The sequence below is a fragment of the Micromesistius poutassou genome (assembly GCF_964030765.1).
Source record: "Micromesistius poutassou genome assembly, chromosome: 9".
Lineage (NCBI taxonomy): Eukaryota > Metazoa > Chordata > Actinopteri > Gadiformes > Gadidae > Micromesistius > Micromesistius poutassou.
Genome location: NC_140279.1, coordinates 11132121 through 11202120, shown reverse-complemented (window position 1 = coordinate 11202120; position 70000 = coordinate 11132121). Strand labels below are relative to the sequence as shown.

At 45.8% G+C, this 70000-nt stretch overlaps 3 protein-coding genes across 5 annotated transcripts in view; all 3 read right to left on the bottom strand.

Moving 5' to 3' along the window:
* Positions 1-2891, bottom strand: part of tp63 (tumor protein p63) — a gene marked incomplete at both ends in the record, with an annotated part of 38953 nt that extends 36062 nt beyond the window's left edge. For both annotated transcript variants that reach the window (XM_084473359.1, XM_084473360.1), the window contains one exon: positions 2756-2891. In XM_084473359.1, the coding sequence (XP_084329485.1) occupies positions 2756-2808 (53 nt within the window). The remainder of the gene's footprint in view (positions 1-2755) is intronic.
* A 19748-nt stretch (positions 2892-22639) lies between these two features.
* On the bottom strand, positions 22640-37527 carry tprg1 (tumor protein p63 regulated 1). Its single transcript, XM_084472529.1, has 6 exons — positions 37430-37527; positions 36757-37152; positions 36392-36483; positions 35256-35432; positions 25744-25897; positions 22640-23711 (listed from the first exon to the last, which is right to left on the bottom strand). Exons 2-6 carry the CDS (start codon positions 37120-37122, stop codon positions 23517-23519), a joined length of 984 nt encoding a protein of 327 aa, XP_084328655.1. The 5' UTR covers positions 37123-37152; positions 37430-37527; the 3' UTR covers positions 22640-23516.
* A 24978-nt stretch (positions 37528-62505) lies between these two features.
* The window catches only part of lpp (LIM domain containing preferred translocation partner in lipoma), a 116076-nt gene continuing 108581 nt past the window's right edge, over positions 62506-70000 (bottom strand). For both annotated transcript variants that reach the window (XM_084473202.1, XM_084473203.1), the window contains 3 exons: positions 67907-68085; positions 66125-66245; positions 62506-65751 (listed from right to left, as the gene is read on the bottom strand). In XM_084473202.1, coding sequence (XP_084329328.1) covers positions 65623-65751; positions 66125-66245; positions 67907-68085 — 429 coding nt within the window. In that variant the 3' untranslated portion in view covers positions 62506-65622. The remainder of the gene's footprint in view (positions 65752-66124; positions 66246-67906; positions 68086-70000) is intronic.

The window sequence follows — 70000 nt, the reverse complement described above, 5'->3', positions numbered from 1 at the left end:
TTTATTAATCACCTGTTCAGAGAGCTAATCCTGTAGCACTCTCTCTACTCTCTGTCTGTCTGTCTGTCTGTCGGTCTGCCTCTCTCTCTCTCTCTCTCTCTCTCTCTCTGACCTGTTTAAGTAACTAAGACTGTCTCTCTCCTTTCCTTTCTCTCTCCCCTTCTCTTTCTCTTTAGATTATCTCTCCCTCTCTTCCCTCCCTCTCTCTCTCGGACCCCCCTCCATCTCCCACTTCATCTCTCAAATTGCCCCTCCTCTCCCTCTCTCTTTCTATTTCTTTCACCTGTTCAAAGAGTTAAGTCTGTCTCCCTCTCTCCCCCGTCTTACTCTCCCTAACCCTCTCTCTCTCTCCGTCCCTCTCCCCCCTCGATCGCTCTCTCTCTCTGTCTGTCTCGATCCCTCTCTCCCCCCATCTCTCTCTCTCTCTCCCCCATCTCTCTCTCTCTCTCTCCCCCCCCCCCCACTGGCCCACCCTCAATCTCTCTTGTCTCTCACCCCTATCTTACTGTCCCTCATCATCTCTCTCTCCCTCCTCCATCTCTCTTTCTCCCCCGTCTTGCCCTCTCTAACCCTGACCCATTCCTCTCTCCCCCCAACCCCTTGATCTCTCTCTCTCCCTCACCTCTCTCCCCCTCTTCTCCCTATCCTCTCTATTCCTCCAGCTCCAGGGGGATTTGTACCACCAGCCCCAGACCAGGAGACGTCCACCCAGAGGTCTTCATCCCCAACTACGAGCTGACCTCCTCCTCCTCCTCCTCTTCCTCCTCCTCCACCTCCTCAGTAACCCTTCCTGACGTAGCACTGTGGAAGACCTGGTCTGCATCGGTGGATTGCTATAATTATCTCCATCAAAGCCCACCACAGCACCCAGCAGGGATAGAGGAATGTTTTCAGATCCAATAAAGGGCCCCACCTCACATATCATATCCTGACACTTACACACTCTTTATCTGAAGACACTGAACCGACGACCACTTTTGGAACCGTGGCTTGCTCGGCGCACAATAAACACAGCGTCGTCAAGGGAACAACACACCTGCAGTGTCTGCCAATATTAGGGGGTAAGCTATGCTCCCATCCCAGCCCTACCTATGCATGTACCTGGCTCTAATGAGTCCAGAGCCGGCCCATCTGGGTGGGGGGGGGCCCGGGGTGGCATAAACCCCACAAAATAAGGCCTGTAATTCTGGTGTCTCGTTATTATATGAAACCACTGGTCATTGTCTTAATTACACAATAATACAAAAAGGAGATAGATAGAAAGATATATATAGAGCGAGACAAAGATATAGAGGAATAGAGCGATAGATTGCGACCAAAAGAGATAGACAGATTGATATAAAGAGCCTACAGTTGAACTATGTTTCACAACAGCGACCTGTGTTACAGTAGACCTGGGCTACTCCAGAATTATGCTAAGAGAGTGCTACAGTAGGGCTACGCTACACCAGAGCTATGCAAAGACAGTGCTACAGTAGGACAAAGCCAAATCAGTTATATGCTAAGAGAGTGCTACAGAAGGACTATGCTACACCAGAGCTAAGCTAAGAGAGTGCTACAGTCGGACTATGGTACATCAGAGCTACATTAAGGGAATGAAACAGTAGAGCTGCCCTACACTAAGAGAGGGCTACAACAGAGCCATGTTATGCTTAGAGAGTGCTACAGTAGCGCTACGCTATGCTAAGACAGTGCTACAGAACAGCTACTCTATGCTAAAAGAGTGCTTCAGCAATGCTGCCCTACACCATAGCTTTGTAAAGAGAGTGATACAGTAGGGCGACACTAGAGCTTTGCTAAAAGAGTGATACAGTAGGGCGACACTACACCAGAGCTTTGCCTAGAGAGTGCTACAGTAGGGCGACACTACACCGGAGCTTTGCTAAGAGAGCGCTACAGTAGAGCTATGCAATGCTAAGAGTGCGCTACAGTAGCCTGAAGGAGCTGGCAGCGAGGGCGGCAAGGTGTCGTGTGTCCGTCCGTCTGCCACTTTAGCCCTGAGCTTGGCCTCTCTCTTGTGGACATTGTTGCCATAGGATCGAGACACTTATAAATACCAGCCGCTCGGCAGCTGGGGGGCCAGCCCCTGTGGTCCCAGCCCCCCTCAAGGGGAGAGTCAGTCGGCCCCCCGACCCCGACCACTGCCACCAACACCCATCATATACAATACAGTCATCAACGATTTGTCCTGCTCCTCAGCGTGGTATCGTGTTGAGCAGGCGGATGTATGCCACGAATGTCAATAAAGTTATGTTAGACACATGCCGAACATGTGACAGGAATGCACTTGCTAGCTTTTTGTGGTCACTCCTATTTTCTTTGGATTGTACGCTTTGATCAGTTCTCAGCCTCACTTAGCTTCGGTTAAAACCATCTACTAAGTGTGTATTAATGTAGTAATGTAATGTAAACGTATTATGATTGTATACCCCATAAGACACACACACAAACACACAAACACACTGATTCTGACAAATGTAGCAATTGTAAGTCGCTTTGGTTAAAAACATCTGCTAAATGCCCTAAATATAATGTTGATGTGTTTACTGTGTCTATGTGAGCTGCTGATAAGATTTGAAGAAAACAGCCGAGACCAACTCAACCAGAAGTTCAATGTAGCCTAAATGATTAAACAAAATCACATTTGACGGATTAGAGAGTGACATTTCAGTCACCAGAAATCAGTACGGAGTCTGGAGTTACTTAGCTGGTTAATGAGCTATTAAACTGGTTAGTCGCTGCGTGCTGTACTCACCGGTGGAAGGGGAAGTCGGGGCAGTATTGCACGGAGGTGAAGGGTGAACTCATGTTTCTGGTTGAGTTGGTCTCAGTCGGTCTAAGCTGTAATCTTCAAGTCTTATCAGCAGCTCACATAGACACAGTAAACACATCAACGGTAAAAATAGAAAACTGTAAAAATAAAAAAAGTATTAAAATAAATAAATAAATAATAACAACAAATACGCTGGTTGGATTAAAGTGCAGGAGAGTGAAGTGCAAGAGAGTGGAAGAAGCTGTGGGGATGTTTTGAATATAGGTATTTTTACTAATAGGAGGGGCTTATGCCTGCCCACTGACCAATCCCCTGCCACGGCTCTATCAGACCTCACTCACCCCCGGGTTGCTAGGATACAGCTATCAAACAGGGCCAGTTTGACCCGGCCCCCCTTCATCTCCTCCCTGAAGACGGATCGCCCTGCCCCAGCACCCTGGTGTGCCCCCCAGAGTCCTGGTGGCTTCAGTAGGACCGGGTCCTGGGGCGTTATGTCACAGAGTGGACCGCTGGCCAGCAGAGACTTCAGTGGCAGCCAACAGAATGCCGGCGCAGATATGTTTTGCTCGATGCGATGGCAGCTGTGGTTGCCTTCCATGCTGTGAGATTCAGAGAAACACCCGGCCTGCCTTGAACTCCTTAAGCCTCATTAAGGAGCAGGCAGGGGTGGACAGTACAGAGACAGTTTATTAAGGAGCAGGTAGGAGTTAGACAGTACAGATACATGGAATTTAGGAGCAGGTAGGGGTTAGACAGTACAGAGACAGGTCATTAAGGAGCAGGTCGGGGTTAGACAGTACAGAGACAGATCATTAAGGAGCAGGTAGGGGTTAGACAGTACAGAGACAGGTCATTAAGGAGCAGGTAGGGGTTGGACAGTACAGAGGCAGGTCATTGAGGGAGAGGTAGGGGTTAGACAGTACAGAAACAGGTCATTAAGGAGCAGGTAGGGGTTGGACAGTACAGAGGCAGGTCATTGAGGGACAGGTAGGGGTTAGACAGTACAGAAACAGGTCATTAAGGAGCAGGTAGGGGTTAGGGCTTCTTGCTCTCTTGAAGTGTACACATGGACATTTGGGAGATCAAGCCCAGACCCTGAGGTTCAGAGACCAACAGCCTGGGCACTATCACGCCCCCATCTCTTAGGGAATGTTGCAGAGAATGTTTGTGAACCGCAGATTTGCTTTTGAATGCGGTCACGCCATTCAGGCCTGTGGTAAACATTGTGTTTGCGTGTGTGTGTGTGTGTGCGTGTGTGTGTGTGTGTGTATCTGTGGTCAGGTTTGGACCGGGAGATAAACAGATGACACAAAGGGGCAGAGGCGAGGGCTTCGGCAGTGACAGTGGTCAGACAAGTGCTCCTAAGTACAAACGGAAGCAACTGCACATCCAACCACATAGCTGCGTCTAATCCCAGGCCCCGCCCCTCCGCCTGCAAATACTATGACACTGTAAACCACCGCGGGCTGCGGTCGGGGGAAATGAATAGCGGGTGAATCAGCACACTAAAAAAAAGGAAGGGTCACGGAGAGGGACAGGATAATAAATAGACGTAGTGTATCCAGGGAAACAAGACCCCTCAGCTGGAACCTAGAAACCTAGAACCTCGTCCTCAGAATGCACTTCAGTCTCCTGGCGAGGACCAACCCTAGAACCTAGCCTCTAGGCTACAACCTTATAGAACCTAGCCTCTGGGCTAGAGCCTTAGCCTCCACGATAGAACCGTAGCCTCAAACATAGAACCTTAGCCTCCAACATAGAATCTTAACCTTCAAGATAGATCCCTAGCCTCCAAGATAGAACCTTAGCCTCCAGAATAGAACCTTAGCCTCTAACATAGAACCTCAGCCTTCACGATAGAATCTTAGCCTGAAAAATAGGACCTTACCCTATAAGATAGAATGTTAGCCTTCTCGATAAAACCTTAGCCTCCAACATAGAACCCTAGTCTCTAAAATGGACTTTAGTCTCCAAGGTTCGGGTCCATCTTAGAGACAGACTCCAGGTCCCCGAACTCAGACCGGAGCTTAATTACCCACAATGCACCTGCCAGGATGACTAGAGGAAGAGGCGGTGTTAAAACCACTCTCCCCGTCTACATCTTTAAAATGCCTCAGTGGTTCTGGGCAAGGCAACAAAGCCCCAGCGGTCCCTGCGGAGGTATTCCGTGTCTGGTTTAAAAAGATGTTGCTGTCAGTGTAAAGCTTTCATACGAAGTCATCTCTCCTAGCAACACTGGGAAGACATCGCCGTCTCCGAGCAGAGTTAACTTGTTAAACGAAGTGGGTTCTTAGCGCCGCCTGTCCACTGTGGTGGGGACTTCCCCCCTCCCCCCCCACACCCCCATTATTATCACCGGCCGCCCTAAACCCCTTATCAACGGTTACGTTTGATGGACAGGCCTTAATGCAACGTTTGTCATAAAACTCACACACACTCCACTCAGCCTCCTCCCTGGCTGCCTCTCTCCGCGGCGGCAAGGACATGCTCACCCCCGTCCGGGCCAGAACCTGATATTCACCGTGACACACGAGCCCATGACATCATTAATTGCTCTAAGACCCGGTGTGGCCACTGGTTGCTGTACCCCGCCCCCCCCCCCCCATGACCTCATGCAAGATGCACGCCCGCGTTTACGAGTTGGCGGCTACGTCAGACGCATTTCTGTTTCCATCATCAGAAGGAGAGAGGGCATATCTGTCCCGCAACGCGTTTATTATTCTCCCCCCCCCCCCAGCCCTGATGAGAGAAACCATCGAGGCAAAGCCATGCTAAGCCCCCCTAAATCACAGATGGAGAGAGACATGGGAGAGAGGGGGGGTAGAGTGGAGAGAGGGAGGGGGAGAGAGAGAGAGGGGAGAGAGAGAGGAAGAGAGTGAGAGGGGGGGAGAGAAAGAGAGGGAGGGGGGAGAGAGAGAGAGAGGAAGAGAGGAGAGAGAGAGGAAGAGAGGAGAGAGAGAGGGAATGACCCCACTGTGACCCTCAAAACTGTGTCCATGTCTCCATAATTCATCTGGTTTGCCTGTGTGCTGGTTCTGATTACTTCTGCCTAAGGATGCACCTATTCCACTTTTTCTCAGTACAAGTTCTTACATTTGGGTACTTGCCGTTACTGAGAACCGATATGAGTACTAAATAATTTTAAGTTTAAAGGGCAAGTGAGCCCACTGTTTCAGCAGGATTTCGAGCACTTTGAGATGTTTGGGGCTGAGATTTCTAGGAAAGAGCAAGGTGTTTTATCGCCAAAGCAACTTTGCAATACCTTCTGAGTACTGTTGCTGTGTTCTGTCTGGGCAGTGGTAGACTGCTCAGACAGAACACAGCAACAGTACTCAGAAAGTACGTACGTCCACGCTCCACACGTCCACACAAACCGCCACTGCCCCATGGTCGTGACATCAGACCACCTCGGAAAAGGCTGACAGGAACGTTCACATTGTGTTTTAGGGAGAATGGAAAATAAATGGAAAAAAAAAAAAATACAATTTTACCCCCTTTGTCTCGAAACCATTCTCTAAATAATTTTGGGGGCCCCCGCCAGGTACTTGGGGCCCTACGCACTCTGCGTACTCTGCGTATGGGGAGCGGCGGCCCTGGTTGTATCGGAGATGCTTCACGAGTAGGAGTACATGAGCACAGTATCGGGGTATCCGAGTACTGGTATCGTCTGTGGGAGCATCCCTGCCCCTTTCTTGGTTCCGTTTGGTTCTTCCCCTGTTCTGCCCCGTCTGTGCGTCTGTGTGTCTGTCTGTCTGTGCGTCTGTCCGCCTGTGCGTCAGTCCGCCTGTGTGTCTGTGTGTCAGTTCGCCTGTCCGTCTGTACTGTACTAATCTACTAATGTACTAATCCTGAGTCTGATTCATCAGACTTCTCCCATCCTGACCCCTGGCTGAGGAGCACTGGTCTGGTTCCGAGCCCTCAGCCACTGGGGCCTGTGTAGACCTACATAAAAAAGACTTCATATATATAAAACATACAAACCTGTGTTACGTATGTTAAGATAAATACCTAAGATAAGACAGCTTTACACAAAATGACATATGAAGTAACGTTATGAAGTATCAGTAAATGCTTCAAAAATGTCATTATGGATTATTTAAATAGTAAGATAGCATAATATTATGATATATTGCCAGGACCCTAACCGAGCCAGGAACAGTTGGCACAGCAGCTGTGGAAGAAGGCCCCTATATCACACACACACACACACACCCTCCACCAATCATTGGCACACTTCTGTGTGTATGGCCAGTGTGTGTGCAAGTGTGAGTTTTTGCCAGTGTGTGTGTGTGTGAGTGAGTAATGCGGGGGAAATCCAGATGAGTCAAGACTACAAGTGTCCAGTGAGGGTCTGAAGTGTTAATTTATGACCTCAGCAACCAAACTGCCCAGCAACCCAGCATTGTTTATACATACACACACACACACGCACACACACACACACACACACACACACACACACACACACACACACAAGCATGCACACAATCAGTGACACAAACATACAGAAACACACTCACACACCTTGACTTTTTTAAAGCTGTTGGTTTTAATTATGGGTTATAATAAATTAATGCATTGAAAGAATCAATAAAGGTAAAGATCTATAGATTTAGATCAAAAATAATTGTTTTTAGAGAGTACTCAAAAATAAAATGAGATTAAACAATAGGAACCAAATAAAACAAATTGTCTAACTAATACAATGCTTGATAAGTAAACAGTAAAAGCTACAGACGGGTGTTTGATTACTTGTCAATTAAAAGACAAAACAATTCCCCGGTGCAGAAAGCGTTCCCGTCATCAGACCTGTCAACAACCTGCATGTCGTTATTGTAACAAGGATAATTAGCTGGCCAACGTTACATTACATTAACATTATTAAAGCGCTGCAGAAGAGACAAACCGGAGCGTCTGGGAGGACCCGTTCAACCCGTCCTTCCGCTACTTTGTCATTAATTTGCGGGATATTACATTGAGGAGAGACACTTATGGCGGTCTTCCCACGGTGTGATTCAGCCGCTTTTCTTCCCTTTGTACCCGTGACTTACGCACGGCTCAGGGGAGTTGTGTCACCGCCATGGGAAAACTATCGTGGCCGCGAGCTAAAAGTCTAACGGCCCGGCTGGGCGAGAGATGCGGTGGGGACAGACGCACTGGGAACCAGTCCACTGGGAACCAGTCGGGTAACTGATGTCACGGAGCGGGGCTGAGGGAGGAGGAGATCAATGACAGCCAGCATCCACTAAATTATTTCATGTCATAGGATGAGAAGAATGAGAATAATGAGCTCTGTTGTTGACATTTACCTTAATGGGAATGGTTGTTGCTTTTGGTGGATGTGACCTTTGAAACCGATAATAATACAGAGGGAGACACATTGACAGAAGATGGACATTGTCAGGTGATAAAAAAACACTTGACATATGAGCAGGATATGGCTTACAACATGCACACACCTGCGGACTGACACATCAACATACACACCAACGCCTGCACAATGACATGCATTCACGCACACACCTACACATAACACACACACACACACACACACACACCTGCAGACTAACACATAAACACACTCACCAACACCTGCACAATAGCACACATGCACGCACACACCTACACATAACACACACAGACCTGCAGAATGACACATAAACACACACACTAACACATGCACAATAACACACATGCACACACATCTGCAGAATAAGACACACACACACACACACACACACATCTGCACAACACATACAAATACAGACACCTGCACAATAACAAACACACACAGACACCCTTGCAAAATAACACGTGCTGCCAAAATTGCACAATAACACATACCAACACAAACCTGCACAACACACAAACACACTGGCACAAAAATACATACACACACAAACTTGCACAATAACAAGTGCACACAAACTTGCAAAGAACAATAACACACACACACACTCCAAACCCTGCACAATAACGCACAAACAACAAACCCTGCACAATAACACACACACACACGCACAACAAACCCTGCACAATAACACACACACACACACACACACGCACAACAAACCCTGCACAATAACACAAACACACACACACACACAAGCACAACAAACCCTGCACAATAACGCACACACACACACTCCAAACCCTGCACAATCGCACACACACACACACACACACACACACACACACACACACACACACACACACACACACACACACACACACACACACACACACACACACACACACACACACACACACACACAACAAATCCTGCACAATAACAGATAAATCAGTGGATTAAAAGCTGCTGGGTTCAAACAGGAAGGACTGGACCGCTGGGTTTCCCTTCCTTTCTTCCCTCCCACTGCGCCCACTGGACGCAGAGCGGAGACGTCTCTGTAAACACCGCCTAAGCTCTGCAGGCTGAGCAGCACAGATCTGAGGGCTGAGGAGCATTGAAGACCCAGCCACCATCAGTCAGGGCTGATCCATCACTAACACAGCCTAAACCAAGCTTTGATGGAAGACAACAGTTAATTATGGGATGTTTAACATCTCCATAGCACAGGATTTTAGTACATGTTAGCATGTAGTGAAATGTGCATGTTGTCCGTCATCAACTCATCCCATTCTGTTTAACCATCTATCTACTCATCCATTCATTAATCTATCCATCTTCTCAAGTACTCCATTTATTCATCTATCCACCTACTCATCCATTTATTCATCCACCTTTTACACATCCATCTATCCATCCATTCATTCATTTATCTACTCATCCATTCATATATTTACTTATCTATTTACACCATCTATCATCAATTTAGTCCATATATCTATATTCATCCATCCATCTATTCATTCATCCATTTTCTTGAACCATCTTCCCCTTGTTCCTTGTGATATTTGTGGGTGAGTACAAACTACAGGTTGACTTCCCTTTCCTACCCTTTGGGGGGCCACATGGGGCCACTAAGTTTGTGTTTGGGCCACTAAGGTGTTTTTGGATAACGATCCTCGCCTCGTCATGAGAATATCACTATACAGTAAGACCGTGTCGTGTTGTACAAACTCTCCCCACTGAATCAAACAATGGACCATCCAGTCCACACATAACTGCGGGCGGTACCACACCAGGCGGAGGTCTGGTAGTGTTGCAAGGCGACCAACAACAACACAAACACAAACGACTCCGGTAACACAACCCCTTCTCCGTTTGTTGATTCACATAAAAGCGGAATTACCAAATAAATACACGAGGATCAGATTATAATCTCTGTGATCTCAGTTATCCTCCCTCTCATCGCCAGACCTCACCGCCACGTGTGGGCGGTGATGAGGCGGTGGCGTGGGGCGGGGCCGTTGGAGGTGATGATTAGGGACGGGCGAGGAGGAGCAGCAGGTGCTCCCGGTGAGGTAACGCAATCTTTCGCGTCGGAGGAACTCTCCGAAGTATCAGGCCGTGATGTAAAAGTCGCGGGCGATGTTTAGAGGACCACACTCGCCTGTATCCCGGCAACAGAGTGACACGCGTGATTGGTGGGCCCACTCGTCCTATGAGGACGGGCGTCTGCGCCGCGCGCTCCGGGGCTTAAGGACACTTTACCCTTCGTCTCGGGGGCTGACACCCACGTTCGCCCGTAATCCGAGAGAGAGGCTGGACCGCCCTTTGTCACCGGAGACACTTTAAAAATAAAACATGCTGTTGATATACTGCTACGGCAATGAAAGCAAATGCCTCCTCCTCCTCCTCCTCCTCCAAGCATCTCCGATGTATGGAGAGAGAGATGGACTCATTAAAATGCCCCGAAGCAGACAAAACAGAGGCCAGGCCGGTGGGTTAGCCGGCACTGCGGTGGTGAAGGATGAGCAAGTTAATTATCCGGATGAGACTGGAACAGGTACACAGAACCGTAATGAGAACACACGTCCGAGTGCGACGTTGTTGAACCTGATGACCTGAACAGCTCCTCGACTCGCCTGAAAACCTAGCAGAAGATCAAGTGGTGCTCAGGGACGCCGTGAAAGTCTCATCGCTGGTCAGCACCAGTGGATGGAACATTTACATTTAGTCTCTTAGACTATTCGCTAAACTGAACCCACAACACATACAAATAACTACACAAAACCACGCAAAGAACTACACAAACACTGACAACTACACAAACACATACAAAGCACTACACAAACAAATACAAAAAACAACCCAAACACATACAAAGAACTACACATTCACATACAAAGAACTAAACAGACACATGCAAAGAACTACACAAACGCATACAAAGAACTACACAACCTAGCCTCGTTAAGACAACAACTGGACCAATATAAGAATCCAAAGCTCGCTGTCCAACAAGTAAAGAACAACATGCTCATTGAAATAGAACAGAGTCATCCCATTGGCCCGTTATGTTCACATCACCGGGGCTCTGGGTTCAATTAAACGGAAGACTGGCGCCGTTTCGTTAAGCTAATCGGCGGTCTTAGGGAATTAGCATTGCAGTGACGCCATGTGAAAGGTGATCCGGGGGTCGTGGGAGCAGGGTACAGAGTCAGGTAGGGGAGCTTCCCCCCGTAACGTCAGGCCTGGACCCCCGCCACACGGCAGCTGCTCACAGCGCTGCGGACGTACGTAGGCGTCCGATTAGCTGCCAGATAGGTGTGTGTGCATGTGTGAAACACGCATACATACGGAAATATATATATACACACAAACGCACACACACATAAACACACACACACAAAGACACACATACCACACACAAACGCACACACATAGAAACACACACACATACACACAAAGACATACATACCACACACAAACGCACAACCACATACACACACAAACGCACAGACACACACACAAACATACTCACACACACACTCAAACATTAACAAACAAACACACACTAATACTCACACTCTCAAACATTAACAAACACACACACACACACACACACACACACACACATATATATATATAAAACCCATACAAATTACACAACACACACACACACACACAGCAGGGCAGTTGTACATCTCTACACAGGGCCGTATAGGGGCCCCAGGAAGCCAGGGGACAACCGCTAGGCCCAGGGTCATATATGGAGCCATGGCCCCCAGCATCACGTCACATCACAGTGATAGTGTGATGGACGTGGACCGCTGTTGTTACATGAGACCTACGTCACTCTCACCCCTGTCCCAGATACACAGCCACAACGCACCGCCTTTTGGTACAAGACTTACGTCATAATACGTTTTTATGATATTAATTCACCCCAAAACCAGTGATTCGGCAATAAAAAAGTATCAAATGGATGTTGAATTTAAACATTGTTTAATAAGATAATTTTATGCGTGAACGTCCGATTACAAGGTTCAATGCAAATATTCATCCAGCGTCCTAAAAGTCAAATAAATGCGACACGGCTTTGTCAGTGCACCCTCTGTAAATCACTTTGGATAAAAGCATCTGCCAAGTGACTTATTGTAACAAAAGGACACCAATTAGCTGGCTTAATGCTAACACACTGAATGGATTCGGCAGTTTGGCACTCTCAAACTCTCAGCACTTTCATAAGATAAACTGCCAAAATCACAATGAAACTGTGTTTCATTGTGATTTTGGCAGTTTATCAAAAGGTTTAAATGAAAAGGTTTAATAAAATTTCAGTTAGCGAAATCAAACCTCACTGCTAAAGGTTACTGTGATAAACACATCTGTTCATATATAATGTGCTGTCGGTTCCTTAACAGCGTATATAAACCCAGTAGGTAGGCATTGGATGTAGTTAGGAAGCTGTTAACACCAGGAGGTAAATTAATCTATATATATATAGAGGTAATCTCTCTGTGACAGTTATCAGTGCTCTGCAGCGTTTACCCGACCCACCAATCACAGTTAGCTTTGACTTAGTGCAGTATTGTTTAGCTATACTTAGCTACGTGTGTAATGAATCATGTAATTAATACCAACACCTACACTAACCCTAATAATACTCCAGAGATCCACTCGCTGTGGGTGTTTTAATTCCAGCCGGTGACACATCTTGTTACCAGAGAAGTGGTGCAGCTGCTGCAGCAGAGCCTTGATGCAACAAACACACCAACATCTTATCTCCCCGTCTGTGTACATTAATAATGATTCATCCATTACCAGCCACTAAACACTTGCGTCAACAAGAGACAGAGAAAACAACTCAGCCACACACACACTGACATTCACACACAAACACACACACACACACACACACACACACACACACACACAATAGCCAGGGAGTGCCCGGTCTTACAAATGAGGAAGAAACAAGGAGTCTGAAACAATAGTCCTGATCAGAAAAACACATCTGTTGTTGAGGCGCTGCAAGGCATGCTGGGTAAGCAGCTTGCTGGACAGGTTTGTGAGCCCAGAGGCCATGAAGAGTCTCTCAGAAATCCTTCTCATCGTCTCCTCCTCTTAATACCTCCTTAAGAAGACACACACACACACACACAATCATGCATGCATGCACATGCATGCATGCACACATATAAAAACACACAGTCATGCATGCACACACACACACACACACACACACACACACACACACACACACACACACACACACACACACACACACACACACACACACACACACACACACACACACCCTCCCAACCTAATATCTCTCCCCCTCTCTCTCTCACACACTGCCCTTGTGCCTCTGAGCCATGGCACACCCATTGGAGCCATTCCAGAAGAATAAAAAATCAGAACAAAGCCCTTTTAAAACTGCAACGTTAAATAAATGAATGCTTTTACAATCCTTTGCAAACATTTCACCTGAAAAGGTGGCTTCTGGGTGTATGCATGGTTACCCACACTGAGGGATGATAGTATCAGACTTGTACTCCAGTCTTCATACAGAGTGAGGTATAGAAAACAGCAGCAGCAGAACAGTGGAAAAGTGATGAGTGAGTCTGCATACAGTCAGCCTTTCCATGTAATCACTCTCTCACACACACACACACACACACACACACACACACACACACACCTTTGCTTTGGCAGCCACACCTTAACCTTTTAACATTCATCTGCTTCAAAACTTAACCCCCTCCACCCAGTGACACACACATTTACAGAAGAGCAGAAAAATGAATATGTTTTTCCAAATGTACACACACACACACACACACAAACAAAAAGGGTACTGGTTACGCTGTTCTCTATGTCTGGTTCAAGAATCGTACTGGCATGGAACAACAGGAAGTGCCCTGGCACCACAGGAAGTGCCGTGGCACCACAGGAAGAGCCGAGGAACCAAGGGGGGTAAAACGGTTTCATGTCTATGGAGTTTTTTCTGGCCTATGCAAGACTAGGTACCCGGGCTCCACTAGCCGCTACCTAGCCCTACGACAGCTAGCCGCTAGATATCCCTCCTCTCCCTCTGCCCCCCCCCCCCACCGTTCTCTATTGTCAATTTTTTCCCCCGCTAATAATGCTGTAGCTAGCCCTCCATCTGCTAACCTTCCTCTAGCTAGCCCTGATTAAGCTAGCCATTGAGCTTGCCCTAAACTATATAGCTGCAAATGTCCTACAGAGCATAGCCTCTCTGTTCAAGCTAGCTATGCACCTGCTCCCGCTAGCATCAAATCTACAATAATAATAACAATATATAGGTGCTAAGATAAGTTAAGAGGTATTTAAGATAAGACAGCATAGGTATTTTTATTTATCACCAAGTGGAATCAGCTCTGCACCGGCAGGCGATGTCAGCTGGGATTCCTCCCTCAGTGACACCCGAGGGCCGAGGGCCAACATCGTCCCCCATCTCCTATAAATCACCCCGGCGTACCAGCCCTGCGCGGGCCCCACTGAGCCCATTCTGCATCACGCCCTCCTGTGATCTGAGTGTTGAGAAAATATTTACCGAGCATGTAAAGTCCCACCGCGGCGCAGTGGGCGAAAGGAAACCGTAGCTAACAGCTGACGCCCAGCGCAGACACTGGCTGTCAAATGTATCTTCTCCACTACCACCTCCTCCACCACCACTACCACCACCATGACATGCCAGCCATGTGAAGGAGCCGGGAGGTGGCTGGGGTCCTTGGTGCCTGGATGGTAGGGGTCCTGTGTGTGGCTGGGTAGAGGGAAGAGAGGTTAGCGAGTGCAGAAGCCAGGGTGATCAGTTAGTATCACCTTCTCACATTCTCCATTCCTCTCTCTCTCTGAGTCTCACTATCTCTGTTCCTCTATCTACCCCTATCTATCTCTGTGTCTCTGTTTCTCTCTCTCTCTCTCTCTCTCTCGCACATGCAATACAAAATGAAAGAAATTAAATCAATCATAATAACAAATCAAAAGTTGTTTCTCCTTCCGTCTTTCTCAGCCACTCCAAATAAATACACAGGGGTTCAAAGGTTATGCAAGTCGGTAAAAATACCAAAAAAAGAACAAAACAATATACTTGACAAAGACTGTATAGAATTACAGAAAAGTAAAACATTGCAATTACAGTTGTCAATTATAGAGACAAGTGTGACATTCTCTCCCTCCCCCCCCACCCATCACTCCTCCGTCTCCCCTGGTCCCGCAGGTCGTGCTAGGGGACAGTAACAAGGAGAGGGCCCTCAGACTGACATCTTAACCTCATAAACTGCTCCACTTGAGGCAGAGCGAGGGCCCCTGGGCGAGAGGGCCCTGTCGCTGGGGCCTGCCTCATTAACATTCTTAGAGGATAATTCTGCTGTTGTGACTTTCAGGTCATAAGTCCTCCAGGTCCCGATGCAACTGGGTTTATTTGTGCTAGAAACAAGAGATATATCTAGAAATATAGAGATATATTATCTATATTGATATATAATATACATAATATACGTTATATATATATATATATATATATATGGTTAAAGATAAATATATAGGGAGATCTTAGATATCTAGCTATCTATCTATATCTATATAGATATATATATATACATACATACTTGCTACAAAATGTATGCATGCCATGATTATTCTTATTAAGCTTGTTTGATTGTATGATATATTGTATTTTATTATTATTATTTATAATTAATAATACTGATATTCATCAATCAGTGATCACAGTTATTGGCTGTGCTTCAATGTAAAAGACCATCATTGTTTTTAAGTATGTTTAAATATGTAAAATACTTTCGTTAATTTGAAGGAAATAATAAATACAACAATACCTTATCCTTTCAGATTTTGTTTAAGAACTGCAAAAGGTATTAAACATTTTGAGAGACACAAGTGATAACAATAAAATAACGATCTACCACAACTGATTCTGAGTGTGTTGATGAATTATATATGGGTGTATATCATAAGTAAACAGCATTAAAGTCCACCTCAACGGCAAAGAGTAAACGAAAACGCTGTAGTAGGCCTCAGCAGTAGGGCTGCAGATTCACATCGCCCCCTACTGGCAACCATCTGAAAGAGAAATCCCTCAAGAAGAAATATCTTTGGCCTTAATTCAATTTTACCGCCTGTGTACAAAAAGGCCCAATTGCGCAAGTGTTAACAAATTATTATGAGGTGATATTTGGAAATCGACACCATAGCTGGCGGTTTCTCGGGTATGAGATGTTGGGTAATACCTGGAAGCTGTCATTAGCATCAATAGCCGTCACGCTGTACGGTACGTGATTCACAGAGATGTGGGTTGCTTTATTGCTGATGATCTCTGTGTGGGTTTGTGACTCATACATATACTGTTGTGTGTGTTGCTTGCGCGTGTGTGCGTGTCTATGTGTGTGTGTTCAGGTGTTTTTGTATATGTAAGTTTCAGTGTGTATTATTTCAAGTTGAGGACCTTAACAACTTCCAGGGCCTTTGAACAGCGGTCCAACAACCGCAAAGAAAAAAGACTGAGGTTCAAGTTCAAGTTCTGCCTTCAACAGAAGAGAGCCTGATTCCAACTGTCCGACTAAATTTGACTAAAATCTGTAAGCATCAAAGCTTATATAGGTAGCCTTTAAAAGGCATCGGGATTTCAAAATTAAAACAATAATTAAAATACAAATTTAAGTTTTAATAAGCCAAGAACAGTGTTATTTAAAATGAGTTAACTTTTAATAATAATAAAGAAATTAAACTGTAAAAATAATAATTTTCTCATCCCAAAGCGGCTAAATTTGCTTGATAAATCTCAACGGTGAGCAAGAGCTGCCGAGTGTTTCAACATCATCATTAAAATATCAAAGCAAGAATTCCGTTCCTTCCATAAGGTTGAATTCTCCGGCCCTACTTTGGTTACGCAACAACAACACATTTTGTGTATGTTCCTCATTGTATTCCATAGCGGACCATCAGGGTGTGTTCGGTGTTCCGACATTCCGGCCGGTCGGGAGGGGTCAGTGCCAGCTCCCCATTCCCGGGCGGGTTCAGCACGCGGCCCCAGACACAACATGGACAGCTGGCTGAGAAACGCACAAGGATAAATACAAACAGTGTTTCTATGGCCGTTATGTGAGAGAGGTCAAGATGTCCAGTAGCTGCACCCGCGTGCGTGGCTGTGTGTGTGTATTAATCAATTGCGCATAGGACTAGTGTGGGTGCAAAAAGGTCCACAAACACATACACTGTACATGCACACACACACACTCAGTACATGCACACGCACTGTAAATGCACACACACCCTGCACACACCATACATGCACACAGACTGTACATGCATGCAAACACACACACACACACACACACACACACACACACACACACACACACACACACACACACACTTTACTTCCACAAACACACACACTTGACTTCCACAAACACACACACACACACACACACACACTTTATCCCACGTTAACTCCTTCACACAACCTCATGAGCGACAAAAAAAAATCATGCAAGGGAGGCGAGAAAAAAAACGCAGCGTCAAAGATTTTTTAACGGTCGCTTCTGGACCTCAGAGACCGCTAGCAACCGGCATACCGTCGGCAGGTGGGGCTTGTTTACCAGACAAACAAGGATGGGACATCCCCGAGGTTGCTTCTATAACAACATAAACTAAATGTTTTCGTAGGATAAGGAAGCCTGATCTCTGAAAAGTAGCATGGAAACCGAAACCGGCGGGCACGTCCATGCCGGGAATGCTGCGGTATTCTGGAGGGTCGAGAGGACGAATGCCACGCCGTGGATTTTTAAAGAGACTCGCAGAATTTGTCTAATGTTACTCCCTCCAAGCACGCCAGGCAGGCGGGGTTACGGCCCGGGCCATCCGGGGTAGCAGGCCTTCACCGAGGGGGATATTTTTTTTTAAGCCTCTCTGTTTTCCCAATCAAATTCCCCCTCGGGGCACCGGGGAATGTAGCCAGATGTCGTCGGACGGGATGGGTAAGGTCACATAGCGTCTTCTTAAGTTCTTAAAACTTAATACCTTTGGCTGATTTTATGATCAATTCATGATTAAATATACATCCCATACAGCCTAAATGCACAATAATTATTCACGCTCATCATGCTAGCGTTTAGGGTGGCAATGTGGCATAGACGGTAGACATGGATTTTGAACAACACACATGGGTTATTAGTTTAAAAATAATCCAAACATTTAACCAATATCAAATATTTTGTGGGTAGAAATACATTAACCTTTACGACCGTGGGTCACCTTAACCAAAAACAATGACCATTTGGATCAGTGTCCCTGTGGGCTGTGTACTTATCCCGCTAGCATTACGGCTAGCATTACAACCACTCGGATCTCCACCGGCCAGGGGAGTTTTTTCACCGAACGGGATTTCACAGTTAAAACAATATTATTGTGGCGACCGTGGGCGTGGTAGCCGTGTTCAAGGTGCCGCAAGGGATCCTGGGACAATCACTAGCCGTTTCTCAATACCAAGTATGCGGACTACGTACTCGGCAAGTCCGGACTTTCAAGTACAGACTTCCGAGAACGCGAGTACGCACCTGCAATTGGAACAGCAGCGGACTCGATGATGCATTCTGAGATCTTTAACGGTCCCAAGTCCACACGAGTCACCTCCGATGCATCCTCGGTAGAACGGCCTCATCGAGAACGCATCGAGAACACTTCCGGGTTTTACGACAGTACTCACATACTCGCGTACTTGGAATTGGAACAGTGCTTGGGCTACCACTAATGACGTTTATCGAGAACGCAAGTACACGAGAACACACGAGAATGCGAATTGAGAAACGGCTACTGTTTGGGACAATCGCAAGTTGGACCTCTGGCGCCCTCATAGGTCCTTTGCAGCAGAGACATTGTGTGGGGTTTGTGTGTGTGTGTTAGTGTTATTACTTTAGTGTTATTTGGGGGGGTTGGTCGCGGACGGGAATGTTGCGGGGGGGGGGGGGGGCACCGTCACGACGGAGGGGCCGCGTGATCCCAACGAGCATGCCGCTCCGTGATCGACCGGCCCAAATGGCCCACGAGCGGCGAAACGGCCCACGAGAGGCCGCGGCCCTTCTGGCATCTGCCCAAATGCCAGACCGCCCAGTCCGTCACTGGCTGTCAGGGAGGATCTAGCCCTCCATGCGTTCTTGCGGGGACTTGCGCCAGAGCGTCTGTGGCAGCAAGTCCTCCTCACCAGGCCCCAGACCCTCGGTGCGGCTCTGGACGAGGCAGAACGGGCTGAGGTGGACCTCTTCCCCCGACCCAGCCAGGAGCCGTCCTCAGAGGAGGATTGCCAGTCTGGGCCGGTTGAACACTGCTGCCGTCGTTGTGGTGCCTGGGTGGACGCGGCTGGGGCAGCCCTCACCCTTGCAAAGAACGTGGCGGTCCAGTCCAGGCAGCCGAAGGACCGGGTCCGGACGGCCATCCTTCCCGCCATCAAGACTAGTGGTGGATTTCATGATTTGTTTGAATGAATCAGTTTGCGTTGGTCAGTTCGCCAAGAAGAGTCGTTCATTCGTTCATTCGTTTGTTCGTATTTCCGGTAGCGGTGAATCATGATTCTCAGTCACTGAGTCGGTCAGACTCGGCTCCTCCCTCATTCTCGTTCAAACGAATCACGATCGACGGCGAATCAGGTCGGTTCGTTCGTTTTAAAGAGTCGTTCGTTCGAACTGATTCGTTCGTGAACGAGCCACCACTAATCAAGACGGCTAAGGCTGCCCATGCGCTGTGGCTGCACAACAGGGCTGACCTCGAGCCGCAACAGTGTCGGCAGCTGGGGCTGGTCGAGGATTGCGGGGGAACGGGGCAGCGTGCCATCCATCCTCGTCCCAGCCGCCGTCGACGGGCCAGACGTCAGAGGGCGGCGGGGGATGGGGTCCCCGAACGGCGCTCCAGCGCCCCCCCTACAGCAGAACCTGGTGGGGGCCCCGATGGAGGTGGTCCCCGACCACACCCCCAGGGCTACTGCTGACTCTGGGTTTTGGCAGCGGAGGGCCTCTGCCGACCGCTGCTGGAGACGGACTTCCCAACCACGGAGCAAGGCTGTGCTGCAACGGGGCAACCACCAGCAGAGGCCGAGGCGGCGACGCCGGCCCCCTGAACACTCGGGACACTCGGGTTGGGTGTTGGGGTCGTCGGGACGTCTGACCCCTAAGGTGGGGGCTGTGTGGTGGTCATGGCGATCTGTTGAGCCAGTGTGTTTTTGTGTGTCAAGTGGGTGTTGAATAAGTAAGGGATAATCACCTCAAGGCAGGGCAATAAACAGTTTGATATGCCCGGCTCGTGGACGGTAACCTTCCACAAGCCGGGCATATCAAACTGTTTATTGCCCTGCCTTGAGGTGATTATCCCGTTTATTCTACTTCTTGCTTGCCAACATAATAAAACAATTCAAATACTTTAATAATTATGCTTTTTCTTATTCGTATTGCATGCTTATTAAATGTATACTCTGTTTGAGTTCATCTCCCTCAAAAAGTAGTCCCCTTTAGAACTGGTGAATAACGTTAGCTCAGCTGTAGCTAATTAGTATCTATAGCAACCACATAAGGCTGAATCAGATCACTAGTTTAATAACGTAGTTGCTACATTGTATCTCGCTTGCGAAACTATGTATCGACTGACCCTCCGATAGATTTCTGACACATTTTATAAACTTTTTTAAACAAGGTTTACTTTTTACAATGGACCTCATGTTTGTTTGAAATTTCTGTGATAGAAAAAAAATACAAGCGGCGTAGTGCTCTACTATTTGATGACGCTGTGCTCAGTCAGCAGCAAGTACAACCGACAAGTCAGCGGACAACCTGCCGGGTCCCTCCTCCCAGCCAATCAGAATCAAGCATTCTTAAACGAAGTAGTTCCGTTGTCGGGCGATGTATGGGGCGCGGAACTGCATAATTGCTTAAACCTGGGCTCCCGTCTCATCCTTTCCGTGCTGCTCGCCACATTATTAAAAGACATTTAAGTTTTAATGAGCCAAGACCAGTTATAGTTTAGGTAGGTTAACCTTTAATAATAACTTTTTACATACAACTGCATCCCTCGGATCTCAGCAATTGCTGTAATGCTACCGGGATAAACACCCCGTTATAAAGCTAAAAGTACCCGGGGTAGCCCGGGGTGACACTCACCTCTGGTCATCGGAACGAAGGTGAACTCTCCTGATCATGGTCTTCCTGTCCGTCGTATTCATCCGACTTGTGAAGCACTACTCACCGCAGCCCCATTTGGAAAGACGACGATTGCGGGGTGTTCCACTTTTTTGGTAGGGGGGAAACTTGAATAAATTAATAAACATTATACATTATAAATACATTATACTACATTATAAATTAATACAGAAAGGTTCATTATTTAGGACAACGCTGTTTCCTTCATCCACCAATTAAACAATAAACAATACACCAATTAAATAAATAAAAAATACACCAATTAACAAACTGACCTATTTGTTTAGGGTTAGGGACCATTGACCATCATAGGGATCATTGAAACTGTCAGATTTGAACAGGTGACCGAGTTTAGGCCTGTGCCTTAAAAAAGCCCACCAAAGGAAGTATATTAGTTATATATATTATCTCACGTGCCAACACCTTGAAGGAGTGTCAATACCTGCAAAAATAACTACTTTACTCTAAACTCTAAAGTAGGTGTATACTAAGTAAAAACATTATATATGAAACAAAACAGTTGCACATAATCCATAACCTACAATAAGTGTCCTTTAAAGACATCAAAAACAAAGTGACAGTCCCCCATTGTGTGTGCAAACACACACACACACACACACACACACACACACACACACACACACGTAATTTAAACAAAATTTGAATAGCTAGAAATGGAGGTATACACTTTGTTCTTATTTCCCTTCGAGTTTATCCTGTTCTGTTCCAATTGGACTAGCTGCAGGACTACTGAGCGTTGCTACAAGGAAAATCACAGCCCTTAGATTAAAGAAACAACCACAAACATAATCACCTTAACCTTTTAAATCGCTTAGCAGACTCTTATCAAAGGTGACTTGCACTGAATTTGGATAGAGGTCATTAAGGAGCAGGTATACTGTACATCTTGAGCCCCATAGACGACCCATGATGGACAAGCCCAGAGGATATAGCTGTATACACCACCGTGCAGAGGATAACGGTTGGGTGAGTTCCCAGAGCTTTACCTCCTCCCAATCTCTTCTTCCTCCTCCATCACCACCTGCACCACCACTCACCCATCTCCACACCACTGGGAAGCAGAAGTGTTGTGTCCGCAGCTTTTAATTCTCTCAGCTGTGAATAGGTTTCCTGTTAAATTAGTGTTTCTCTCAAGCGCCTTTGTGTGACTTCTGCTGCGGTGACACACACACATAAATCAACAGACTGAAGCAGGAGTTGAAGAGTGTAAGGGAGGTTAACCGTCAGGTTTTCCAAACAAATAATTAAACAGGATTATAAAGTTAAAGGACTGACTGATGTTTATTATTATGGTAGGCAGCCAAGTTTAAAATGTTGTATGGACATTTCTAGCAAAGTCTCTCCTACAAAGTCCATGGAAAACTTAGCTGGGACTAGGTATGCACTGTGTTAATACACTCATCTAGACACGGTTCACTAAAATAATATACATTTTACTATGCACGTTGACAGGGACAAAACTATCCATCCTTCAGAGGTAAATAAATAACAAAATACCTCAAAAAACTAGGATTTACATTCCTTTTTTTGCAACGTGGAGAACAAACTGAAAATGAACTCAAAACGATTGAAACAAGGAAAAACATATGAACAAGGTGACTCAGGCTGATATGGACACAGTACATGTGAACGCCACAGAGAAGTCAGACAGTGGGATTCATTCATTTGTACAGGTACTATTGGTTCCTTCATGGACTGTGAGGACGGACAGGCAGTTGAAAGGGAGAGAGAGAGGATATGACACATGACGCCGGAATGAAGAGAGTTGTTTTACCATTGAAGAAATAGATGGTTTCTCAACATCGGCCTCCGCCCATCAGCCCTGCACCGCTCAACATTTCTGTAGAATTCTTACTTAAATCACACCTCCCCACCTGTAGGTGAAATCACTTGCAGTGATTTCAATCTTAACTTAACATACCAGCGCGCTCTATAAATCAATCTAAATTACAGCCATTTAACCCTTCTTCTTTACATAAATACATTTCAAACACAGCCACTAAAGACAGGAGAGGCTCGACAAACATAAGCGATAGTAAACTTCGGTCGACGCCAACACCAAACTGCACAAAATACAAAAGGCAAAAGAAAAGCGAAAAGCAAAAAGAAGGTAAGTCAGGAAAGGACGTTTTGCGGATGCTCATAAGCCGATGTGCCCACGAGCAAGGCAGTAGCCTAGTTTGTTCTGGTTGCCGACCATGGCCATGAGGCCCAGGTAGGCCTCGATGAGGAGGGGCTGGTTGAGGAGCAGGACCCCGTTGGCCTTCCCAGGAACCGGCCTCTCCAAGAGGGCCTTCTCCGCCGCCGCCTTCAGCTGCACACGGAAGTCCTGGATCTGTTCAGGGACCAGGCAGGCTCTTTAAGTATCACACATATATCTGGAAACACTGGCAGTACTACATGATGATGCTGATAGTCGAGGACATGTCATCAGTACTAATGTCGATACTGATCTACTACTACTACTCTGAGAACATGTTATCAAACCTGTTTGTGGTTGGGATTAGGGATCGACCGATATGGATTTTTTAGGGCCGATGCAGATTTTTTTTTCAGCAACCTTAGCCGATGACCGATACGGGCTGCCGATTTTCTTGAGCCGATATTTGGAGCTGATACTGCTTTTGCTCCCTCAATATACGACACAATGATGATAACAAATGTTACAAGTCTCAATTTAAAAAAGCTGGGGAAAAAATATATATATATATAATAATAATAAAATCGGCCAATGTGTATCGGCCAATGCCGATACACGTAAAAAACGCAAATATCGGCCGATAATATCGGCCGGCTGATATCGGTCGATCACTAGTTGGGATGATGGACTTTGCAACATCCCAAACTTGCACATTTTTGTGGAACTTCTTGGGGAAGTTTCTCGGTGGGTAAAAGCAGGCAGGTAGCCAGGCAGACCATAGCGACTGACAGCCGGGCAGAAAGACTGACCGGTAGTCAGGTACTGGACAGACTGACTGACAGATCTGAGGAAATCCTGTTGGTTAGCTCTTCTGCACTAAGACCATGTGCATGCATGCGTGCGTGCGTGCATGCGTGTTTTTCAAACGGGGGGCCCCCTTGCAAGGCACACTTCTGGTCCCGGGCCGGAGGTCAATGACACAGATTGTGTCACATTCCTCAGCATGTGGTTCTGCTTGGCTGAACACCCCCTCTGTCATTAGGCCATCGGACACCATTGCATCGCCGACCCACCAGGGATTTGTGTCACATTGCAGGGGGTTTCACAAGCACTCTGATTTAAGGGCTTCTCGCATGCGTGTGAAAGATGGGACGCCACCGTTTGCCGACGATATGATGATTACCAGAGTATTATTATTTAATTTATACAAAGCTCATACACACCCTCAAGCTTATCGTAAAAAAATGTGGCCTGTGTGCTTTCTTTCCATCATGAATAAATTTTTCATAGCAGGCCAAGATAGGCTTGCAAAAACTGAAGAGACTCCAGAGAGAATGTGTATTTTGAATATTCAACACACTTTTCAAGGCTCTTGTTCAGTTAGAAAATGCTTCAATAAATAAATTAAACTCATTTCAGACCCATGAACAAAAAATAACTTTAATTCATGATTATTAGATTAAAGTGCTTCAAATCGGTAGCCTCCTTATGAATAAGCCTACTGCCCATAGTGACTGTAGAAAGTTAACTAATTGTTAAATATTCTGCACCAATTGCACCCAAAACCACCCAAGGGAGCATTATTCAGTTATAAAATGTTTCACTTTTGTGTAAAATAGCGTATCGAAGGGCAGTTCACAGATGAGGGGGATTATGATAAAATGGGTCTCTCTCTGTGTGCATTTTGAGTGTTCTTTGGTCCAATCACTTTTGGAGACATTTGTTTTAGTGGTTGATTCCCTGTTTTCCCTGTATTCCCTGATAACTTAAAGTGGCGATCACTCTTGGAGATTTTTTTGGTAAACGTATCTTTGGTTGTATGTGGACAGTCCCATTCAGTTCCATGATTTTTATTATTTTATTGACGTGGGAATAAAATTGCAACGAACAATGATATTAAATGGAAAAGGACATTAAGGGCTATACAAATAAAAAATAACTGGACATAAATCATGTCAGGGTCCCACTAAAAAAGCCTCATCCTGCTGCCATCAGCATTGAGACAAATGCTGTTAACTGGGCTCAACAGCACGTCCATCAAAGGCAAAACAACCAATGGATAATAAACGATAAACATTTATTAGCAGGTGAGCAAACATTCACTTTCCATAATCCAAACCTGAAGAGTGCTGGGAAGCTCATTAAATTGATGGCCTCAGAGGAGGCCTTTAGACCGCCGCCTGGCGTGGCGTGGCAGGTGACAGGTCAGCGCGTGTGCAGGACTTACGTCGCAGAGGGTGGAGAACTTGTCGTTGGTGGCCCTCACGGGGTGGTCCGTGAAGGTCATGTAGGGGTAGTCGATGGTGAAGGGGTTCCACCGGGACGCAAAGGACGGCTCCCGCAGGCGGTCCCAGAACACGCGCACGCCCTCGCCCGCTCTCCTGGAAACACCAGCCGCAGGGTTCACTCATAAAACACCATGATCCACACCCGTCTCTATCATTGAATTGTTAGGTTTTTTTTGAGTAGAACAATAAATAATATTACTTTTGAGAACTAACAAACAGCCGTTGTGACCAGCAGCGCCAACTGTACCCCAACAACACCTGTGGCCCTCACAAATGTCTCTGCCTTCACACACACACACACACACACACACACACACACACACACACACACACACACACACACACACACACACACACACACACACACACACACACACACACACACACACACACCTCTGTATTTCAGAGTAAATAGGTTTAATGAGCGTGCCCTAGGGACATATCTTTCCGCAGCCAGGGAGACCTCAGGAGACAGTGTGAACACTGAGTCTATGTTGGCTCTGAAGTAATGTTGGCTCAGGCTGCTGGCTCTGCTAAGACTTCTACCTTTTTTACAATGACACCTTAACATCATACAGGGCATCACAAAATCCTTATAACAATGATGATATAAGGCCCCAAAAAACCCGTTTCTACAAGAACACGTTCAACCAAAAGGTCCTCACCGAACGGGTAGCTGAGAGGACCTGCCTGGGGCACAAACGGTAGTCTACCTTTTTATCTTGAATAAATAATGCATATGGTTACGCCCTTTGTAGAATCAAATTTAGTAAGCTCTCAATTTTTAAGAGGATAAGGGTGTGTGAGATACAACAGGAGCAAACAGAAGAGTTTATAGATCTACATCTGAAAGCAAACACTGAACGTGAACAAAGCGTAACTAATATAACATCTTGATGAATGTGTAGCTTATTCATCTAGAATAACAACAGCAACGTGTTACCACCTTGATGGTATCTTGGTGAAACACCGGCGTGCTTCCTACAGCATGAAGGGCTGAGGGCCTCACCCTCACATGACAGCTAGCTACTGCTTTACGGTCCACCTGCCTGTACGATTTTCCGCAGAATAACCACACAATTAAGATAACAGTGCTTGTTTGGTTTGGCTCCATGAGTTCACAAGAACTGACTGGAATAATAACCCATGTCACGCAGACAATAAAATGACAGATTTCTCAATCCTTTGCCTCCCTCCATCTCCTCCCCCTCAGACCTTGAGCAACAGCACATCCTACCCAGCAGAATCGAATGCCCGGGGGGCAGGAGAGGCTTGGTGTCCTTGCTGGTTGGGGTTAGAGGGGTGTCCAATAACAACAACCATCCCATGCCCTGTTTACACAAGGCTTCTGATGAACTTCATAGAGAGGAGAGAGGGAGAGAGGGAGGGGGGGGGGAGGGGGGGGGGGGGGGGGGACTTCCGTGTGGGCACAAAAGCCAAAGCCCAGCCTCAAAAGAGTGATTATGTTCCCCCAAAAGGAGTTGACAATATGGCGCTGGTGGAGGAGGAGGAGGTGGAGGAGAGGATTGATTTGTATGCATTTCCTTTTGTCAGAGAGCAGCACTAGCCACGGTATAAATGGGGATATTAAAAAAAAGGAAAGCTTGAGAGAATTCCTCAGGTAAGCCTGGAGTGGGAGCGGACCAGCCCGGACAGGCAGAGAGGGCTGGGCCGGGTGAGGCCGCCAGAGGCCCTGGAAGGCTCCGTGGTGGAGGAGGTGGAGGTGGTGGTGGAGCTGATGGTGGTGTGTAAATGCTAGTGCTGAGGGGTTTGGACTTTCACTAGCTGCCTGCCTCTGTCTCCTCCCTCTCCCTCTCTCCGTCTCTCTGTCTCTCTCTCTCCGTCTCTCCCTCTCACCTCCTCAGCAGCAACAGGAGAAAGTGGAGCGAGAAGTAGAACCGCCATTTTGTCTTTTAACGATCCAACACTAACGTATTTAAAGCACCTGTAGACAACCTACCTTAAAGTACCTTAGTACCTTAAAGTACCTTAAAACAAAGTACCTTATGCCTTAAAACTAAGTAGAGAAATAACTCTCTCTCTCACCAGCCCACCCCCAAAAAAAGAAAGAGTAGAAAGGGGCTTAACTTTAGCATAATACAACTGCCTTCACCTGGCCAGCAGAGTTAATCTCAAACTATTAGCCCGGACAGTGCTCCTTTTCACAATAAAAGCACACATGCGTTCCAGAATGGCGCTGTGTGTTTTGCAAAGCGCCGGAACATTCCTCTGACGGTTCTGCTTTCAGGGGACCGGCACTCATAAGTCAACATGCTGGGTAAATATGGGGGCACGGCTTCAGGTTGTCATGGCGAGTGGCCCACATTGTCTCCAGGCCAACCATACACCGAGTCCTCACGTTGCACCACAACACAGAGACACGCACACAAACACACACACACACACACACACACACACACACACACACACACACACACACACACACACACACACACACACACACACACACACACACACACACACACACACACACACACACACACACACACACATTCCGTCAACACAGCAATCGGTGTGCCACTCAACACCCTCGGTTTACGTCCAACATGGTTACCATGGTAACCGTGATGGGCGATGTCAAAGGAGAGATTTGTAAAGTAAAACTTGAGCTGTGTGCGTTTATTCTGAAATAACGTGTGAGGTTGATGGAAATAGGTTGTGGTAAAATAAACTGTTGCCATCGTTGGTAAACACGACAATTCATGCAAATAATAACATAATTAGCATGGTTACTCAAGGACCAATGATTGTTTGTCACCGACTTCATAATCATCATAATAATTATAACCTGTAATTTTACTTTAATGTGTGGAGCAAAAAGACGAATCCTCAAACCATAAAACCTTTAGAAAGCCAAAACTTTCTTTGTGTTCATTATGTGATCCAATATTTCCCACAACGACGTTACAAAACAACCTCAGGAATAGGAAAGATAGATTCCCATTCAAACGTCGTAAAGTCATGCATTAAAAATTCACATTAAATCTACCCGTTCAACTTCTATCCTTGATGTCAGACTGAGCAGTGATAATTATCCTTGAGTAGTAACCGTTGGGGTTATAACGCCATCTGCTGGTCTTATGCATGTATTGCATCTACTGGTGCTCATCTAGAATATACAAGACAAGTTTTTCTGCATTTTGACAGTCTCAAAGGTTCACAGGCTGATCCTAGCCAACACCCTCCCCCTCATCCCTCAAAATGTGAAGGACGCATAAGTACCCATAACATCCGTACAACAGCATACCTTAGTAGTTGATAATGCTAGCCTTTGACTTATAGTGAAAGTTAAGAACTCGTCAAGTTTGAGATAAAAAAATGTATTGAGTAGAAATTCTTAATAAACATGGGATAAAAGGTCAGATTTTCATGTAAATAAAAGTATGTTAAGTCACTTTCTTTCGCCGGATGAGGTAACACAACATGATGACTGAAGAAAGCCCTTACATTTATTGTCTTATGAATGTTGTATGAATTAAATTAAATGAGTGTGGTGACAACATTTGTATCTCTGGAAACATTTACCACTTATGGCCAAAGGTGTCGCCAAAGATAACAAATCAGAAATCTCCCACATCACCACTTGGATATATTCATATATTATGCAATATCATATATATTATATTTAATATTCCAGAAAAAAGAGACCACTGTAATAGGGTCACACCCCATCAGTCATATAGACAGTTTTACACAGCATTCACCAAGTACTGCTGATGGACTCTCTCCTCTAAATCTCCAACACCTTTCTAGCAGGAACAGATTCAAATATATCAGGAATTGTAAGCTCTTTTTAATTTCAATTAAGAGATTAAAATATATAATAAAAATAAAACAACAATCGTCATGTTCTCCACCTGAAGACACCTCTTGTCCCCGGAGTCCCCTGTCATACCAGACATAGTTGGTATGACAACACGGTCCATCGCCCGACGCAAATAACGGACGCAACATGAGGGAATAGACAATAACTGCTTTCACATATGGACGTGCATTCGTCTATTCTCCGTCTATTCTACGGACGTGCCGTATATGTGAATGACATATCCTGAGGAAATGCTAATTACCTTATATGTGAATGAGCAGTAGAACGTTAGTGGGTGTGTTGATGACGCTACGGCGGGAACATGCCCTATGGTGGGAACAAAAAACACGCCAGGAGCAGGCTGCATATATAGGAGAGGCAAGGAGACATACGACTCAAAACGAGAATGGCCTGGAAAGACAAAGAGGTTTTTCAGCTGCTTACTTTAAGGGCCGACAGTGCGGTGATCGCACATATGGAGGGCACTGCGAAAGACGCAGTAATGTACGATCGTATGGTGAAGAAGCTTGCTGAAATGGGAATTGTGAAGGGAAGGACACAACTCATCACGAAATTAAAATCCCTCAAAAAGCAGTTCACCACCGTGGTAGACCACAACAAAAAAAGTGGGAACGACCGCAAAACCTGCCAGTACCAGGATTTATGTGAGACGATCTGGGGGTGCTGGCACTCCACAAGGCCGCTACGAGCAACTGGCAGCATGCAAGTGGCAGCCCTCTCAGATTCCCCATCGGAGAGCATGGAGACCGTCATGCCATCACCGTCCAGCTCAGAGACATCTTCTGTCCCGGACACTCTCACGCCGAACCCGGTGATAAGAAATAACGGTGACAAATCGCCAGTTCAGAGGCAGCTGTTCTCGTGGCATTGTAATTTAATTAAACAACGCTCATTATCCATTGTCCATCTCCGTGAGGTCTCTTACCATTAAAGACGTTAAATTAAAATATAGGCTACTATACGGGACGTAGACCGACTCATTTCACAGATTCCTGTATGACCAGGTTGCCTTAAACATCTGTTGCATATGTCAGGTGATAACTAAATGTCAAGGGAAAGAGGCGGTGGTTGAAAAAAGTATTTAGATTGCTTATTAAGTTCACTCGTTGCTTATAATGGTTTATTCGTTTCCCAGTATCATTTCCTTAATTTAGAAGTTTGTTCATTTTTGAATTGTAAAATAAATAAAATAATTGTTTGAAGTTGTGAGTTTTTGAAATTATTGGAAGCGAGTTGAGCTGACCTTGCATGCCGTACCCACGACCCAAAATAAAGAACAGCCGAGACAATATCCTCAATTCAAACATGCCGTTTCATTTGGTCTCAATTGGCTATGGACACGAACTTGGAATGAACATGCGCAACAGGGATTTCTAAAGATTACTGTACAGTGGCGGAGATTGCAGGAGCTGAATCATCACTACGGTAGAGCTAAGAATGTTCTACGAGCGCTTCAGACCAACCTTACCAACGCGAGATGTTAAGGTATAACTTAAAAAAATAATAATAATAAAGAAGAGGTTACGAATACCGGCGCTTTTGCCCATGGTAAGGCTTATTAATTATCTCTTTCTCCGGTAACGCAGTCGTTCACAACACCTTTCTTCTTCATCGTTCCTTCTATTGGTTTCTAACTCATGCTCTAATCTTTCATCAATGCCTCGGATGTTGTGGATGCAACGAAATATCTGATGTATCGCTGCAACAACAGTTAAGAAGATCTGCCCGTTCTGCTTCCATACTGTCTGCGGTCAAACAACAACAAACCAACGTGACAGCTGCCGCAATTATATTACGTCATGTCCCGCCTCTTGAGAATTTAGACCCTACGTCATACCCTGCCCCTTGCAAGCCCGCCCCCCTAAACCATCCGGAGATTCTACTGATGTCTGAGCGACACCGATGTCTATGGGGTCAGTTCAGTCTCATTAATAATGAATGCACAGAGAATGATTCACAAATGTATTTTGTGATTTATATATAAATGACTCTCTTCTCACAAATACATTTCAATGCACACACAAATGGATATCGGTATGTATAAATGTAAAATAAATCCATAAACAAAAATAAGTTTCACAGACACATTTCTGATCCACACACAAATGTGTCTTGTTTTGTAAATCTTGTAAATTCAAGTTTAACAGTTTGTATATAAATGTAACAATATCCAACTGCATTGTTGATGAAAATTACAAATATATTTTTAATTAATGAGAATAAGTTATGGATTTATATTACATTTATTTAAAACAAGACACATTTGTGTGTGGATCAGAAATATGTTTGTGAAACTTATTTTTGTTTATGGATTTATTTTACATTTATACATACCGATATCCATTTGTGTGTGCATTGAAATGTATTTGTGAGAAGAGAGTCATTTATATATAAATCACAAAATACATTTGTGAATCCTTCTCTGTGCATTCATTAATAATGAGACTGAACTGACCCCATAGATGTCCGCATTTCGGGCGTCAAGTGTGAATAAGTGTGAATGACCCTCACGGTCGAACCTCCTGCTCCACAAATGCAGAGAAAAGACGGAGGTCATATGTGAAAGCAGCTAATGTAATACAGGTGGTGTCAAAATGGTACGAACTTATGATAGACGTTTTTGAGAGCAAACTCCACCTTTGACCGAATAAGTAATAAGTCTACTCCCGCCCAACATTGCATTCAGGTGCCGTGCATTTTTTCAAACAAAATGGTGTTCCCGGAATAAAAGTTTTAAAATCATTTTCAGTTGTCCTTTCTCTAGAATTGTGACTCGTAAGTTACATTTCTGGGCAAACACACTCGTGGTTAGGGTTGGGTACCGAGAACCGAGAACCGAGTGGTACCGGGGACAACATGGACGGTTCTACCCAGACCGAATGACTACATTTCTTTCGGTGCCTCGTTTCGGTGCCGCAACAATCCTCTCGCCCTCTTGTGGTTGGAAAAAATGCAGAGCACTTTCCTCTCCTGCTGCCCAGCTGCAGCCATCATGTCCAAAGTAAAACGCTCTAAAATATGGCTTTACTTTACTAAAACAAAAAATGAGCAGCACATGCAAGTGCAATTCAACTATTTATGTAAGGGGGGAAATACCTCCAATTTGATGAAACACTTAGTGTTTGGAATAACGCAGTTTAAAATAACGGCATTAGGTAACGCCGTTATTTTTTCAGTAACGGGGTAATCAAACTAATTACTGTTTCCGTCATTATAACGCCGTTATCATTACTGAACGTTAAATGTGGTGCGTTACTATGAATTGATTGAATAAACTGTGTAATCCGAACGTACACAAACTGCTAGGAGACCGGGTGGGTTAACGAGATAAGAGATTATGATTATGATTGGCTAAGGCAGAGTCATGTTTCATGGTAGCCAATCAGAGCCATTGTTTTTACACACAAGCCAGGCCACGCGCAGTAGCGCACCACACACACACACCAAACAGATTCGAAGAAGCAGCAGAGACTGCGAGTCCGGAGCAATCCGATGAAAAGTTGGCATTTTCAAGGTGGAGATATAAGCACTACTTCAAATTCATTGACATATAGCAACTTTTTTTTTTTTTTTTTACAGTAACGCAAATAGTTACCTTTTCAAAGAATTTTCAAAGAATCAGTGTTGGCATGGCATTTCTATAAAAAAATTAAAAAGTATCGATTTCGGAACCATTTAGGAACCGGCATTGGATTACAGGAATCGAAATAGAACCGGAATCTTAATATTTCAAACGATACCCAACCCTACTCGTGGTCCAACAACGCCCCCAATTCAATTAAAGTGCAGTTCCCTCAGCCGTCCATGCATAGATTGCTGGCACTAGAGGAGGTCCAGCACCAAATGCATGATAACAAAAGCATAGCTACCTCTGATTCAGCAGGTATAAAAAGTGTAGGAGAAGAGTGTCATTCTTGTTTTGCTCCACCAGAGGTTAGTGTCTACTTGTGGAACAGGCAGCTGAGCTGCGAGAGATGCATTGTGAATATGTAAACATTTCCACATCTAAATTTAGCTTGAGAAGGCTGCTTCCAACTTCAAAAGCCGTTTATTAGCCACATGATATTATTCACCACCTGTACATAAGCGTCTGCGTGGCAGTGAAACTAGGAGTGGAATAATTTCTGAACAGAGGGAGCAAGGAAATAGAGATCTGCTGTCCAAAGTTAGTTTCTACTTTATGAAATCTACTGTTTCAGATGAGAACAGAGGTCTTCTTACGTCTTGTCTTTCAGTCCGTCAATTTTCCCTTGTGGCCATACAACAGATTGTTGAATCTTCTGCTTCACTGTAGCTTCTGGAACTAAAATGTTTTTAAAGAGCCAGTGAACACACTGTTTCAGCTGGAATTCAAACACTATGAGATTTGTGTTTTGGCTTGAGTGTTTTAGGAAGGAGGGGGCCGTGTTATCCCCATGGTTACAACCCACCATGGCCACTTTGTGATACTTATTTAATAACTTACTGTTGTTGTGCGTGTATGAGCTTTATAATGAGTGATGTTATATATGAAAAGTGCCACACACGCATTATATTAAACACATCAAACACATCGCTGCTCAGAAAGTGCTATGGAGCGTGTCCTGAAGCAGAAATCTGACCTCAGAACTGCATGGTGCGTTTCCTTTGCAACATCATCCATTTAGCTCCACTTACAGTTGAGCACAAAACCCGTTATGAAGTCCCTCCTTCATTTTCTTTATAGATCATTTTATTTAAATGTAAATGATTTTCTTTTATTGACGCGCCATATCGCTCGTACACAGGAAAAAAAGGGGTCCTGGGTTTTAACATAGCTTCTCTGTTTGAATAAAGGCTGCAGATGATCCATTAGTTCCTCCCTACCATGTAAATAAGAGCTGACAGAAGTGGGACACGCCCTCTCTATACTCCGGGCAGACGCAAAACAGGAAGTGTTTTACAACCCAGGGTGGAACGGTCCACACCACAGATACTATTCCCTGCACAATACCTCTGTGTTTGAAGGTTTACTGTGCTCTGGGTGGAGAGTGTTTGCTGCCAGGTGCAGAAGAATAAGGAGTGACTGAACATTTGAGCTTAGCTATGCAAACATAGAGCTCCTGTACCTACACCCACACACCCACGCACACGCTCTGCACAAAAGACTTCTGCACGGACAATCAGATTAATGGTGACAAAATCGAGGTTGACAGTGGCACAGATTGACCGATTTGTTGAGATCACCAGTGATGCATTAACAGAGTTTAAGAGTGTGGTGGATAAACATTAACATTGAGTAATATGTGAGCTATTCAATTAAATGTTCTGTTTGTTTTCCAGGCACATACTGTATGTAAACAAAAGGATGAAAGGTGTAATCACTCAGAATCTGAAGTAAATAAACGTTATAACAATATTCTAAATATAAAATCATGCTAATTTTCACTAATAAAAAATATATAATTCAATCCAAAGTGTTGCAATAAAAAAAAACCTATGCAAATGAAATCAAAGCCATTTGAACACCTTTCAAGGTGTTAAATTTGAAATTGGGAAACTTATACTTAAAAAAAAGTATAACACTATAATATGTTAGAATATTGTTGAAACAATACGACAGTTTGCTGTGCATGGTGAACTCACGTGAGGAGGGAGTGCCTGGGGAAGCTGAAGTCTCCGTGGGAGATGCGGTCCACACAGTTCAGAGGGATCCGGTGGATCCGCTCACAGTTCAGCATCACAAAGTCATACTTGCAGACCAGGAGGGTTTGGTCGGTGAGGACCACCACACGCTCCCGTTCGTTGTTCCAGTGGTCTACCCTGAGCATAGAACACACACAACCAAGACTAGAACATCATGAGACCAGAGCATCAGAAGACCAGAACCTCAGAGGAGCAGAACAACACCAGAAGACCAGAAGACCAGGGTATCAAGCCCATCAGGCCTATCAGGTCCATCAGGTGTTTTTACTTATAAATACAAGATACAAGATATTTTAGGTAATAATTGATAGTCATGCAGGGAGCATGAAGTAACCACATTTGAGAATGGGGAACGACATTTGAATGGGATGGCTGTTTGTTGGCCAGTATAACGAGAGAATTGCAGTACTGGACACTCAGTAGTAGCAGCATAAACAGCAAAAGACTGAAACCTATTTTTATCTTCGTTAGTAATAATCATGTGGACCTGTACGACCTCACTCCTCATCCTCAGCCTTCCTCAGGCCGTCTTGTGTTTCTAACCCAGACTTGAGACCTACTGAAGCTACTGAATACACACATGTCCCTCTCTGGCAGTCTGTTTGTCCTACAACGATGGAAAAGCATAAATTCCCAGTTTGTTTAAATACAATGGGTTAGTCTGGTGAACAGGCAGCTGCCGGGTCAAACCAATGATACACCACGGGCCTCTACACCAGCACTGACCAGCTCTCCAGCTAGGATTCAGAACCCAGCCCACTAGCATCGCCACAGGTCACTCCCTCAGGGGATCTGGTGACCAGTATGACGTGAGGATGAAGACTCAGACATGTGAACCTCCTTCACCAGTCATCATAAATGAAGTGGAGAACGTTGCAGTATATATGGGGGCTGGGCCGTCCCATAGCCCTGGTTTTACATCCCTGGAGAGGTGCACTGACGTAACCCATGACAACCGCATGCTTCCGCGCGCTGGACCAGTTGAACTCGAGACCCGAGGTGGCCTTAACCGACCTGGAAGTAGAAACCAGCCTTTAGTTTGGTGAACTAGTGGGGTGTTGGGGTCTGACACTCACTCTGCCATGAGCCACAGGCCCTGGACGGCGCCATCTTGTTCTTTGTCCACCAGGGCTGTGATGTCCTCGATGGCCTGGGCCAATGTGCCGGGCTGGGGAACAGGAAACAGTTTAACAGTTTACAGAGCTTTTCACAATAAAACTTATTTCAGCTGACACTAAAACACACAACTCTGCAGTACATTAAAAAAAATATGATTCCATCTGTATCATATATATATATATAGTCCATCTGATTTTGACTTAAAAAATAAAAATTATAAAATTATAAAATAAAATATGTTTTTTTAAGGCCTCAGTTATATTAACTATTCATTACATACCGACACTTAATTTTTCATCACACTCTTATATTATATTCTTACCCTCAACACAAAGAACCTCTTCATCTTGAACTGGTCCAAGGCTGTCACCCAGCGGTTCCCAGCAGCCTGGGCCACGGGTGGCGGGGCAGGTGAGTCCTCGGTCGGGGTGACCCTGGGAGGAGCTCCCTCGTCCTCCGGGGTCCCCATGTAGGGGGAGCCGGGCTGGTAACCTTCATCCACCGATGGGGATTCAGGCAGGATCGCCCCCAGGTGAAGGCTGGAGACCCCTTGCTCCTCGACGAGTCCCAGGTCCACGGTGGAGACCCCTTGCTCCTGATTGGATCCCAGGTCCACGGTGGAGACCCCTTCCGCCTCATTGGATCCCAGGTCCACGGTGGAGACCCCTTCCGCCTCGACGTCCATCATGGCTCTCAGGTTAGGCTGCGCAACAGGTTTCTTTGGGGAGAGGAATTCGCCGGCTTTAACACACATTTCACCCCAATCTCTTAAACGCTTCAGTAACATTGCCAAGATAATATGTCAAGTCGGTTTATAAATAAATCATACAAACTTTTGCCACGTACGATGCATTTAAATTGCCATTCTGATCAAAAGTAAAATCAGAATTTGTTAAAGAAACGCGGAAGTGTTGATGTTAAAATCATTGAAACAGATAACATACCTATGTCCGGAATAAAGCCTGTTTATTATTGAGGTTGTCTCTGAGACTTACCTTTCTAATCGTGTTGATCTTCCGCAGACTAATCGCACCACCGAGACACAAACACAGTGAACAGGTGCTCTCTTCCTGGTTCCTGACAGCGGTTGACGGGGCGGGGACGGCCTGACGCTCACTTTCGTTTCTCTGGTTTCATCAATAGCATCCGGCTGCAGCCCCGGAGCCGCACACCGTGGTGTGGCATCGTCACGCCACAGTGCTGTTGCTAACAGCTGGATGCTATTGGGCTGACCAGCCTACATCTGGATGTTAAACGAAATTGAGTGTCCGGCTGCCTCCGCCCAGTAACAGTTGATGTGGTTCTGGGTCGGTGTCTAACATTACATTACACTTGGACTTACTTGCTCCAGTAGGCCTACAATGCGCCTGTGTATTTCCTCAGCTATTTCTTGAGCCACTTCATAGTGAAGCCCTAAGAAGGCAATGTTTTTTATGCTACCTGATGTGGTTAAATCCTCAACACTATAAATTTACATTTTCTATGCACACTTTTTTATTTAGTTCGGCAAGGCAATTAAATTAAATTAAAATGTTTGTATATTTGCATGTTTTATATAGTTTTTGGTTCAATGTATTCTGTTGTCTGACTCCCTGTATCTAGATCTGTCAACGGTTATCTTTCTGTTAACAGAAACTATTTCTGCCCCTGGAACTAGTAAAGTAAATGACCCTAGAGTACCCCAAAAGTACTGAAATGGTCATTTCTGGTCAACATTAGGTAGGGAATAGTATTGAATTCAGTCTTCGATTTTACTTAATTCATTTGATGTTCCATGTTCAACTAAAAAACCCTAATCATTTAATTGTAAAAACACTTACATTTTATTATATTCACTTTTTGTTCTGAGTTTTGCTGCTATTACACCTCAAATTAAACTACTAACTACTGATTGTTCGTTGAATGTCACAATGGTCTTACGTTCAAAATATTAGGCGTGTGGTCATTCTCATCAGTAAAACAAGGTACGTTATCGATTGTATTTTAAGAATTATCCAGCGCTACATGAACCACACTTTGTTTTACAAGCTTGGCTAAATTCACAGTTAAATAAACAATGGGGAAACACACACACACACACACGTTTGTCAAAGACGGCATTTTCTGGGATTGTTTTTAAGATTAGGTTCCTGCCGCGGCGTCTTCGTCCTAAAATACAGGATCAGTCCATCAGTGCTCGAACAAAGTGAAACGTCTACGCTGATTCCCTGTCTACCTCTGGAAAACGAAGACGGAAATATCGCCTTTGCACATCTCTCGGCGTTACACTAAATCCTCCTGACAGCGTGTAGTGTTCTCGACGCCTTAACGTCTGTCAAGGAGCCATTGTTGGGCCTTGCTAGAAGTTTAAAAGCCATTCATTTGTGATCTGGGCCCATCCGAATAACATTGACAGCTTTCGAAAGATTTTCCTTCAGAGCGGATGCTAGGCTATAAGCTACTCCCACGTACTGACGCGCTGCTTTTAGCTAAATGCACAGGACTCAATAATGGGATTTTCATGACTCCGCTAAGCCATATTTAGATGTACCACAATGAAACCTTTAAGAATGATTGTATTCGCCTTTTGCTGTACGTGTAAGTGTATTGCTGAATTGCCTCGTTTGATTACAAATCTAAAACCAAAATCAACCAATCACGTTTGTGAGCTGAGTTTCTTTGCCGCCATTGTGATATTTTGAACATCATCCAAAGTATAATTCACCATCAAGTGTGTTGCGCAAACACAACTTAAATCATCTCCTGTGGCCTCATACATAGGCCATGTATTAATTAAAGTATAATCAATTCAAGTATCATATCCTTTTTCTGTATCTAGGCTGAGTAATCATCTACTCATAACCATAACCAGGTTAACTGGCACTGTTAGAGTCTAACGCTGAGAGGTTTCTGAAGTGGGATTTAATCGTTCAATAACACAAGAGAACTACTCATGTGTGTTGTGTGAAGTCCATGACATTATAAAGAGTAGACGCCACATTGGCTGCTTGGACGCAAGAAATGCGGCCGCCATCTTGGACCTGTCATACTCCGAGTTGCGTAGCAGCAGAAGGCACAAGATGCCAGAGCACTGTGCAGCATATTGCTGGTCAAATCGGCGTACCGTCGCAAATAGGGCCTGGGGGATATCAGACTTGTTGTCATTGGTTGTGTCTGTGTTTGCCAAACTTGCCTCTCTTGAACTGCAGAAAAGGAAGCTCTGCAAAACAGTCCTCTTTCAGGGATTTTAGCTCAAAAACTTTTATGTGCATATATATATATATATATATATATATATATATATTAGGGATGCACCGAAATGAAAATGAGGAAACCAAGGCCGAAAACTGAAACACGGAAATAAATTATTATGCCAATTATTAGTAGGCCTACCATTGCATTTATAGCTATGACTGTGTACTAACCTCACTAAAATCAAGGCATTGCAATTCAAATAATAAATCAATTACAATTATTAAAAGTATAAAAATATTTATTTAGCACTGAAAAAACAACAACACCGTTTTCCGTTTTTGCACTTTGCAGACGGTCCCTAAGCTCGCGGATGATAGCCGACAGCTCATAGAAGCTGTCTCATAGCGAGCCGTCGCTAAATACGGCTCGTTTGGATGAAAACAAGGTTGTAGCTGGTTCTCTAGATTACTACATTTAGTCTTTTTCAGATATATGGAAATATGCCCACACCGCAGACATGTTGGCGCAATGGCGCTTATCCAGACAAGCGTGTGCTGGCCGCGGGTTTTGTTTGCGTCATCACAATTTCCTTTTTCGGCCGTGTTGTTTCGGTGATAAAAGGCCGTTTCTGAAATGGCATACTACATACTGCTCGTATACTGATCGTGACGTAAAAGTAGTAAGTAGTATGCAGTACGCGAAAAATGTTTTTTTGCAGTATGCGACAGTTACCCGGATGATGTACTAATCGGTCAAAAAATTCTAGTATACATCCAGAGCTCACTACGTCGGATACTGTATCCCATAATGCAACGCGGCACCGCTGAACATTTAAAATAATGGCGGACAATGCGAGCGGCGAATACAAATACAAATACATACATGTATAAATGTATAATTAGTTGTAATTAGTTGTTTATTTTGATGTGATAAGCTTTCGTATGTTTTTGTAATCGTGTGTTTTTCATTGTTAACAGAACAAATGGCTCAACCGTTTATATTTATAACCGAATTTCTTGGTCATGTGACTGTGTAGTACACTGCATGATACTTGTCATACTTGCATACTATACTGCATACTAGGGCGGGGAGTAGTATGTAGTGCACAGTATATACTGTGTCAGTATGCAGTATGTAGTATGTAGTATAGCATTTCAGAAACAGCCAAAGTGTTTCGGCCGAAAGCCGAAAATGCGCTTTTGGGCCATTTTCGGTGGCCGAAATTTCGGTGCATCCCTAATATATATATAGAGCCTAATCATATATTAATTGTTTCTTCAACTTATTAAAATAGCTGAATTTACTGCCCGTCTCTGCTTCTCTATCATATTTATAGTGTGTGATTTGCAAAAATACCTATCATAGCCTACATCACATATCATAGGGTGACCAGACGTCCCCGTTTTGGTTGCCTGTCCCTGGCTAAATACAGAAAAAACTACCTGTCCCCGTTTTGTTTTTGAAGACACATTAGGTTTTTCAATCAGATTGCTAGTCAAACTGGAAATGTCTCAGTTTTTATTATTATTATTATATTATTATTATTATTATTATGTTCTCAGTTTTGATTTATCATATTGTGGAGTGCAATAAGTGAGGAGACAAGAGACGGAGATGCGTCGAGTATGCGTTACTCTCCACTTTATGTATCAAAACACTGTACAGCGATTGAGGTCAAAATGGCCACCCAACGTTAACCCAGAACTCGTATGATCACCTCGCTCCCTTAAAGATACAGTCCCTTGGTGAATGCCTCTATCGGTCTTACTTGTGGGTCACCACAATATATCAGAATATTCTATTACTGTTAAGCCCACTATGAATATTAAAACAAGCCCAACCATGTGTCCTGTATCATGGCTACATGTATGACCTTTGCAGCAAAAAAACCCGCGTGAAAATCAGTTTGGTATTCTGTGAGGTATGATTAATTAAACGCGCTGACAGTTTATTGCACCAGCCAAACTGATTACACTGAGTGGAGCAGTCGACCGGTCCAAGATGGCGGCCCCACGGCTCGTCAGCGCCAGTAGGCTGTAGTGGTCGATGCGGCGTCTACTCTTTATAATGTCTATGGTCCACGTGGCTGAGGCCATGCACCTCGGATCGCTATGAGCCTGATCCAGATGTTTTGTTCGACTACCGATTTATGTTTGGTCGGAAAAACATGCACGTGTCAATGAAGCACAGCAGCATGTGTGGACCGACGCCTGGTCTGGTTTTATCAGTGTGTTATGTTCAATAGTCCGAGATATCGCCCACTTGACCCGACTACAGGCGGCCGCGGGTGTGTGAGATTTCCCATCCATCACCTGGTGACGTGTGTGGGGGAACTGTGAAGAACTGTGCCCCGGAACTGTGAAGGACCAGTCATATCTGAGGGCTAAGATAAGTGTTAAAGGTGACATATTATACCACCAGGTGTGAGTGTGATTAGCCGTTACAAGCCATTTTGAAAATCTGCCTCTTTTTGAAAGTGGGTGTGTCCACCTGCATGTATGCTGGATAGATCAGTCTACCAGCCTACCCAGTGGACTGTAGCAAACATTGCTCATCTATCCGTCACACATCTAGGTGGACACGCCCACTTGTGATGTCAGAAGAGGCAGACTCTCAAAACGGCTTGTAACGGCTAATCACACTCCCCCCTGGTGGTATAACATGTCACCTTTAAAACAAGTGTTGTGACAAGCGTTGATGCTTTTGAAGGACAGCACCAGTGTTTTGAGTGGACACTGACAATCTCACGACGTCATGTGATCAGGGTGGGCTCCAGGCTAGAACAAAGGGACACCCGATGTGCTCCTGGAGTCAAAGCCAGAGGCAGAAGGGGCATGGCGTGTGAATAAACATGAATAACCTGTATTGTGATTCTCACGGATGCTATGCAGTCTCCTCAGTTGTATTTTTTACTGCACTCTAACCGTTTCTGTCACTCTTCTGATTGAGATTCTCTCAGCGTCACTCGTAAGTGGCGTTGGATAACGTGACTAAATGTAAATGTAAAATATCAAATTGAAATGCAGCGACACTGGCTGTGTCTTCCTAGGAGCTGGCGGTTGGGGGAGGAGAGGGAGGGAGGGAGGGAGGGAGGGAGGGAGGGAGGGAGGGAGAGGGAAGTAGGGGAGAGCACCCCAGGCTCCGGAGTGTCAGTGTTGAGAGCCAACTTTGGCTGGAGTGAGACTGCAAACACACTGTGTGTGTGTGTGTGTGTGTGGACATGTATGTGCGTCTTCCTCAGGTCAGGCAGAGCACAGAACGATCTTTGAAAACGTATTTACCATGAACCCATATTTTTATTGAGCAAGCATACATTATAGCGCACGTCAGAAGCTCCAAACCTATGCTGCTCGGAACTGCCTAAACTTTATTTATCGAACTCTCTCTGACACACGCAACTGATGTATCAGGTGCAAGGTTTTCAGCGAATCAACAATCAGAGAGATGTAAACTCCTCCGTCATTAAAAAAAAAAATTCAATAATGTTTCAATGTCTGGCTACAGCCTGTAGGACATGGACATCCACGTCGAACTGCTACTGTCATAATCGTCATAGGTTTTACGCCGGCGATGATGTGAGTGAATTATGTCCCCTATCGATCATCAATATTTTGGGACATTTTTAATGATTAATTATTTTCCATGTAGCTTGGTAAACAATACCATTACAACAATGTAATGGAAAGAAGATTCACATGCAAGCAAAAATCTGTCTCACAAGCTAGTGCAACAGGGTTAGGGTAGTGGTTCGGGTTAGGGTTAGGGTAGTATGGGTTAGGATTAGGGTAGTAGTGGTTAGGGTTAGGGTAGTAGTGGTTAGTGTTAGGGTAGTAATGGTTAGGGTTAGGGTAGTAGTGGTTAGGGTTAGGGTAGTAGTGGTTAGGGCTAGAGTAGGAGTTGTTAGGGTTAGGGTAGTAGTGGTTAGGGCTAGGGTAGTAGTGGTTAGGGCTAAGGTAGGAGTTGTTAGGGTTAGGGTAGTAGTGGTTAGGGTTAGGAAGGAGAGATTGAAAAAGATTTAATCTTTCCCACATCTCACATAGTGACGGCAGTGGCTGGGCGCGGCAAGTGGACAAAAGGGAATGACGTAGCAGTTGGATGTGGATGTCCATGTCCTACAGGCTGCAGCCAGACCATACTCGTGAGAGTTGGCAACCCTGGGTGGAGGGAGGAGGTAGAGAGGGTGAGGTGGAGGAGTGAGAAGATACCGCTTCACTTGACCTCAGCGATAGAGACCCAAGGAATTTGACATTTGACCTGTGAGGAACTTTTACAAGGACATGCATAGATCCAATTCACTAAATTTGTTTTGTCCGAGGGCGATACACCATGTGGCCACTACGCGGCGGTGTTGCATCACTGATGACCAAACAGCTCGGTGGTGGAAATACGAAAAGACTGTGTATCAAACAGTACATTTAACATGCACGGGAGTCAGGGTTAGGGTAAGACAACCTTGAGGTCCGACAACCTCGACTCCATTCTCAACCAATATGAAAACATCATCCTCATCTTCATCATCATCATCATCATCATCATCATCGAAACATGAATCATCCAGAAGCTGCACTCCATCCTGTCACGTATCAGACCTTAATTTGTTTATATCGACGCTATATATATAAATATATATATTTATATGTTGACCGCTCTCTGCCTTGGCATCCTATTGTTTAACACACACTCGTTTCTGTCCAATTCCATCCCAGTGCGAACGCTTCTCTCCGACAGCTGTTGAGGGACTCTAACCATCCCGAGAACAACAGTCTCCTCACTGCTCATCCGTCTGTTGACCCCGAGTGCCTCTGAGCAAGGCAGTCGGGATTCATCCTCGGGGCTTTTCACGGTCCACTAAGCAGCGATGAAAACATCATGAGACAGCTTCCAGAAACCTCCAGCGGACAGACACCGGGATCAGCTCAGGTGAGATTAATACGGCAGATGAGCAGGAATGTAAACGCGGTGTATTTCCTGAAAGCATCAGACTCCAGTTAGGTTACACATCACGGCCCATGGGTCACGTAAGGACACACCGACCCTCCGGCCCGTTGATGGTAGAACCAGAGTGTCTCTCTCTCTCTCTCTCTCTCTCTCTCTCTCTCTCTCTCTCTCTCTCTCTCTCTCTCTCTCTCTCTCTCTCTCTCTCTCTCTCTCTCTCTCTCTCTCTCTCTCTCTCTCTCTCTCTCTCTCTCTCTCTCTCTCTCTCTCTCTCTCTCTCTCTCTCTCTCTCTCTCTCTCTCTCTCTCTCTCTCTCTCTCTCTCTCTCTCTCTCTCTCTCTCTCTCTCTCTCGATGTTGTAGCCTACTATGACTGTGTTTTGGTGTGTGTGTTCCCCATGGGGCAGTTATGCTATACTCCATGAACACACAAAAATAACACACTCCACTGAACGGTTAAACACATTTGTTCGGCACGACTGGCCTTTTTTCCGCTTTCAGCTTGACCCGAACCGAATCACAAACTCCGTCGAGGAGGCTTGTAATGGTGCTATCCATTTGTATGGTAGTCATTTGACGCCAGCGTCTGACGTCACATCTGCTTTTCTGGGTACATTCGCGCTCCCTCAGTGCACAAAACAACTGCTCCAAGTCAAGTTCACATGGTCACACAAAGCCTGCAGTTAAACAGTATGAGAAACATAGATGACCCCGACCGCATCCCGTTAGGATGAAATCACACGAGACTTTGCTCTGTCCATGGCGAAATCACGCGATACTTGGTTGTGTCCACCACAGAGGTTTGGACGGTGCGGACTCAGAGAAGAGGGCCGATTCCCCCCAGGCTCCATTACATGGAAAACATCAATTAACGGCGAAACCCAAGTCTTTTCTCCCACCAGAAGAATGATAACAATGTCGGTCAGAACAATTTTGGTTTTTCTTTTTCTCCCTACATTCCTTCGATCTCACTGCTCGTGTTTAATAACGCTGTCAGGCCTACTTATATTTTATTCGTCAATTCGTTGCTATTTTGGTGCTAACAATGCTAGCCAAATGCTGAAGAGTTAACCATCTTTAAGTAACTTTAGTGTTGATGTGCGTTACTCCAGAACAACACACAACTTCTCCTCATCACGAAAACGACGTCTTCCTCACGTCGTCGCCCACCGCTAAACCTATCCTCCTTCTGAAACTAGTTCTCTGTGGAAATGAAAGAGAGAGAGAGGAGACGGGAGACAGAGAGGACAGAAGAGAGAGAGAAGACAGAAGAGAAGAGAGAGAGAAAGAGAGAAGTGAAGAGAAAAAGCGAAGAGAAGAGGGAAAGAGAGAGAGAGGGAGAGAGAGAAGATGTTGGGAGACAACGTTGGGAGAGAGAGAGAATAGAGAGGAGAGAGAGGCATTGGGTTCGAGTGAAGACTTAAGAGAGAGAGAGGAGAGAGATAGAGCGAGGAGAGCACGCGAGAGAGAGAGAGGCATTGAGTTAGGGTGAAGACATAAGAGAGCGAGGAGAGAGCGAGAGAGGCGTCGGGATAGAGCGCAAAGAGAGAGAGAACAGAGGGAGCCAGCCAGCAGATTACACGGCTGCGTCGCCACGTGAACACGAGGACGCCAGCCGATGATGAAAGGGGGGCCACCTTTAGAACAGAAGACCCCCGCGCCGTGTGCACCTCCCTGGCTCTTCAAAGCACCTCCCTCTCTCCCCCCTCCCTCCCTCCCTCCCTCCCCCCTCTCCGTCTCCCCCACTTCACACACCCATCAGCCCCTGCAGGAAGGAAAAGTTTTGCCGCCTGCAAATCGAACACCTTGATTCTCCCCAGGCGCGGCTGCGTGCGTCGGGGGGGCCGTGTCTGATGTGTGCGTGTCTCCGGGCGTCGGTTGAAACGCCGCCAGTCACACACACACACACACACACGGCTCCCCCCACCAAACAGGAAGAGAGGCGCGCAGGGTTTAAAAAGAGAGACCCAGATCCATACCTTTAAAATAAACATCGGAACGTTGGGGCGTTGTTTATGGACCACTTTGAATCAAACGCCGCTGCATGTAGGAATCACACGCCCCCCCGTCCCTCGTCCCCCGTCTCTCTCGGGAGCTAATATACACACACACACGCATGCAGACACACACACACACACACGCACACACACACACAAATATACTCACCTCCCAACATTACTCTCTCTCTGGCTTGCAAATAGACAGACACATGCATGGGTACACAGACTAACACAATTATCATAGCCTATAAGTTTACATCTTTCAGGAGAAGCATGGAGGTGTCTGAGACGCTTGCTTCTCAAACAGAGAGAGAGAGAGAGAGAGAGAGAGAGAGAGAGAGAGAGAGAGAGAGAGAGACAGAAAGACAGAGACACACAGAGAGACAGAGAAAGAGACAAGAGAGAGCGAGACAGATTGAGAGAGAAGGAGTGATAGACAGACGGACAAGGAAAGAGAAACACAGAAAGACAGTGAGAGAGATTGAAAAAGACAGATAGAGAGACAAAGATTGAGAGAGAGGGAGCGATCGACATAGAGAGAGACAGAGAGAGAGGAACAGATTGAGAGAGGGAGCGATCTACATAGAGAGAGACAGAGAGGGCTGGCAGCCTGACTTGGAACTGGTCCATCGATCCTCTAGTCCGGGCCCCGGGGCCAGCTGTGGTGGTGAGAGACCGTCAGAGACTGGCCCCTGGGGGCCCCAGACCTGCTGTCCCGTTCAGACCAGTGGATCCAGACCAGCATTCCTGAGACCAGGTGTACTGAGGGAATTCCATTCCTATGGGATTTATTATTCTCCATGACGCTAATTCTCGCTCCATTTCAATAAATATTATTGACAAATAAGACAATTGCCTGTTTGATATGCACAAGCCTGAATCTGTGTGACACTTTTTGGACTGTCTGCTATTTTTTAAATATTTAAAAATTTTCAAATAATCAAATTTATAAATAATATCTTTATTATTATGCATGTAGTCCTGTCATAGTCATAGTCCTACTACTATTACTAGTCCTATTACTATTATAATATCTATAATAATTAAGATATTATTTATAAATTTGATTGTTAGAACTTTTTCCAATTTCCACTGATTTTCCATTATATGAAAGGAAACGGACGTCATAGTAGGACTATGACTATGACAGGCCTACTTACATGCATAATAATTAAGATATTATATATAGGGTTAGGGTTATTATAATATAATTCAGTCCTAGTCCTTCCCTACTTGAGGGTGGCGTGCTTCTGATCCCTGGTCGGGCTGATACCACTATCACAAACAGGTTGGGATCCTCTTGGCAGACGTCATCACAGAGCCTGACATGCTGCTCTGCCACACTCTGTAAATCTATTTCCATGGAGGAAAACACATTTAAACTACAAGAAACCGGACGTCCACCCACCTGAAGATCTGCTCTGCCCTGGGAGGTCAGATAACATAGCCTGTCATTCATGTTATCACACACTATATCATATCATATCATACATAACATAAAATATAATATGGGTTATTTTGTGTATTTATATTTAGTTTTTGTGGAAATGTTTGAATGTCTTTCTTTCGTAGTCCTGTCCTGTACTTATTAATTACTAATTCTGTATTTAGAACCAAACAACATCTTTCTTATCTTGCAGGCTGGTGTACTCAGGGGGACTCCCAGCCGAAAGGTTGTGAGTTCCAACCTCCAAAAGGCCCTAACCCCTACGTGCAGGAAAACAGCAGTGTGGAAGTTCAAGTGATCAGGGTTTACGCTTTACCTCAGGACGTCTCAGGACGCTAACTCAGGCTCCTCCCACACGGACCGGCACTCTACGATGACTCCCATGATGCACTGGGGTTTAGGTATTTTGTTTTCTAAGGAGGGGCCTGTTAAAGGTAAAGGGCAAGGGTCTGGGAGACCGCAATGCATGAAGGGAACAACCACCTGTCTGCGCGGGTTCACACCGCACTCCGTCGGTGACGTGCGTCAGGAACGGGTTCCCATGGCAACGGGGAAACCGTTTAACGGCTGCTAAACGGGCCCTGTGAACCGCCACCTACACAGCAGCCCTTAAAACCAGCCTTTCATCCATCCATCAACACACTCACTTCCTGCACTGAGCGAGCGGCAGCGTGTGTGCATTTGTGCGTTTGTGTATTAATGCCTATATAGGTCACGCCTGGCGGTGCGAGTGATGACAAGGATGTAAACACAAGCCAACAACAACAGGGGAACAATAGGACTCCATTAGATGACTTCTGCTGTCTTTGTCTGTCGCTGCGCCGACTGAGGTTCTGAACTAGAACCTGTTCAGGTTCTACTGAGGTGGATTATTCAAGAACATGGCGGTACTTCTGTCTGTCTGTCGATATGTGTCTATCGATCTATCTATCAATCGGTCTATCCGTCTGTCCGGGCGTCAATCTGTGTCCATCAAGTATCTGTCTGTCTGTCTGTCAATCTATCTATCAATCATCTGGCTGTCCATCTGTCTAGCACCCTACGACCGGCAGAATCTCGTCCCCACATCAAGACCCCATCCTCCACCAACACCTCATCAGATCCCTTGTAGTTAGCTCTTGAAGGTAGAACCCTGTTGTGATGTTGGGTCTCTCTCTCTCTTTTCAGATGTCATTATGAAGCACAAGCCACCCGTAACAGTCTTTCTATTAGCCAGAGCCTCTCTGGCCTGGGTCCATATGGGTTGTTTTTTTACTCCAATGTTGATGCTAGGCATTGATTGTTCTGGTGCGAGTTGCCTTGGAGGAAAGTGTCTGCCAAGTGCATATTAATATATCCCCCCTTTCCTCTATTGATTTCTGTGTGTATCTAACCCTCTCTCTGTCTGACTCTCTCTATCCAACCCTCTGTCTCTCCATCAGCCTCCTCTGGCTCCAGCCGTCATCCTATATTACAGCAGAACCTTTGTGGCGAGATGCCACGGAGCCTGGGCAGGAGACCAGAAGATGCAAATTGGAGTTGGAGTTACGTCTCGTTCTTCTGTGTCGTCATGGAAATAATTCACAGAAGAAGAGAAACTTACATGTGTGACTGGATGAAGCCTTCAGAAGGGGATGTTTATACTATCTATAAACAGGTGGGGAGGAACCTCCTATCTCCATGAAGTTCATGACAATCTGACCGGGCAACGTGAGCACGGAGAGGAGATGGTGGAGAAGGAGGGGGAGATGGTGGAGAAGGAGATGGTGGAGAGGAGGAGATGGGTTGAGATGGTGGAGAACGCTGAGAAGGTGGAGAAGTAGGAGATGGGTGGAGATGGTGAAGGAGGAGAAGGATGGTGAAGGAGAAGGAGGTGAAGGAGGAGAAGGTGGGGAAGGGGCAGATAGTGGTGAAGGAGAAGCCGGGTGTTGAAGCAGGAGATGGCGGTGAAGAAAGATACGATGATAAACAAGGAGATGGGTGAAGAAGGAGGAGAAGGAGGTGAAGGAGAAGGAGCATGGCTGGCCGATGTTCTCGCATGTCAGTTCCTGGGCTGCAGGCCCCGGGCCAAGGACAGATTGTTCCCTGGACGTGACCAACAATGTTTACAAAAGCCACTCTTTGCTTCACACAGCACTTGGTAACCTAGCTGGACACACACACACACACACACACACACACACACACACACACACACACACACACACACACACACACACACACACACACACACACACACAGAGACACACAAGCAACTGCACACATGCAAGCACACACAGTAACACTAAAGTGGGGCTCAGTTCTTGGCAGGTGTCAGTAGCATGCTAACAAACAGCGCTAGCAACGGCGGGGCGAGTAGTTCGACAGCCAGCCCTGACAGCTGCTGTCAGCGGGCGGTATCCCGGCCTCCTGGGGGTTCGGGTCCTGCCGTTTGGCGCCACGGCAGCTAGGTGCTCCTGGAACTCTTCAGCAGATGTTCCCTCACGTCCCGGACCTCCAAATCAACAACACGTGTGTCTGGGAGCAGTTACAGAACACACACACACATACGCACACTGGAGCAAACACGCAAACACACACACACACACCTGTCTTCACGGTCTCTTCATCTCCTCCGGGATCACCGTGGCGACCCGGTAGTAGGGGGGTGCGCCAACACATCCAGCCCAGTAGCCCTGAATCCCACCACCGTAACAGAACTCTCTCCCATGCTTATGTCATGAATCACGTTCAAACACAAACTAATGAAGCTGTTTATGAGTCTCAATACTGTAGTCAGGCTGAGACGCCCTAACACCCTTACCTGCTCCTTAATGAGCTGGATCTGAATCCACGGTGAGTCACTTTGTACAGAGGCGTCTGCTAATGACTTAATAGCACACCGGCATCATGAGCGATGGAGCTGAACTCTCAGAGAGATAAACATCTGAGGTCCCAGCTATCCTCTGCATGGGAGCGGAGGTCATGGAAGATCCACAGCAAGCGTTGGAGACGTTTTGCAGCTGAGCGGTGGGAAGGAATGACTCACCGAGAGGTCAGCCCCGGTCACAGCCTTCCTTCGAGAGCTACATATTGTTTTCATTCAAGCTAACCTTTAAACCGACGCCAGAACTCTCTCACAAAGAATGTCTGCTGTTCAGGGTGTTCGGTGAGACAGTAAGTAACCACAAAAGAACCCTTGATTTGATCTTGATTGAACAGGTGAAGACCTCGGTTTCACTGCTCGCAAGGAGGTTGAGACAGTGGAATCAGTTTGAGAGACTCTGGGCTCCAGGGCCGTACTTACACTATATATTCAGGGGGCCACATCCCCCCCAAACTTAAAAAATGCCCTAAATCTCACACCAAATGTATTGTTACAATACATCAAACTGAAAATACATAATTAGCACATGTAGATAGTAGTTAAGCAGGATCCGTGAAGAATTTGTTTTACTGGCTTTTTTCAAATTTTAAAAGGTTCATCCCACGTGTTACATATTTAAGAGCTGCAGGAAACGATTTTTAAACTAAAAGAATATTGATCTGGCGGGTGTAGAACGCACACAGCCTTGCTGTGCCCAGTATCTATTCACAGAGGCAAGTAGTCGGGCTGTCTGAATCCCCTGACAGTGCTACCAGAGATCGGTCAGCCGCACAGACAAACACATTATTTTAATTACCGAAGCACATCCGTGCCTCGCTGGATCCACCCGCCATAGTCTCACTCTCAGCATTTTAATTCTTAATGGTTTCTTCAAATGCAAACTTTTGTTGCCCTCCCTCGCATGCAGAGTGTCGCTCAGAAGGTGAGGCGACATTTTTAATGAGACCGCGGCCTAGCATTCTTCTGCTTGCTAGCAGCGGCTTCGAGCATGGTTAGCGTGTTTAGCGCAGCCAGAATGTTCCATGTAGCATGCGACCGTGAGCTACATCTGTTAGTGACGGTGACCGCTGAATCATTTACCAGGAGGACGCCATCATGCGTACGACCCAGGATGAGGAGGGAGGAGAGAGGCGTCGAGCCCAAACCAAAACCAGAGACATCTTCTTGATGTTTGAGAGGGAGCACGGAATGCTGATGTATACAAAAGTTATCCAAACAATTATATGGAGAAGTTCAATCAAAGTCTGGTTTGAGCAGTATTTGTAAACGGTTATCAAAAAGGTTGATTCCAAAGTCTGGAAAGGACGTCGCTGTTCGTAGCTACGATTTTGTCAATTATTGCTAATATGCTCAATACAAACCATCCTGTTTTGTGTGTTTTATATAGAATATAAACATGATGGCACATGTTTGTCATTCTTTTTTAAGGAATGATTGTTTCATAAAAATAAAAGGTATGAATTATTATTTCTACTAATGATAAAATATATAATACATAAATGTACAGCTTATTCGATTTGAATTTGATGTTTTCAGGTGTTAAATATACCGTGGTTGATGTGAACTAGCGAGCTAGTGAGTTAGCGTGAATATGTTGCAACAAAATCAAACAAAACTGATGTTTAATGATGGATTGTACCAGGGATTACATAATGATCGTTTTAGAATCAATTATTGAACATCTGGGCCAAATTAATGTTCCCAGCTACTGGTATTTGATGCAACATTGACAATGGAAGGCTACATGCTATTTTATGTATCGTGTGTACTTGCCTGCGTGCGTGCGTGTGTGCTATCTTGTGTATCGTGTGTGAGTGTAGGCCTCATGTTGTTTTCAGTATTGTTCAGTGTGTTTGTAGGAGTCTATTCTTTAGTATTTTTATAGCCGTACACATGCAATGATTTCACGTGGCGCAGAGAACACTAATGAACCTCAGCTGTGGTCCTGAGCCGGTGACGCAGCTTGGGATAAGATTGATCACGTAGGTCACAATTCTTTCAACTGGTTACAATCATCCACAACTTAGATTCCCATTATTTCAATTTGTGACATTACAAAGGAAAATGTCGGCGATTCAGGTAGCGGTAGAGTACATAGCAACGTGCTGCTATATTGAGTGCTCTGTAATTACTCAGTAAAGGCTGTTAGAGATGTCAGGGTTGCCTGGGAACTGCTGGGAGAGAAACCCAAGCTTATAGACGGACCTTTGAGCAAACAGTATTTCCTTTTTTTTTTAAGATAATTGTTTGCATTTTTTATGCTTTATTATAGAGTGAGATAGACAGGAAGGTAGGGGAGATAAAGGGGAGGACATGCAGCAAAGGACCACATGCAGGAATCGAACCCGCGTCGCTGCGATCAGATCTGGGCCTTAATGGTACGCACCTGCAAACAGTGATTTGAATCAAGACGTGTGTCATATGTCACAGGTCGGCCAGAACACTTTCTGAATCTGGAGAGCACTACGGATTAAGATTGAATGCCAACATTTTGTTTCTGGTCCTTTTATTTGTTGTGGAAAAACAATGATTAATAATTGATCGAGAGCAGTTCAAAGAAACAAGATGCAATAAAGTGAGATGCTGCTGTTGGGACTGAAGCAACACTCGCTCACATCTGACTGTACTCGTTGCTGTCGATTGGCCGAGGATAGCCCAAGTTGTGCACGGTGTTGATGTACGAAAGCTGCGTTCAAGCCACCGAACACTTTGAAGTGCAGATCAATCGGTCGTTCAACAAGATCCCAACATGAGATAACGTCCAACTACTTTCAAACACCACCTTCGTCAACACACCAGCAATAAAAACAGCCTCTCAAACAACCAGCATGTGAGATGGAACAGGCAGCTCAACGGACACTGGGCGGGAGACATGCAAACATTGGGAGTGTATCCCTCCGCCCTAACACAACACATTTCTCAGTTAACTGGGACATCGTCGAGGGCGACGGAAACAGAGGCAGAAGGTGATTGGATGTTGTGATTGGTGTTAATGGTAAAATACTTTCCTCTGCTTCCTCTGTGCCATTATTACCTTGTAATGTTCATAATAGACATCGGAAGGGACAAGGTCATTGCCCAGAGCCTGGCCTGCAGGGCAGTCTCCTCCTGAAGGCTACAGCAGAACAAATCACACTTTCATTCCAGTCTTCTGCTATCAGTATCGACCGATTCAATCAATATGTTTTGTTTTGTTTGATATATATTTATCATCCAAATGGAGCGATGTTTTGAGGTTTGAGCTGTGAATTTTTCTTAAATAGAACCTTCGTTTACGGGTTATTTCGGAAACAGGTTGGGCACATCGAGATGACGCATCTGTTCTGAAGGCTGGCCCAGAGAGCAGCACAGCAGGGGTTAAGGTCACAGCAGGGGGTAAAGGTCACACCAAGGGGTAAAGGTCACACCAAGGGGTAAAGGTCACAGGCAGAAGCCCTTTTCTGTTCTGAGAGTTCCCTCAAATCCTCAGCTGAGACCTGATTGAATAACAGTCAGTCCTTGGTAACCGTCACAGAGTCGATGTATGATGAGTTCCAGCACCAATAAAAGCTGTTTGCGTTTGTCGAAGACAGCTGGGGTCAAAGGTCGTCTGGGAATTGAGCCTGACGCACTCGACTGTGTTTCCCGTCAGAGAACGAGACAGAGCCAACCGACTCCGGCATTATCCCAGGGCCGTCCGCACGGCAGAAAGGTTCTATACATCTGAGATTGTTTTTGAGAGTCAGGTGAAATCTTTCACAGTGCCTTCGAAGGTAATCCAAAACAATGGTATTGTGTTTCCAGGCGCGTCTATAGAAGGAGTTTCTGTAACTATGAAATGCTTTCAAGGTCCCATTTCTTCACAAACCACTCGCATAAATAAGAGTGGAAAATGGGTGGCTGCACATTTAATTTATGCGTTTCTCTCTTTTACTATTTTACTATTTTTTTCACTTCTGTAACTTTCTGAACTGTTTTCTGAACAGATTTAGAAGAGACTGATGTTGTTTAACACACCACATCAACCTGAACTCCCTACACTATGTCGATGTGAGGGGCTAGATAGTCTAGTCAGCAGTTTGAGTGTATGTACTGTCTAACCCCTACATGCTCCTTAGGCACCTGTCTCTGTACTGTCTAACCCCTACCTGCTCCTTAGCCACCTGTCTCTGTACTGTCTAACCCCTACCTGCTCCTTAATGACCCGTCTCTGTATCCACAGTCTAACCCCTACCTGCTCCTTAATGGCCCTTCTCTGTACTGTTTAACCCCTACCTGCTCCTTAATGACCCGTCTATGTACTGTCTAACCCCTACATGCTCCTTAGGCACCTGTCTCTGTACTGTCTAACCCCTACCTGCTCCTTAGCCACCTGTCTCTGTACTGTCTAACCCCTACCTGCTCCTTAATGACCCGTCTCTGTATCCACAGTCTAACCCCTACCTGCTCCTTAATGGCCCTTCTCTGTACTGTTTAACCCCTACCTGCTCCTTAATGACCCGTCTATGTACTGTCTAACCCCTACCTGCTCCTTAACGATGCTAGTAGCTGGCTTTGGAGGGAAAACAGTTTGGATGCCTAAATATCTGCCAGCATTGACGGATAATGTTATTATTATGAAGATAATAAGCCCCACTGAGCTGCTTTTGGATTTGATTTGGCTTCTCGACTCAAACACCCTGTGGGGGAGATTCCACCGTTCTGCACTGAAATCTAATCCTAACAGGGTTTGGTTTGGGATTGGATTAGCTAAGGTTCTCCTCTCCCTCTCTTATGGCTGATTAAGAGCGTTAGAGGAGACCTGGAGCCGACCTGAGCCAGGTAAGGCCTTCGGGTTCCTTGACGTGACTCATCTGTCAATCCAAATGTATATCAGGGGGAGATGAGGCCGGAGCATGAAGGCAGCTGATTGGCCGCTTCAGAAGTAGCTCAGGCCCCGGGCGCCATGGCCTCGGTACGAGAGGTCAGGAAATGCAGTGAGGTGATTGGATCCAAACCGGACTCGGCCATATTAGGGGTTCCTGGCGTTGGATCTGTGTTCGGGGAGGAAGGGGAGGGAGAGAGAGGGGGGAGGAGGGGGAGGACGAGTTGGACGCGACTGGAGCGTCTTTGAGCAAAATACTGATGGGGAGGGGGGGCGGGGGATGACAAGTCTGATGTGAATAATTTATCACCGATGTTTCCACTTCCTTTGTTCCCCCGCCAAAGGATCTGTGGTTTTTAGCTTTAATAGCGTTTGTGGCGAGACTTATTATGTGTGATCAAATAATTCTCAAGTCTGGGGATTTAGAAGAGAACTATTCTTTCCTTCTTTTAATGTAAGTTATCCAGGGCACATGGGCGCGCCCTACTTTCCTACAGTCTTCACCCTCACATTTTAATATTACAAATATACTGCCGTGTCCCGGGTATTTCAATGACTAGGGCCCCGCGCAAGGTCTCTTAATTATTTATAGTTTTACTTTATTTAACGTTTACTTTGGCGGGGGGATTCCTGGCTGAGCGTTGGTGATGTGATGTGAGATTTTATTCTCCATCTGAGAGAGGCTCCTGAACGACTTCACAGAGTTCCTTGAAAGAGTTTCCTGTGGAGCGGATAGGAGGCCTGTCACTCACCCCCCCTCATGTCTTCATTGGACAGGAGGCCTGCCAATCACCCCCTGATGTCTTCATTGGACAGGAGGCCTGCCAATCATGACCCCTGATGTCTTCATTGGACAGGAGGCCTGCCAATCCCGACCCCTGATGTCTTCATTGGACAGGAGGCCTGCCAATCACGACCCCTGATGTCTTCATTGGACGGGGACTGGTCAGGTTGTTGGTGGTGAACTGTACCGTGGTAGTACTGTGGTACTGAGTACCATGGTAGAACTGTGGTACTGAGTACCATGGTAGTACTGTGGTACTCAGTACCATGGTAGTGCTGAAAAAACCCTGCTACTTCACTACCACATGCTGGGCAGCGGCGTTGGATCCAGCTCTGTGATTGGTGGTTGATATGACAACAGGCATAACTGATAGCTGATTGGAACACCTGATTGAAAAAAAATCTCCTTCAAAGGGTAATCATCCATCGTTCTATCTACCATCTCCCTACACATCCCCCAGCCATCCACTCAGAATGTACTAAAGACATTTTGCACAGGCCTTTCAGTAAGAGGAAGCTATATATAATCTTAAATAAATATAATCTTCAATATATACATATACTTCATACTACAGTGTATGTACTATATCTATATATAGATATATGTCGGTAGATCTAAAGCAGAATCAGTAAGTGTTCTTGTCTTCAGTGTGATAAATATATAAATATATATATAGGTAGATCTAAAGCAGAATGAGTAAGTGCTCTTGTCTCAGTGTGAGAATGAGGGTTCACTCAGGGGGACAAGGGTTTCTCCCTAAACCCTCCGACACATCTCCTCCTCCGGCGCGGGGGTCAGGAGGTCAGCACTCTGCCGTGTTTTGAACCATGAGAACTGCGTTACCTCGCCTTGCATCCTGCAGACGCTCACCTACGCTAAGTCTCGTCAGTCAGAGGGGTTTATGGGGGATCGGGCGGGCCGCACCATGCTGCATGTAAAGCAGGAGAGAGAGAGAGGAGGGGAGGGGGTGGAGGGAGGGGGGGGACATGGGGACTGGCAGGGCGGGGTCAGGGTGGAAGAGGAGGAGGAGGAGGAGAGAGGTCTGAGAGGAGGAGAGAGGCCTGAGAGGAAGGGGAGGAAGAGGAGGAGGAGAGAGAGAGACCTGAGTGGAGGAGAAGGAGGAAGAGGATGGGAAGAAAAGAGACCTCAGAGGAGTAGGAGGAGGAGGAGAGAGGCCTGAGAGGAGGAGGGGGAGGAGGAGAGATGCCTGAGAGGAGAGAGAGAGAGAGAGAGAGAGAGAGAGAGAGAGAGAGAGAGAGAGAGAGAGAGAGAGAGAGAGAGAGACCTGAGGGGAGGAGGTAGAGGAGGTAGAGGTGGTGGAGGAAGAGTAGAAGGAGAAGAGGGGTCTACCAGGAGGTAGAGGAGGAGGAGCAAACGGTGGTGGAGGGCTGGGTCCCTGTTTGAGGAGGAATAAGATGACATTATCATCTGATATTCTACAGTTGCTAAAAGCTCATCCCCTATATACCTAACCTAACAACACGCACCACAAAGGATAATTTCATAACCCCTCATAGCCCCCAACTGAGTGCTCAAACTGGACCTCCCGTTCATGCGGAGCATCCACCTCTCCTGGGTTCCTCAGGGACTACAGTGTGCTCCCGTGGTCTTCTTACTCACTTCTTCAAAAATCGTTATCGCTCCTCGGCACCGTTCAATAACGCTCATAAAATAACACTTGAGTCCTGGGTACTTCTGTGTTGATTATCCCTTAAAGAGCAGGTGGGGTTGGTAATGCTAATGCTCCGCAACCTGTATCCCTACGGAGTAGCATAGCGATATCTCAAGCTAGTCGTAGCTCCCAGGCTAATAAAACACAGCGGTGTAGCCCGATGATTGAAAACTCAAAGTCTTAGCCATTCGCCTTTTCAGAGACATCTTTTTTTTGTTCTTTAAGCTAAGTCCACCTTAAAAAAAAGAGAAAACCACAAGTGGAATATTGCATAAGCCGCGGCTAATCCCGTCGTGGAGGTGAAGGCGCGTCTGCTCAGAGAATGGAGTAATGGTGGAGCTGTCAGTGCTACAGCCACTGCGAATGCAGAGGATATTAATGCGAGCCGGGGATTGTAATGAATTAAAGCCCGCTCTGCCACTCAGCGGCTCATCACCGGCCTATGTCTGAGCACGCACACAACTAATTTGGATGGTGGAATTGTTTAATTCAGTCCAACGTGAGCGTATTCATCCTCGCTCTAACAGACGTTTTGACTGAGCGACGGCGTGAGCCTGACTCATTTGATGTCATTATTGGTACTTAACTTCTTAACTGAAAACTTAATTTTTCAATCAAGAACGATGGTGGGGGAACCGGCGACATAAATGTGAAATGACTCTGGTGGAAAAGGTATGTTTTATATTTATGAACGCATCATGAAATATATAGTCTGTTTATCAGACCCAGTGCCGGAGTTCCTCCACTGAAGAGTCTCTTAACGTGCTGTATGTACTCTGAACGCTGGTCTCATTAATAAATCCCACCGCAAACAAACAAGTAAACACAGGGTTCAGAGAGACTCCAGCTGGGGACTAGAGGTGTATTTATAAAGGGGTATTTCCAGGGAACAGGGAGGATATTAGTTTTGGTTCAAGTGGATTTTGATTGCAGATAATAGAAGCAGGCCTACCTCATGCTGCCTCCTGTGCAAGCGCCGTAACAGGGCTGTGATTGGTCAGCATAATATCCGCCCACTGGAACTTGGTGATGTCATCATTAAAAAAACATTTGATGTAATTTTGGTTATGACATGAAATGGATATAGAAAGCTATATTCAGATTGTCTTGGCTTTGTTGACATTATGGACATTATTTTGAGCTTAAGGTCTACTTAATGTAGTGGTTAGGGTCCTCCACTTACACCTTAAAGGTTCTGGGTTCAATACCCAATTTCCAGTTTTCCATGAAGGCATCCTAAAGCAAGATGAACCCTAACCCCTACCTGCTCCTTAATGACCTGTCTCTGTACTGTCTAACCCCTACCTGCTCCTTAATGACCCGTCTCTGTACTGACTAACCCCTACCTGCTCCTTAATGACCCGTCTCTGTACTGACTAACCCCTAGCAAAAAATACAAAATTGAACAAAAAGATTCAACAATGACTACCACTCATCACGTTGTCCACATTATTCCGGTATGTACTGCCTTTAGAGTATGGAGTTAGGGGTGTTGTGCTGTCTGCACACTGCCTCTGTTTCCCCTTAGTGTGGAACCACTGGGCTAATCGGAGCAGCCGCAGCACGGCCCAACGGCACGCGGGAAGGTTGACTGTCGCGTGAACTCTGAGAACAACTTCTTCGCCTCTCTCACCCCCTCCCCTCCCCTCCCCTCCTCTCCCATCCCATCCCCTCCTCTCGTGGCAACCCTGATGCACAGTTACATCACCGGCGCACAGCTCACTCAAGGACGCACAGAGCGAGAAAAAGAAAGAAAGGGGAAAAAAAAATCAATGTTCCTGATGCCCGGAACACGCGGGGGAATCGACTCTAAAGCTAAAACCCTCCGCTTACAGCACCGCGGGCCCCCTGCCTTTTGTTGTAGAGTTATGTAAATCTGACCCTACGACAGATTCATTTAAAATGGAGCGCACCAGATTATGCACGATAGCGTCCTGTCGGGCTCCTGCACGCTCCCCTGCTCCCAGCTAAATAATTCAGACCGTAATTCTCTATTAAAACAAGACGTTCAGAAATGCCAAGCGAGTCCCAGCAGCGCTTGTGCCAGAGTTGTTGCGCAGAAGAAGAAATTGGGAGGTACATCATGTTGGCTGCAGGGCCCATCACTCATCCGTTTGTTGGTAAACAACAGATTACTGTCCTTGTTGGTAAACAACAGATTACAGTCCCTCGCCCCCCCCCCCCCCCCCTCATTCACCCTCACTCCTATCTCATCTCTGTCTCTATCTGTGTCTCTCTCCCCATCTATCTTTTCTCTCTCCTTCTCTCACTAGGGTTCTCACTTAGATACGCATCGCTGCTCGCTCACATATTCTCACTCGCACACAATCTCCATCTCTCTCTTATTCACTCTCTCACACACACACACACACACACACACACACACACACACACACACACACACACACACACACACACACACACACACACACACACACACACACACACACACACACACACACACAGCAGATTTACAGTAGGGCGACTGGGGTTAGTGAGTTCCAGCACTGAGCAGTGCTGTGTTGCTTTACTACTCCAGTAAATAAGCTTCAATTAGACTCTTCTGATCAGACCTAGCGGTGGAGGCTGATACACAATAAATACACCTTTAACAGCCTGATACACTGTTGATTTACTTAAGAGAGGCATATTGAGACTTTTCTTTGCATATATATACTGTATATATATCAAGTCGAGTGCTCTATATATACTGTATATATATATATAAAAATATAGCCTGTAAATATTCATTTTCTTATTTGTATTATAGGCCTATTTATTATATATTTGTATTATTATATTATCTGTATTTTCTAGGGCGAGGGTAGCGTGTAATGGTCAGGGTGTTTGACAACCAGCTGAAAGGTGGTTGTCCTAGCAGGAAGTCTGACCCCAACCTGCTCCTTAATGTCTGTCTGCGTCCGAGTCCACCGCTGCTTCCTACTGGGTGAGGAGCGTCTCCTACTGGGTGAGGAGCGTCTCCTACTGGGTGAGGAGCGTCTCCTACTGGGTGAGGAGCGTCTCCTACTGGGTGAGGAGCGTCTCCTAAGCGTCTCCTACTGGGTGAGGAGCGTCTTCTACTGGGTGAGGAGCGTCTCCTACTGGGTGAGGAGCGTCTCCTACTGGGTGAGGAGCGTCTCCTACTGGGTGAGGAGCGTCTCCTAAACGTCTCCTACTGGGTGAGGAGCGTCTCCTACTGGGTGAGGAGCGTCTCCTACTGGGTGAGGAGCGTCTCCTACTGGGTGAGGAGCGTCTCCTCAACGTCTCACCAGCGGAGCTGTAACTTTACCGCAGCACAGCTTTCACCGCGGGGCTGCGTAGGGGAGACGGCCTCACGACGGTTTGATCAGAGCGTTGTTTGTTTCATGGGCTTATTGCTCCTCCTGGTTTTCCATTTTGGATTGCCGTTCCAATTTAGCCGTCCGTCCGCAGGGAATTAGAAAGTATGTTGAGTTACGGCCGCCTGCCGACGCACGAGTAAAAATGACGAATGGAAAAGATTAAATCAAGCTGCTGTAGCACGGCGACTTCCAGGGACGCTCTAAATTATTCTAACTGCTCCATCGAGCCAAGCCCTGAGGCCAACACCGGGCCAATGTTAGCCCAGCACCGGAGCTAGCCCAGTTCTTGGCCAAAGCTAGTTAATGTAATATTAGTACATTGCTAATGTGAGCCCAATGCTAATCAAGAGCTTGACCAGTATCAGGCCATATCTAGTCTTCAGCTAGCCCAGCGCTTTGCCAAAGCTAGGCTAATGTTAGCCCAGTGCTTATCAAGAGCAAGACCAAAATTAGCCCAGTGCTAGTCTTGAGATACAGTGCTAGGCTAAAGCCCGGTGAAGGTGGGATGTGGGTGGTGGATATCAGGTGGAGGAGGTTGAGATGAGGAGGTGGGGAGGAGATGGGATGCATGGTGGGTTGGAGAGGGAGATGGGGTGTGCTAGGGTGGAGGTGGAGGTGGGCGGGGCAGCAGAGGTGTCCTATGGTGAATGTGGTACGTTCAATGTTTGTTGAAGGAGCATATGACCAGCTTATCTGGCCTTGCAAAGTCTCTCACTCACTCTCTCACTCACTCTCCCTCCCACTCTCTCACTATCTCACTCTCTCCCTCACTCACCCACTCTCTCACTCTCCCTTGTACTCTCTCACCAACTCACTCCCTGTCTCACTCTCTCCCTCACTGTCCCTCACCCACTCTCTCCCTCACTCACCCACTCTCTCACTCACTCTCTCACTCTCTCACTCTCTCACTCTCTCACTCTCTCACTCCAGTGCACAGCCCAGCTAAAGCAGTGGTTGGTAGAATCCATAGCAACTTGACAAACACATGGGAGACAACAGACAGCGACCACACATGAATCATGAAATGTGTTTTATATAGGTGAAGCTTGGAGGTTTTTGGAACAGATTCACATTTAAAAAAATAAAAGCAAAACGTAGCCATAGTGGTCTGCTGGAACACTGATGTATGCAGGAATAACATTAGGCCACTTACAAATACAGTTTCTTAATTCAACAGGGCCCTTTAAAGATTTAACACGCTTTAAGCTAACCTCTATATGAATTGGTGTTTATAAGCCATTTGCTCGACAGTTTGACATTTGAAAGTCCTTTAAGTGACGTGCTACATGCACATTTTAAATGTCTTGAGAATATACTGTTTATGCTTTGCATTAAAACTTGATGTCTGTGTTTTGTTTAAAATTCATAGAAACAGAGATGCTGTGCATATTAAGATAAGATAATCCTTTATTAGTTAAATGATTAAATGAGCGGGGTGTTCGTTTTCAAACCTTCTAAAACTATGACTACTAAAACTACTTTGTCGATTATTTCCAATTATGAAGCAGTTACACACTTCAACTCTGTCAAATGTTGTAATGTTTTAACTCATATTTGAGATATTATTTTAACATACATTGTTTAATAATATAAAATGTGTTTATGCAAAGGTCCGCCATAGAGCAATTTTGCAATGGACAGCTTTAAAAAATGTTCAACCTAAACAGGACTTAAAATTAACTGGCTTTGCTAATCCTTCATATTAGCTAAAGATGTCATCAGCAACGTTAGCATAACGCGACTGAGTTAGCCACATGTGAGCACACAGTGGATTAGAATCTGAAGTAGAAGTGGTAAGTAGGAATGGTTCTGAATAATGGATGCATATTGTGGCCTTTTTAAAAAATACTGCCATTTTAAATTTAAATGAGCATTTCTCTACACAACTGTACACAAACATTATGCTTTCTTAAGCATTTGAGAACCCTGCTAGCATTCACTGGAAGTAGCGATCTCTCTAGGTGGTTATGTCGCCTCGTTCGTCCCACTGGGTTTTGGGAATGTTTGTGTTTTCCGGAGTTTAATGTGGTGTACTGCGGACAAGGGAAGCTCTTGGAGACTGAACCAGGATAATGAGCTAAACACATAAACATGTTTTATCCGTCTTTAAGCTGTTCTTTGAGGACTTCAATGTCTACAGAGACACTTGGCAGCCCCCCCAGAGCTTAAGTCAGGTGAGTGATAGCACATTTTGTGGTTAAGTTTGCTCCAGTGAGTATTTTTAAATTATTTTGATTTTTTCATTGTTTGGGAAGAATTAGCCATATGAAGTAATGTAGCGCGACAATGATGACACTTATTTAATAAATAAAAAGACTTCACCACACTTATGGGCACTTTTAAAAGTCAAAGAGCTGATTTAAATGGCTTATTAAAAACTGTGCTTAAGTCTTGGACTTTTAACCGAGTAAACACTCCCCAATACAAACCAACATATAGTCAATCGTAACTCTCTTCACTCCAAAAGGCACTGAAATCAATACACATTTTCAAGAATGATTGTACGTTATGCACACAAATTGTACCCAACCACTGCAATATGTGGTTATGTCTATATAATATATCTATGTAATAAATCTGCAGAATGCTGTACCTTTAATTCATCCAATTCCATCTCATTGGTCCATCAAATTTAAGGTGGTCACCAACGGTATTATATTTTAATATCATTTAACAACTTTACAAGATAAGGTTATGGTCACCAAACAAACAAAGTTATATTGGTCTTTAAAAAATTAATCTGTGATTGAAAAACGTAAAACTAAAATGTAATTCAAAAATTTAATTGGCCCCGAAAAATGTAATTGGTCCTCGATTCTAAAATCCCCAAATATACAAAAAAACATTAATACTAGGGAAACCTATTCCCTTATTTTTCAATCTTCCTTTCTAAGGAGCGGACACTAACTATATAAAAGATAAAGTGTTAACAGCTCAGTTTGATACTGGCACGCGACATGGTAGATAACTCCATCGAGCAGGCCAGCACCAACCGACGCGACAGTTGGTCACACTCGCAGGGCGTAAGGACACTTATGAATTTTGTTCTGTACAGTTTAAATATTTCCTTATGCATGAACATTCCCCATATTACAATAAAGTGTCAACACATTTTAATATTACATTATTGCATAGCCAAACTCTAACCAGTGACGCAGAAAGAGGGAATGCTTGTAGTCGTGGCAAGAGATTATCTAATCTACACAATGCTCACAGAAATATTAAAAACAGTTACAATACAGGAGCGAAATGAAAAATAAAAAGGACCAAACACATTTTTATCAAAGCAAAATTACCTGAACAAAAGAAAATCAAACATTTTCACCCTTTCTTTCTCTATATCAATATAGCTACCCTCACCAAATATCTCTCTGATATCTCATCAGATCATACGTGAAAGAGACTCTAGAGTTTTGTCTCTCTACACTGAAAATACTTTTGAGTTCTAATGAAAACTCCTATGGCAGGATAAGGTCAAGGTACTGTATCATATAACCGGTATTAAATCACTTACCAGTTCACAGAGCTTATGGTCACCCCCTCTAGGGGGTTCCACCAGTACCGGCTCGGATCTTAACACCTCAACACTCTAAAGCCTTCCCCAGCCATTGATTGGCTGAAACCGATTCCAATGACCAATCACAAGCCTAGATCTCCTATAGTTAGTGATAATATCACGAAGGCGGACACTCACAGTTTGAACGGAAGGACGTGATAGGCACACGGGGCAGCCCGATGGGTGTATGTACAACAGGACAGGAGGAGGATTCTGAGGACCTCCAAGCACAGGAAGGGGTGGAGGAAAGCATGCGTCTGTGTGTGTGTGGGCGAGGGAGAGAGAGAGAGAGAGAGAGAGAGGGGTAGAGAGAGAGAGAGAGAGAGAGAGAGAGAGAGAGAGAGAGAGAGAGAGAGAGAGAGAGAGAGATGGGGATGGAGATAGGGATAGAGAAAAGAAAGAGAGAGGGGGAGATAGAAAGAAAGAGAGGGGGAGAGAGAGGTAAAGAGAGAGTGAGAGAGTGAGAGAGCGAGAGTGAGAGAAGCAGATGAATAAACACACTAACTCACTAGCTAACAGAGGACGACCTAAAGGAGGACAAGGGGCGGGGGGGACCCAGTTGAGATACCGGGGGCGGGGTCCGTGGTCAGGCTCAGAGGTCGGTGGTGGCCCGGGCGGTCAGGGCCTGGATGCGGTTGGAGTTGCAGGTCTTGCAGAGCACGTGGCCGTCCAGGGGGTAGCAGCCCTGGTTCTCCCCCTCGGAGAGGAGACCCCCGCAGTCCTGGAATACACACACACACACACACACACACACACAGACAGACAGACAGACAGACAGACAGACAGACAGACAGACAGACAGACAGACAGACAGACAGACAGACAGACAGACAGACAGACAGACAGACAGACAGACAGACAGACAGACAGACTTATTAAACACAATTGCCAGAGGTTCCTGGTCTTCAGCCTGAAGGCGTCTCAGAGCGAGGCGGCCTCCCCACATGTTGGACAGGAGGTCAGCTTCCTAACAGGTTAGTAAACACCCCATCAATAAATAAGGAGAGGGGAATCCTGCCGGCTACTAGGCTCTGGGTGCATGTAAAGCCCGGAGCACCTGGTACCTGGTGGACCTGGAGTATGGGGGGCCCTACCTCACAGCGGTAGCACTGGACGTGGAAGTCCCGATCCAGAGCCACGATCCGGACCGTCTCTTCCTGACCAGGAGCCGGCATGATGGCCTCAGAACACACACAGCAGCGCGGGGCGAACTTCCTACAGGGACACACACACACGGTTTATTCATACACAAAACACATACACACACACACACATGGTTTAATACATACACACACACACACACACACACACACACACACACGGTTAGAAACATACACAACACACACACACATGGTTTAATACATACACAAAACACACACACACAAACACAAATATTTAGAGAGACATACACAACACACACACACACGGTTAGATACATAGACAACACACACACATGGTTAGAAACACACACACACACACACACACACACACACACACACACACAGTTAAATGCAAAGACAACATACACACATGGTTAGAAACATACACAACAGACACACACATGGATTAATACATACACAAAACACAACACACGCCTCACTTACGCGTGTAATATATGTTATTGTGTGGTTCCCAGTTGAGAGATATGTACATTTCCATAAAAATAGATTTTGATTGATTCATAATTCTATATCATTAACTCAACACATTTCCAGCAAGGAGCGCTTTAATTCACATTATAACTGAGTCCCTCCACCACACATAAAGGCTGGTTCACAAACCCTGAGTTCCACTCCTCTGAAACCCCACGTGTGCAAGTGGTGGCCTAGCCAACACCGAACAGGAAGTCCCTCGACACGTCCCTCTAACAACCGTCCCGAACAGGAAGTGACCCGGTATCAGGTCCGCTGCGGGCAGCATGCTAACTAGGAAGTATGACGGGACTGTGGCTAAGACTGCTAGCCGCTACGCTAACAATAACAACACAAAGTTCCTCGAGACGAAGAGCTGCCCTGTTCACCCAGCAGATCAGCTGGGACACAATGCCATGAGGTCTGGTTTCGGTGTGGTTTCACACACCCGTCTCCCTCTACTTACACAGTCACTGGAGTGTTTAAGCAGGACAATAAGGGCCTGTTCAACATTAGGTCTGTGGTCCACAAATGTTATGGGCCCTGACCCTCATTATAGGGCTGGAGTCCTTGTGACTACCCTCTGCCTCCCACTCTCGTTCTAACCCCCCCCCCCCCACCCCTGCAGTTCACAGGTGTCCCCCAGAATCAACCTCTCCTCTAGCTAGCTTGTTAGCAGTGTGCCGTTTGTGTTCACCTTTAAATGACTCTACTGGATGAGTTTCTGTCCTCAGTGTGCAGAGTTTATTGTGTGCAATAGCATCACTCACATCCCAGAAGTAGAGAGACAGTAGAGAGACAGTAGAGAGACAGTAGAGAGATAGTAGAGACAGGCCAGATGTCTTTGATCCCAGACACAACAATCTGGGATCGGTAGATGAAGAGGTACATATCTTTACTTGTCGAAGTCCTGGATGCATTGTATGTGGTTGTAATGTGTACAGTCTCAGTATAAGGTGTATATGGTTTATATATATAATGTGTATAGTGTCAGCATAAGTTATATAAGGTGTGTGTTTACTTGTGGAAGTCCTCGATGCAGTGTATGTGGTGGTAATGTATATATATATATATATATATATATATATATATATATATATATGTATATGTATATACATATATGTATGTTTACTTGTGGAAGTCCTCGATGCAGGGTATGTGGTTGTGGTGTGTATAGTGTCAGTATGAGGTGTATATAGTGTATAGTGTCAGTGTAATTATATATATATATATATATATATTTACTTGTGGAAGTCCTCGATGCAGTGTATGTGATTGGCGGCGTCCACGGTGAAGGGCACCCCGTCGAGGCTGCGGTGGCAGACCACGCAGGTGAAGCACAGCGGGTGGTACGCCTTCCCCGTGGCCCGCAGGATCCGCTCCATGATGGGCTTACTGCAGATGGTGCAGCTCTCCAGCGTGTTCTGTACACGCACACGCACACACACACACACACACACACACACACAAACACACACAAACAAAAGAAAGCAAGGGTACCGGTTAATAAATCGTATATAACACACATGTTTCATTATTGGTCCAAACATGAACAGACTACAACACGTGATCAGGATCATTCCATATTCAACACACATTAACAAGACCTTAACGATAACATCCTGTATCAATGTTAGTGTGTCTCCATGTCTGTGATGTCTGTGTATACATTTGCCCCTCTGTGTATACAGGACAATATAGTCTCTGAGTCCTGGACTGCAGAATCTGATTAACCCTCAAACACACACCGTCATTATTCACTCGCACTCACACACTCAGACACACACACCCGAGCACACGCACACACACACACACACAGGCCGTAAACACGTCCACTTTGTGATGACTGCGGTGGTTCTGCAGCCAGACGGGCAGCGGTCCCGGGGGGAGTGGGGGGGAGACGGGGGAGAACATCTCTCTTCTTAATATCTCTGGGAGACGCCGCTCCATCATCTCCATATTTCATAAATAATGATTGACCCTCAGGAATGGGGGGGAGGGAGGGGAGGGGGACCAGGCAATTTACAGGCGGAGGTGTAGATCACAGAGCGGTCGATAGGCGGGCCGGGGGGGGGCTCCCATCAGAGAACCCCCAGGACCAGACCCAGACCTGGACCGTAGACCAGGACAGCACGGTCTGCGTGATTCCGGATCTGAGCGTAGATCCTGATTCTAACTTTCATTTCTACAATGTGATTCTGAAGCCTGGCGTAGAACCTGATTCTAGATCCTGATACTAGATGCTGACAGTAGGTACTTGATACTGGGGCAGAGGTCTTTGCTAGAGTCTGGCTTCACTGGCTCTCTTCAGGCAATTCCTGGATATCACATCACGCTCTCTGCTCTCTCTCTCTATGCATCAGTCAATGGTCTCTCTCTCTCTCTCTCTCTCTCTCTCTCTCTCTCTCTCTCTCTCTCTCTCTCTCTCTCTCTCTCTCTCTCTCTCTCTCTCTCTCTCTCTCTCTCTCTCTCTCTCTCTCTCTCTCTCTCTCTCTCTCTCTCTCTCTCTCTCTCTCTCTCTCTCTCTCTCTCTCTCTCTCTCTCTCCAAAATTCCAGTTCCCTCTCGCTCCACTGGGCTCAGAGTGCGCGGCATGTGTCAGGGGCGTGCACGTGGTGGCGAGCGTGCCCGTGTGAGCGATCCCTCGCGGCGGCATCACTAGTGATCCGTGTCCATGTTTCCATACACGCTCCGGGTGTGTGTCAACACGCAGCTCTCTCTCCCCCCTCTCCCGCCTGCCAGCTGAGCCATGGAGGGGTGGGGGGGAGGGGTGGGCCACAACCCACACCACCCCCCCCCCCCCTTCCTCCCCCCCCACGGTGCGTCAGCAGTGACATTTGTCGTTGGACGACTAACGAGAAGAACGTGGTTAATGAGAGGAACGCCAACGCTCACTAGAACTCGTGAAACAGACACACGCACACGCACAAAAGGAACACGCACACACACACAGGCACAAAGGCAGGCACACACACACACACACACACACACACACACACACAAGCAACCACACACACACACACACACACACACACACACACACACAACAGGTACACAGACACACACAGGCACACACACACACAGGCACGCACACACAACCACACACACAAACAGGTACAGAGACACACACACACACACACACAGGTAGACAGGCAGGCGCACACATACGCAACCACACACAGGTAGACAGGCAGGCACACACACTCAAACACACACACACACACACACACACACACACACACACACACACACACACACACACACGTGTCTGCAGCCTGGTCATGTGACTGACGGGGGGGTGGTGGGGTGCGAGCGGGAGAATCCCAGACTGCCGTCGTCA

What these genes read in the sequence shown, in the direction of transcription:
- tprg1 (XM_084472529.1), bottom strand. Translation starts at nt 37,122, where the DNA reads ATGATGGACGTCGAGGCGGAAGGGGTCTCCACCGTGGACCTGGGATCC. An exon ending in GGCCTGTGGCTCATGGCAGA is followed by an intron (nt 35,433 to 36,391) that starts GTGAGTGTCAGA and finishes TTCTATGCTCAG; the next exon opens with GGTAGACCACTGGAACAACG. An exon ending in CCCAGGCACTCCCTCCTCAC is followed by an intron (nt 25,898 to 35,255) that starts GTGAGTTCACCA and finishes TGGTGTTTCCAG; the next exon opens with GAGAGCGGGCGAGGGCGTGC.